Source organism: Ambystoma mexicanum, chromosome 14 (genome assembly GCF_040938575.1).
Source record: "Ambystoma mexicanum isolate Mex_15411 chromosome 14, UKY_AmexF1_1, whole genome shotgun sequence".
Taxonomy (NCBI): domain Eukaryota; kingdom Metazoa; phylum Chordata; class Amphibia; order Caudata; family Ambystomatidae; genus Ambystoma; species Ambystoma mexicanum.
Window position 1 is genome coordinate 532,682,997 of NC_090940.1, and position 72,089 is coordinate 532,755,085.

Below are 72,089 nucleotides of genomic sequence, written 5' to 3' on the forward strand. Positions count from 1 at the left end.
GATCGCTGTTTTGTTCTCCCCAGTTCCCCTCCCTTGCCTTGTCACGCTCTGAAACACTTGTGTACGAGCGCGATAGAAATAAAATATCAATATCAATATCAATGAAACAATAAAAGAATATGTGTGAGTTTACACTGGAAGAAACAGTTATCTGCGATTTTTTGAAGTGAGCAAACGGGAAAAGACTGATAAACACAGATCCTGAAACTTTTTTGAAAACACTGAAAAAACACGACCGGGAGTAAAAAATAATAAACCCCTAAAACAGGAAACCCTAATTATATGGTAGATGCTGTTTGTTTACGCTGTTGAGAAGGTGTTCTGAAATGTTCTGTTCGCCTTTGTCCCCGTTGTAATGTCAAGTAATATAAATAAAGTTTTATAAAAAAAATCAACAGGGAGAATGATCCAGGACTTTTGCCCCCTAAATGGCGTGGTGCAAAAAGAGTTTCCAGTCGTTCCTAATCCAGCGACAATCTTATGCAGTATCCCTAAATAAGATACATACTTCACTGTAGTAGACTTGAAAAATGCATTCTTCTCGATTGCACTCCATCCTGAATAAAGGTACCTCACAGCATTTACACAAGGCCAGATGTGGTTCCAACATACTAGGTTATCTCGGGGGTACTGTGAGGGCCCAAGCATCTTTAACAGGATATTGCACGCTGATTTAGATAATATTCAGGTGCCCAGTATGATTATCCAATTTGTGGACAAATTGCTGGCCTACAAGTGGCACAAGGTTGATAAGGCTAATTTGCAATACTGCCAACAGAAGGTGGTCCTCTATCTAGGGCAGTTCATATCAGTGAATGGTAAAAGATACTACCAGATAGGGTAGCGTCAGTATGCGCCACCCCCAGAATCGCCTTAATTAATGAAATGCAGATGTTTTTGGGGCTGTGCAATTACCGTAGGGCATGGATCTTAGATTACGCAGCATACACAACACCACTTTTGCAAGCCCTTAGGGAACAAAAAAAAACAAAGGATCATAAGTGTCATGAACTTCAGATCACGCCCCTTTTGGACCTCCTGGTCCTTGTCTCAACGGGGCTTGTATTCCGTAGTACTTCCAACATGGCCATCCAGAGCTGAAGCCCTTGCTCGCTCCATGCACTGAACGCGGCGTGGTCTATTTATAGACCACTCCTTCTGCGGCTCTGCGCGTCTCAATGCTATTGCAGAGTAGCCCAGACGTGTGTTCGTAGCTCACGGTATTATTTCCCATGTCCCAGTGCTATTACCCATTCCTTTTCCTTTCCCCTTTCCTGGTTCCGAGCCTTTCTAGCCTTTTCCAGTCTCCCGGATTCCTGGACTCCGTGATCCCGGAACTAAACGCAACCTGGAACCAGAACAATCTCGAGCAGCGCTGTTCAAGACCAGGAGCGTTCCCAAGAAGGCAGCGATCGAAGTCACCGGCAAACATCAGACCCAGGTGAGAAGGGGGGATCTCCTTGACAATAAGTTACAGTGGACTGTGGACATGATCAAACAGTTTGAAAATTTAAAAGAAGTAATTAGTTTGGCATCTGTACTGGCCACCTTAGAGTACACGCAGGAATTTTCCTTATTCTGATATTCAGATGGCCAGCTCATGACTTCGGTATTGACACAGAAGAACACTATAGGCCATAAGCCATTGGCCTATCACAGCAGCACTCTGAATTCAGTGATGCAAGGGCAATTTGCATGCGAACAAGCTTTAGCAGATGCTGCTTTTGCAATAGTGAAAGGTTCTCCAATTGTAATGGGGTGCTCAGGTACATTGTATGTGGAACACTCTTTGTTTGCCATTCTGGAGAGGTCAAAATCTGGTACAACTAGAAGTAGGGGAGTACGCAACGGTGGTCATGAAAATATTCCCTATGCATTATTCTGCACAGGCGGCCAACCTCATAGAGATCATAGAAGCTTTGAGGGCGTCCCAAGGATGTCATGTCCCAATATATTCAGATTTGGCGAAGGTACAACAATGGTACACACTGGTCTATCCTGCAGGAAGAGCAGGGGGTTTCGAAGGGTGGATGGATCCCCGATGCAGCACTGCTAGAAATACTGATAGAAGCCTTATCCCAGCCATCTGTTGTGGCGGTTGTCAAGTGGGCCGCCCATACTCATGGGACTGACAAAATATCAATGTCGGCGTATCTGCCAAATGAAAAGCCTGCTGAGTACATTGTGACCACCCCATTAGCAAGTGAACATCCAATACCTTTAACAGCATTGCTCATCTCCCAGATTATTGAGTTACCAGGACGGGCACCAGGCAGGGTGGAAGAATTTTGGCTATGAAGGGGTTGCAGGAAATCCCCAACAGATCTATTATGAAGGCAAGAGAGTTCTGGGAAGACAGTAATGCCCTAGGAGCTGCTAGCAGTAGCATTTGAACAGTTACACTAACCATCTCACAGTTCAAAGGAGCACATCACAGCAGATATACAGGAAGACTGGTTTATACCAAACATCCAGGAAAGCATTACAGAAATGGTGGTACATTGAGCCACATATCAAAGTTTCAGTACAGGGATGAAACTATGGACATTTCGGAGCCCATTGCCATGCCCTACTAGGCCGTTACACATAGACTATGCTAATATGGGTGAGCATTGCAATGGCTCCCGGTACCTCATAGTAGTGGTTTGTCCTTTCTGAAGGTGGGTGGAGGCGTGGCTGTGTGCACACCCAGATGCCAAATGGGCTGCTAGATTTTTGGTACGTGAGGTTTTCCCTCGATGGGGTCTGGGCAGGAATTTAAGGTCAGACAATGGCACACATGTTTTCAATTCACTGTTTCAGCACATCACAGCACTACTTGGCATTAAGCACCAGATGTTTTCAATTTACCACCCACAGGCCACCAGCATTATAGAGAGGATCAATGGGCTCCTCAAAATTATATTGTCCAAACTGTGTATCACGTTGAAGAAAAACTGGGTGCACTGTTTGCCCCTTGCCCTCTTCAGTCTACGTACACAGCCCAGCAAAGACCACCATTTTTCACCTCACAAAGTGCACACTCATTAGCGTATGCACATCCCCATATCCTCTGTAAAATGAGCTTCAGAGGCAAATAGGGCAGCAATGGAGCTAGGAGAGGAGTTCAAAGATTATTTGATCACACTAACTAGGGCAATTAAATTAAATGGGATTGCGCCTGCCAGAATTGAGACGACAGAGACACCGGTCGTAGCAACCATGACAGCGACAGATCCCGAGTGCCTCACCACAAAAAAACGCTGCTACCTTGGTGATTATGTGTATATTTGCAATTTTGTGTGCAGGTGGAACAACCTTCAGTTCCACGGGCCCTACAAGGTGGTGTTTTGCACTCCCCTCGCTGTAAAGGTTATTAGCTTGCGATATTGCGTCCACCTCTCAGACATCCACAGGGCACCTCCAGATAGCATGTTGGCACATCAGTTATCTTAAAAGGAGGGGGCAGCAATACCTGCACCTTATCTACCTCAGAGCCTGTCCAAGTGCGATACGTGTGCAGTGTCACACTCCATTGGTGGGCTGAAGCCCAACTGTTAGCTCCATATCCTTCTTTTTTCAGGAACTTTCTTTCTTTCTTTCTTTCTTTCTTTCTTTCTTTCTTTCTTTCTTTCTTTCTTTCTTTCTTTCTTTCTTTCTTTCTTTCTTTCTTTCTTTCTTTCTTTCTTTCTTTCTTTCTTTCTTTCTTTCTTCCTTTTCTCTTTATCTCTCTCTCTTTCTCCCTGTCTCTCCTTTTTGTTGTTTTGTGTGTCTGTGCTTTCATTTCAGGAGAGAAGAAGATAGAATGTGACTAATGTATATAATTGTTTACGTAGGGATCCAGGGTGTAAATACACAAATGAGAGAATATGTACTTATGCTTACTATTGTGGGTTGACCATTATTGTAGGTCTTTGTGTGATTTTGATGGTACTATTGGGACCTTATTCGGGGAGGTTATAGGGGGAGGTCCTATAAAGGGGAGGAATGGGCTTGTATATTATCCAAATGGAACAGTACATATGCATGTTACTAATATTAGCACTGTTACATATATTAGTAACAATGTGAATGCAAAGAATAATGGAAATGAATATAGGAGTAGCAATAGTGCTGATAGAAGTGTTGTGATGATTATAACAGGTACAACACGACAGCGAAAGTATGTGCACAATTGGCAATGGGGGAAACAGTGAAAATGTAGTTTTCAGCAAGTAGAAGATTGCCTAAAAATGTGAAACATTAAGATGTTATTTTCGATATCACTGTTAAAGCTGACACCCCTGAGAGCGTATATAGAATAATGAAAAGAGAAGTACAAAAAAAGTATGATATGTGTTAAGGGCTGTGTTTGGATGCAATTGAGGATATTCATCATCCCTACTTTACCAACTCATGGTATACTGACATGAGTGGTGTGGGAAGAAACGCTGTGAATGGAAGCTGTTATGTATGTACACTCATTCTACACATGTCAGGGGCTCCCAAGGTGTTAGTACTGCAGGCATTATAGAGGCACAATGCTTAGTTTATCTTGAGCTATGCAGAATAAAACGAAGGTTCAAGGCACACAGTGTGCAACTGCAAATAGTGGGCCCAGATCGTGTGAAGTGCAACGACAATCCAAGAAAAGTCAAGTGTGTGGAGTTACCCTATCTGATGGTGAAAGGGCTTAAATATGTCTATAACAACTGGCGGGAGACCACACTACCTTGCTTGGTAGAAGGACTGGTAACATATAGTAAGGAAAGGATAGCACGAGTGGACAATTTCTTTGCACAAATCTGGACAGAGCATATCACAAAGCTAAGGTGGATTGCAACAGTGGAAAAGCTAGTCAAGTTCACAAGGAAGAAGAATATAGACTGTTTCCGCAGCAAGGGTACAGTTTTTGTTTGTTCGAACAAACGTTGTAAGAAGACTCTCCTGATCGCAGACATGAAGAAGGGAACGGCAGCAGTTACTAGTGGGTCTGTGGCAATCAAGCTTACTTGCACCTCTCACCATCATGGAGGGGTTGTTGTCCGCTGGCAACATTGCACTCAGCGCTACTAGTAATCCCAGAAGAACACCTGAAGGGAAGGGGGGAGCACTGCCTGTCAAGGAGCCAACTGGTCTCCCCGCATTTGAAAATGAAAAAAAGGGCCCATTGCCCACACAAGAGCTCTGCATCCTGCTGTGAAAGGGACAGTTCCAACAACTAAAGAGGATGAGAAGATCGAATGACATATCCAAAGACGCCTCCAATTTGCTTGCTGAAATAGCAGAAGAATACAGGCTCTTCAGCTCAGCAGAATCCTTTTTCACATCTTTACTTTTGCTGGGAGTGCAGGCCGCAGAAAAAGCCAAATTGTTGCAGATCGTGAGATGGGAGCTGGTCCAGCTTGCAAACGATACAGAGAATGGGACCAATGTGATCAAGGTTGAATTGAGTGCATTAAGACTTATGATGATGAACCGATATGTCTTGGACATGTTAACAGCAGTGGAAGGAGGGGTTTGCAACATTTTTGGCATTTCTGCTGCGCATTCGTGCCTCCAGGGATCCAGAAAATGCATTGTTATCCTGCATCATTGCATCTGTCCATGGACTGGGTGTTTGCATGAAGAAGGAGGGAGCAGTACAGGAAAGTGATTGGTTTACCTTGGCATTCAATTGGACCCTGTCTTGGTTCAGAGCAATCTTGAAGATGTTGATGCCCATTATCGTGTTCGCTCTAGTAATTTTCTCCACCTGCCAACTAGGCCTTCGATGTTGTGCTGGTGCGGCACCCCATAGTGAAAGAATGATGTATCAATTCGGGTTCCAAAAAGATCCTTGCAAGACAAAAGATAACGAAGCACAGACTAATATCCCACAGAGTGGATCGAAGTATGAAATGTTCCCCCTCCCATATGGAGATGATGATGACCATCTATACCACCCTCTCATTATTCCATCCCTTGATCTAGATAATTACACAGAGGTTTTGGTGGACCTGGCGGGGGAGGGGGATGCAGCTATATGACTTGCTCACATGAAGAGTACCCGCATAGGGGGAAGAGTCTGCGGTCAGTATGTTGGACCTCAGTGCCAACAAAGGGAACGCAGCCATTTGTGGAAGCTGAGAGGAGGGAGAGGGAGCGCAGAGGTATTATGGGGTTAATTACTGTAGAAATAATGAAAGGGGGAATGTTGGGAAAGGGGCAGCCCTGTCCCACCCCCTAAGCGTTTTAAAGTGAGGCAAGATGCATTTGAAGCACTATGATGAGCCAGGGGGGAGCGGGATGGTGAAAGGACCACCCCCAAATATAAAAGACCCCACCTAAATATAATAAAATATAATCAACCCACATAGTGTAGCGCAGGGCGGGAGAAACATTGCTATTTTTGCATAGATGTTAGTAATCGTAGTTAAGAGACAAGGCCTGTGCGGCAAATGCGGCATTGCATGCATTAGGCCCAAATTGCGAGATGAGGGAAATCTCCAGCCATGCCCAAGCTCCCATGAGGACAGCCCAATCCCCCAACCACCACAGCACCTATTTATTGTTCTTACAGTGTTGCAAAGATGTGTTTTTACTCGAGAGGAAAGTGTCCTACTAGGTTGCGATCGGACACCGGCGCCTGGTGTGCATGTTTTCTCACACTGGCCAAAGCATGACCCCGGACCATCTTCAGGTGACCACGAGTTGTAGCCCATATAACTGACTGAGCCCTAAGCCCCATAAATTCCATGGCACCAGGAGCCCTCTGACCACCAACCCTAAAAGTAACAAGTCCTTTATGTTCAAAGAGTACGGACATTGCATGTCTTTGAAACACCATCATGTGATTTGTATTGCGGCGTGCTGGGAGGGATGAATTATAGTTCAAAATGAGGATGGAGACCTTGGAGCCGGATGGCACGTAAGGGAGTCAGTCAAATGTGTGTGTGGAGGTCAGAGTGCCCCAGAACCTCCTTTGAGCCAACCTAAAATGTGTCAGGTGCACAGTATGACAAAGTAGCATTGTGATAGGAGTTTAGTTAATTTGTTCTTTGACCGTCTATGTGAGAAGAAGATGATCACTGCAGCACCCACATGATGGAATACGGACGGACTGGGCTGGAACCAATGACATGGCATCTCTTATGGACCAGGCGGATCATGTATAGGCGCACACCAACCCACCGTGCAGGTTTCTACTGTATATATTGCGTTATCAGTGACAATGTTTTTCTTTATAGGTTTCTGCTTGTACTACTTTTCGGCAGAATGTTCTTGGCAGCAGAGTCCTTTGCTACTGAGCTCATCTGTGTATGAGATTCAAACTCGTTATCCTTACAAGATCAGCTTGGGCCTTTGTTCCCTAGTGGGTTTCATTCTCTCTGGTATGAGCGTTTAGGGACTTGCCTTCAGGGGTCAGAAAGGAGAGGCAGACACAAAAGTAGAGTTTTGTCAGAATTTGGCATTTATTAAACACTAAAGGGTAAGATAAACTTCTATCGTTCCTTATCCTAACGACAATGTGCCTACCTGGAAAACCAAGCTAACGAAGGATGGCCTGTGTCCAAAGGTCCCTGATGCTCACACTAATATAAACAACAAAATAATATATGGAATACTTGGAAATCTTCAATTCAACACCCCATTGCAAAAGTTCAAACAAATACATTTGAAAGAGTACTCTTTGTGACCAGGGTTGTGTTCCCTTCCCCTGGCTCAATGCAGAAAACTCGTAAGAACAGTTCTGATTCAACAAAGTTCTTTTCACTCCCAAGAAAACCTATTTTTCTCCCAATATGACTTTTTCTTGCGTAAAGTAAATCTTTCTTTATAAACACTTGTTCCCAAAAAAACAGAGCACTTGGCGTTTTTCACATAGTCGCCTTAGTAAGGAAAAATTTCTTTCTTACAAAATACTTGTTCCCCAAAAGCAAAGCATATGTTATTCTTCAGAATATTCTTCTTGGTAAGGCAAATGTCTTTCTTACAACAGACGTGCTCCACTTTAAAGCAATTGATACCTCCACGATATCCTTCTTGACAAGACCAATGCCTTTCTCACCCAACAACAGTTCATCAATCAAGGAAAGTGTTCTTTTCAAGATATAGAGCCATGATTAACATATTACACGTCTTTTTCCAACTGAATACTTTTGTCAGGATTTCAAACAATTTCTGCAACAGTTTGTAAAGTATTGCAAACAACCTCTTCTTGAAAAGCAACAGTTTGTAAAGAAATGATAATTGACGTAACACTTTCTTTCTGCCACACCTTTTGCCACAAACATGGTGTTTCAAAACAACTTCTTCTTTCCTGGTCTACTGGCCTGCCAGGATTAAAACTCCTACAGCTACAATTGTTCACAGTGGCAATATTTGTTCCAAGACTCTCCACACCTGCAACCGATGCAAGGAGAAAGGAACAGTGGCTGTCTCTTTTTATAGTCTCTTGACTCTTGGCAATATGGGTTACAAACAACCCAATTGATAACCCGCCAAAGAGTAATTGCACCCATGTTGCTTCTTTGCTGCTTTGGTGCAGCCTCCTGGCTATGTGGGTTATAAGTTTCCCCTAATTGTTAGCCCAAAAAAGAGGAATTATCGCCTGCTCGCAATTGTATTACTTTCTTTGTTCGGTATTCAAAATTATCTTTTGTTATTAAATAGTCTTTTCGGAGTGCCCCGGGGCCCTCTCTGAGTTTAAGCCATCTCACCAGTCTGAATTGGCGTCTCCCCTTCTTGGTTACTTCAGGTAGCGGACCACCCGTGGTCCACTCACCCTCCTGATAGTGTCCGCCAAACTCCAGTGGACTGCTCCTGTGGTCACTGAAGCCCGATAGCCCCAGTGCTTCTCTGCTTCACCTCGCACTTCGCAGCATTGCCCGCCTGAATGGGAGCACGTCTCCCCTTCAGCTGGCTTCCCTTTTCTGATGCTGCTTACTGCTGCGAACACTTAGCACGGTCCTCTGGCTGCACATTTCGCACAGGCCTCAGCTTCCTGCTGCTCTCACAGCGACCTCAGTACTCTGGTCTGCTTCAGCTGTGATATTGACACCTTCTCCCAGCTGCACTTCATTTCTTCATTTAAATGTCCCACCCATGTCAGAGTTAGGGAATGGAAAAAAAGTTTGTGTTCTATCATTGGATTAGGACCTCTATTTGACAATTAGAGGGTTTTGTAGTAAAGTCCTGAACTCCCAAGATTCACACATTATTCTGATTATATGATTTTTCACAACATCTTCTCTGGGTAGTTTTATGGGAGGGAATTGAACAATGACAACATGCCATTAGGTCTCTCATCGTCAGCAAAGGATGAATACTGTGTCTCTCCTAAAGGAGTCACCACTTCCCCCTGAAAGCAATCTCCTCCCATGAGATCCTCCGTCCTGCTAGCGCCCCCAGGGTTAGGATCAGGTAGCAGCGGCTTTCCCCTGGCCACATGGGATGAGGTCTTATGCAGGGGGCCAGTGATGACTCCAGAGGAGTCATCACATTAGCGACTTAACAAGTACGATGTATTAAACTGAAAAAGGTACTTTACACTAGCTCAAATTAATTTACACTGTAGGCACTTGCAATTTCAATAATTATTACATGATGACGAATGTCATTACTAACCATATTTAATTTGCATATTTACATCAGTTCTTTTTTGCCATGTGGCAATGAGAACTTTGCAACTTTGGACCTATTCCTGTTGCCTTCGCACTATGGGTTTTTATAACATGTCTGTTTCTTCTCCTGATTCTCTTTTACATGGCATTTCAAAATGATACCTCAACTTTACTTTATTCAAATTACAAATTTTGGATTTTTCTCACACAGTTGATATTCTACTTCTTCAATCTCAAGAATGATGGCATCCATTCAGCCCTACCTGTACGAGCCGAAGTATACTGAAGAGGAAATGATTGAGAAAGTAGCCAAAAAGATGGTGAATCTTTCCAAAGTCATGACAATCAATCACAGGATCCTGATCCTTGTTGTATCGAAGACGTTTTGCACTTGTTATACCTGTCATCTATGAGAGGTAATACCAACTTTGATAGAGAACTGTTGTTGCAGAGAAAGCTTTGGCTGATTGGCCTCCATAGACAAAGAAGAGCCTCCCCCACTATGCTTTAGCCGGCTGCATGACTTCAGGGCAGCCTGTCTTAAAAAAGATCTGTGTTGAGAATGAACATAGTGCTGATGCACGAATTTATGGCAACTGTTCACCGCGTTCTCCTAGTAATGAGTAAGTGTTGTGTTTATATGTTTTATTTGTGACAACCTTGAACTGTAGCCATTTCCGTGGTTCTCCTAGTACATTGTGATATCGTAGGTTGACTGATGACATAAATTTCGATATTTTTGAAAATGTATAGTTCTTTGTTCATGCCAAACTATTCCATCTTCTATTTTGTGACTCAACAATACAATTTAATTTACTTTCAAGCAACTAAAAATTAATCTTCCTGTGTTTTACTTTTCAAAACGGTGTATACATTTTCATATTCCCCTTACTTCAAAAGTATTGGAGTGTGACTACTATACTCACAAAGGATGTTTTTGAAATTCATACCAATGCCTTGTATTTTAGAAGATAGGACAAACAAGTTAAATTAAATTATTGCATTCATTCACCAAAAATATTTCTGTCTCTTACACAGATGGTACACGCTTGTGGACTATCAAGCTGTCATGATGCCCGCTCCCGGGGAGCCGGTTCAAGCCCTGCGTCCCCGAAAGCGGACATCCAGTCCCCAAGGAAGGACCCAGCAACCCCATATAGGGGCCCTTTGGACAGTGTCCTGGCGCCTATGGCGCCAGGCTCATAAAAGACATCAGTCCTGGCGCCATAGGCGCCAGGCTCATTATGGAAGTGCTTGGGTGCACTTACCTGATGCAGACCATGCTGCAGGATCCCGGCCTCCTTGAGGCCTGAAAGGAACTACTTTACCTGTGGGACTAATTTACCATCCGGGCGTGGTCGGGGAAGGATACATACCTGATTGGAGGAAGGATACATACCTGGAACTTCTTCCAAGGCTATTTAAACCCCACCCGAACAGCCACACGTGCTTCGCGTTGTTCTGCATCTAGCAGCTGGACGCTCACCGTGTCTGCTCCTGCATCCTGACTTCTGCCACGCCTGCCAGCATCCTGGATCACCTGCAAATGAAGAGAAGAAGAGAACAGAAGAAGGAAAAGTCCTTACCTGCTAAATCCGCATCCCGGAGACATCTCGCCGACAATCCTGAAAAGGAAGACTTTTATTTAAAAGCTCATCGCGTTGATCGCTGCAGCGCCGCATTCCACTCACCTTTACAGGGCGCCTCCATGTTCAGCAGCGATCATCCGGATTCGCAGTCACGCCCCAGCGCCTAGGGAGAAAAAGACCAGAACAAAAGGTGAGAGAGAGAAGGGAATAAGGAAAGCTAAATCTCCATGTTAAGACTTACCTGTTGATTCATTCCCTCTTCATTTCGGGTCCGCGCCGCATCCTGGCATTTCCTGACCCCAGCCCCTAAGGGGAAAAAAAGACATCAGCGTTAATGAGCGAATGAAAAGACATTATCAAAAAACGCTCATTAAAGACTTACCTGATTTCTACAAGGATTTCACCTCTCATCTCGGGTCGGTGCCTGTTCCCCGGCATTCCGTACCCCGGCCCATATGGGGAAAAAGATACTACCATTAGTACATTAATGCATGGACACAAGGGGAACCTCTTATCAAAAAACTTACCTGGAAGCCAAGCAAGTTTGGTTCTCACCAATCCGAAAATCCAGTGAAGTAACTGGATACCAACGCGCCCCTGCATCAGAAGCAGGATGGAGAGCTCGTCCTTCCAGACCCTAAGGTGAGACGCTACGAGGAATCACAGAAGGGTTTCGAGGAGGGTGAGAGGGGAAAGTGGGAGGCAGAGGAGGGTGAGAGGGGAAAGTGGGAGGCAGATTGCATTACCCCGCAGACAGTTAATCCCCTATTTTCGCCTACAGAAGGATACTTCTGCGAGCCAGACAAGCCAGATTTGGGGGCCCGGTCCAGTCCGTCTTCCGAACCCTGCGCATCACCTTAGAAGAGGTCACAGCAGCGCGAACCAGGCCAGCGCCTCCGTGGGAGTCAGGTGAGCGTTACACAAGCGTTTGCATGGTGGATTCATGGACGACTGGCATTCCGCATTCAACGTGTCATACTTGTCTGTGTGGTTCGAGCCATTTGTGATCAGTTCCCTAGTGCCTTCGGACAATACAAGGGATTTTTACAAACAATACCACTACAGATAATTATAATTTGTAGTTTGTATATTCTGTCAACCTTTACATAAAAAACAATCATTTTAGTCACACTTTTACAGTCGCAGTAAATAAAAGCAATGAGGTAATACGACAAGTAAATGAAAGTGATTGTCCAAGTCACCAACTCCTCGAATTATACTATTAAAAATGGTATTCTATACCATCAAAATCAACAAAGATTATTGTTACTGCCATCAATAATTTTTAAATATCATTCTCACTCTATCAACTTCTCCCTTATCAATGCACTCATTTCTTCAATGCCTTTTTGTTGTTTTAGTTTTTGGGCCAGCAGGTTCAACACAGTGTAAGTGAATGAACATACAACTCAACGGGTTCTAGCGTCTACCGACTATTGTCCACCTAGCTCTGGCATCTCCATACTCCCCTTTGAAGACCATGTTGCTTCCTTCAACATATCTCGCTGCCCTTTGACAAGGTGTCGGGCCAATTATGCTAACTTCATCCTATCCATTCCACTCCCTTTATCAATGGCAGTTCTCAAGTGGGCCATGCACTCACAATGGGACTGAGTGTACTGGAAGTCACAAGGTGCTGAATGCCATGAACAACTCAAGGTGGTCTTTCTCATAGGTACCATTGGTGACATGGCCACTCCAGACCTGGTGTCTCGATACTCCAGTTTGAAGACCCGGTACCTGCAATCAACATATGTATGTGATCATTCACGAGGCCCTGGGCTCTTCCACTCGTTTCGTCCTTATCGCCCTTATCAAAGGCAGTTGTCACATGAGAGCATACGCTTACAATTGCTGGTTGTATGTGGCCACATTCTTCTTTAAAATCTGATCCAATCAATCCTTCACCTCCATCAATCTTTACACATACCCAAATATGGCTATGTAATGATACTACAGGGTGTATGGTGGCTGAGAGGAAATGGAGGGTTTCTTGTTCATCTTCTGGCAAACTGGCCTGCCGCCTTCTCCACAGGCAATACCGAATCTCTCTCCATAGTGGAAGAGAGCTCATATCTAAGCCTGTGTCTCTGCGGCATCTAACAACTCGGCCGAATTCTTCAAAATCTGCGAGGAGCTGTCCAACCATTCTGCAGTCTCTACCTCTCCTGTTGCAAACTTAGGCCCCTTGCACGGCCCTTGCCTCTCACTTCATCTCAAAAACCCAGGACATCCTGTCCACCCTCTTGTCCCCTCCGCCTCTTTTCCCCTCTCCTACTGTGAACTCTGGCCCTCCTACAGCCGCCCCCCAACCTCTTTCTCGTCCTTTCCTCTTTTCCCCCCTCACGAGGTCTCTAGACAAGTCCAATCTATGAAAGTCTCGTCAAAACAGGTTCTTCCCTGTTCCTCTAAAACCATCAAGGACCACATTGACACCCTCACTCCTGCCCTGGCTGATTTCTGCAACCTCTCCTTTGCCTCAGGAGTCTTCCCCTCACCTCTGAAGCACTCTTGTGCACCCTCTTCTCGAGAAACCCACAGCTGACCCTTCTTGCTTGGTAAACTATTGCCCGATCTCCATCACACCTTTCCTGGGTAAACTCCTGGAAAAGCTGGCCATCTTGCAGCCTAACCTTCACTCTGATTCTGTTGGTTGTCTGCACGACCATCAGTCTGGCTTTAGATCTGCCAGAAGCACGGAAACTGCTCTCTTGAACATCCGTGAAGATCTGCTCTCCAACTTGGACTCAAACATCCCCTCTATCCTCATCCTACTCAATCTCTCCTCTGTCTTCGACACATTCAACCATACCATCCTGCTCAACTGTCTCCATGACAACCTGTGTATCAGGCTCTGGCATGGCTGACTTCTTTCCTCTCTGATCGACCCTCCCAGGTCCAACTTGCGTCCTTCCTTTCCTCTATCTCCCTTTCTACCTGCGGTGTTCCCTAGGTATCTAACCTCTCACCCTCGCTTTTCAACCAATACCTGGCAACGCTCACCCATCGCATTGCCATTTTCTGCTCCAATTTTCAGTGCTATGCTGATGACACTCAACTCATTTTCAGGCTTCCCTCTGCCACCTCTTCTCCTTCTCTCATCTCTAATTCCCTTTCTGCTATCCAGGATTGGTGTGCTGCCAACAATCTCTGCCTGAATGCCAGCAAGACGGAGATCCTCCTCATCGGCACACCTTCACCCTCCTTTCCTGACACTCTCTGGCCTGCCTCCCTTGGCCCTCCTCCTACCCCCACCTGCGAGGCTAGGAACCTCAGGGTCATCTTTGACTCCATGCTTTCCTTTTCTGCCCACATCTCGGTCTCTTACAAAATCAAACTTCCTACTGCACCTCCTCAGAGGTATTCTGCTTTTCCTTTCCTTCCCCGGAAGGTCACTGTCTCTCAAGCCCTGGTTCTCTCTAGGTTGAGTTATTGCAACAGCCTCTTTCTAAATCTACCTGCTTATACTCTCCGCACTTTGCAACTCATCCAGAACAGGAGTGCGAGACTTGTCCTTCGCCTCAAGCCCTGGGATCATATCTCTTCAGCCCTGAAATCTCTTCACTGGCTCCCAGTGGCTGCAAGGATTAAATTCAAGACCCTGTGCATTGTCTACAAGGCTTTCTGGGGCCTGTGTCCAAAATACCATCAGATGTCCCTCCCTAAATACCTTCCCTCCTGAGCTCTTTGCTCCTTCACATTCAACTCCCTCAAGTTCAGTCATTTCTCAAAGAAACGAGCTAGGGGTCTATCTCTGTCTTTGGCTGGGGACTCCCTCTGGAACAGCCTCCCTGCCACTCTGAAACTTGAGGAGAACCACCTCCGGTTCCGGAAGTACCTCAAGACCTTCCTCTTTGCTTCTGCCTCCGCTCCTCCTCTCCCCTGCTGATCTTTTCTGCTTCGGCATTGTGCACCTGATTAACATCCGATTTCCGGCCCAGGTACCTGCTCACCCTGCCATGCACCCGCACTACCTCCTCGGTCTGTATCTGTAACCCCTAGAGTACCCCCTTTTCTGCACTTATCAGACCCCCCTTGTCTGTTGCCTTAAACATATCTGTTGCCTTAAACCTATCACTTGCCACTTGTTGGCTGCACTATCACTGTTGTTGTTTTATTCCTTTGCTCAGCACTTTCCACTTCTTCCCCTCCCCCATGCACTTTCCCCCTTCCATCACCCCTGCACTTGCATGTTTCTCAATGTCACTGTGCCTAGTAAGATCGTTGCTTTGTTCTGCCTTGTTCCCCTCCCTTGCCTCGTCGCGCTCTGAAACGCTTGTGAACGAGCGCGATACAAATAAAATATCAATATCAATATCAATATTACAACACGCCCTTAAAAAAAATAGACCAAAACAATTTAGTGGCAGTCCCTCCACATGACCACTTTTCAAAGTGTTCATAAGGTCTTTGAAATCCTTTGCAGAACACATCTCTGCAGTCTACTGCGGATATCATCATTGCACCACTTGTTAACTTTGCTGCTGAATTGCCTCGTCGATTTTTCCTATTACAGGTAATTGAACTCTTGGTTATTACAGTGTCCTCGGTGTCAGCTTGGTACTTTTATAGTGCTCTTTACTCATTTTCCATACGATTTTTGTTTTCATGTCGCTCAATGACTTCACCATTATCAACCTTTCTATGTATTATTATATCTTGAATTCCTATATCACACGATAGTGTATTTTTAGAATATCGAATGTTTTGCCATCCCTCTTTTCTTTTGGTGGCATAAAGGATGATCAATATGCCAGTAATACGTTTCTTTGTGTGACAGCCCATTGACTTAAAAGTCATTTGTACGCCTGGGTGATCAGACTATCTTACAGGGCAGTTAGACAAACTTTAGACCACTTTGTCTTTGAAAGCTTTTTGTCGGTGAATTAATCGTGGTCATACGTTATTAATTCATATATTCTTTTTTTATTGTAGATCTTCAGGTGCATAAAACAATGCCTTCAGGTATTGTTTTGGGGTGCCCTAATATCAGCCATGTTAAAACTCCAGGTACAGTTATGCATATTTTCCCAAAAGATATGTCATTGATATAAACATGGTTGAATTTCCAATATCTGAGCTTGACAGCTGAGCCAAGGATTTCTCGGAGGCTGTGAGAGGCAATCGATTCCATATCTGCAGCATGCACTTCTCAAAAGATATGTACAAAACATCAAAGTTCACTAAAAAGCATCGCCCCAGACTCCTTTGCAAATTATTTTCCAGCGCTGTTCCAACTGTATTTCAACACACAATGAGTCAGGTGAGTAATGAACAATGAATGTATGTTTATATATACTCTTAGAAACAATGATCGCACATTTTATTGAATTTGTGTGCCAATAGGAAATGGGATCAAAATTATTGGGATTTTTGGTATATTATTAGTATACATATTTTATGTTCAAATGTTCTACTATTTTACAATGTACACTTGTATATACATTTTTGACTTTGTGCTTCAATAAAAACATACTTTTGTGATACACAGAAATGTCAGTATAATGAGAGCCTTTCTAACAAGCAGTATCTATAAATTGGTTATTTAAAATAAAAATGTATTACAATGTCTGTCATTAAATAGACCACACTGATGGAAGTCCAGACAGTTACCTCTGAGGAAACCACAGACACCTCAAATATCCAATGAGTGAGCCATACTGACATGCACATTTCCTATTTATTATGACTAATATATTATTTTATTGACCATTGCTTTGAATATATAGATTGAATAAAGGAACACGCTTCCTCATACGCAACTGTTCTGGAATCAACACTCAAGGTCACTTCCCTTTCAAGTAATATTTTTGTCAATTCTAAATTTCAACTTTCAAACAAAATGATAATTGTGATTGATTAAAATTCTTATTGAGAAATATTATATTGTTGAATCGTACCACAGTATCTATTCTCTTTTATATTTCATTTATATTGATTAACTTCTCTTCTAGCATTACAATTTATTTCTAAAAAATAGAGTATACACAGGAAGATGACGGTACTTCGACAATATACTATTCTATTGCAACTGATCACCAACTGGATTACTGTTTTCCATGAAGGCTGCAGACGGATGTTCCTATTCAGAAAGAGATGAGCAGCACATATCAACCTGGCAGCCGCTAAAAGGAACCTTGCTGTAGGATTAATTCCAAACTGAGAGGGTCCAGGCTGATTTCCAGAAATAAGAAGCCACATTTAAAGTGTAAGAACTGAGCACCATTTAAATACAAATTGCTCTTACAATGCTGTGCATGGTGAATACCAAGAATACGGTGGTCTGTGGGTAAAAGGGAATGCTAGTTTATCAGGGACATTGCAGCAGTGTAACATAAAAAGGCACTGTGTTTGATATTTGAAAGTTTAGTTGAGATTTCATTTTTGACAAAACCATGTGCATTTTGTAATGTGTCGGTGCAAAACTGACATCATTTAATGACATTTAAATGGCTTACACGTCTTTCCATCGAAAGATGTACGTCAAGGTGATGTTACACCAAATCTTTTCCACTGAAAGATGTTTCATCGAATTGCCATACATAAAGTGTAAACTGTTTATACATTGAAACCCTTTCATCTAATAGAGTTTTGTTATATAAACCCTTTATATTTTTTCGCATGGTAAGTCGCTGAAACACGCATAACGTTATAACGTTACAGGGAGCTGTCCAGTACTGAAGTCGAGTACAGCACTGGACAGCTCAATCTAACTTGTGTAGTGTCAGCAATTGCACTTGACACTTTTTATTATGGGGGTGCCACCCCAACCCCCCCAATAAAATAAAAGTCCTGAAATAGCTTACTAATACTACACAAGTCAGTGGGAGCTGTCCAGTGTTGAAATCGATCCAATACAGGTACAATTTATTTCAGCAATGGATAGCTCCCTCTAACCCCCCAAAACCCACGTTGCCAAAACTGTACCTTTTCCCCCACCCAAACAACAATACATCTATGTTTTGAATTATATTTAAAAATTAAACATTTTTAAATGTATTGATTGAAATGCTTTTGCATCGAAATTCAATGAAAAAAAATTCAACGAATATTCATTTCGATGGAAAGGTATTTTAATCAATACATTTCAATGGAAAAAGATTTAGGGATGTTTTTTCATGGAAAGACTATATAGCATTTAAATGCAGTTTTGTTCTACAAAATTAAGCACCATTTAAAATAGAATCCATGTGTTCCACATGCATATTCCTCCATTCAGGCAATAAAGCTGCCAGGAAACCTTATTGCTCGACAAAGTTCATTTATAATTGCCACTGATGCGAGCCTAGCCATTAAATAAATACGTACACAACAGAAAGTAGCTCAGAGAATTCATTTTATGCACAGAAAATCATGAAAAATGTCAAACCCGTACACTCGCCATTCCTGACATGCCCAGGTAGAACTACGTGTGATGTGAAAGTGTAAAGATGCTTTCCCCATTGTACCTTTTAATGGAGAATATTACATCTCCAGCCCGAAACCCATAGCTAGGAAGGCAAATGAATGTAAGTGGATTGAAAGTCTCACACACACACACACACACACAAACACACACACACACACACACACATGTTCAGAGAACATTCACACATATATAAATTGAAAGTTGCACACATTTGTTTAGAGAAAATTACATACATAGTCTCTGAAGGGCCTCTACAACATTTATGTTATTAGCAGTTATCTAACATTGTAAATGGTGAGTGTCAGAGGGGAAGGTAAAAACGTGTTTTGATGAATTTGCTAATGTTACCTTGCATATTCAGTGAAGTTGCTTTTGTGCAGTTGAACATTTTAAGAGACATTTAATGAGAAGCAATAGAAGTGTATTTAGAATGTCTGGCATTCTTTGGAGCTTAATATATACATGGTCATGGTTATGGAAATGAAAGTGTGTGTGTGAAACATAGTGAGTTTTGTGTAGGCAGGTACAATTTTGTTTTGCTGACCTATTATGTTGAGTATAAAACATTGTGGGAATTCCTTGGCATAAAGCTGGTGACCACCTTTCTTTGGATTTGACTTTCATAAACCTGCCTGTTCCTTGCCCAGAATAGTGGGGTGAGACTGCATAAGCAGGGAAGTGAGATTAGAAATAACATATTAGACCTGAGTCTGTGATTTAAAAGTAAGATATGTCTTGACAACCCGCACCCTCAACTCCCAGAGTTTGTTTTCTGTGTGAGGAGTTAAAAAATCAAAAGGGGTATCCGGCCTGCAAGGGGAAACCCAAACAGACCATTTTGACAGTTGGTCTCCTTCCTACAGGAGAAGGCCATAGTCATAAGGGGCATTTTAGCAGAAGGTCTCCCGCTAGGCCAGGGAGTAGCCAAAAATTCCCTAGCTCTGAGTGTCACGATTGTGCCACTGGCGCACCAATTGGCACCCATTGTGGACTATTTGGGACTCAATTGTTTCCGTAATACTCCCTGGACAACACCTATTCATATTATTGTCTTTACTTCCCGTTTACAAGGCTTTGGAACTTTCATATTTACTTTTACAAACTACATGTCCCATAATGCACCTTGTGGCAGTTCCCATTTCCTGGCTATTCCTATACAGCGGTTCTAGCACTACAATCCCCAGAAGCCTTAGAGAACAGTGCAGCTTTCGCTTTCCCAGGACTAGAGAGGGTGGAGGCCAATTATATTCAGATGTGCTGCTCCAGGTGCTGCTTATTAGCTTACTTCAGCACAGGACAGTTCAGTATTTAAGCAGCTGCCTGCAGGAGCACAGGCCTCTTGCATTGAGCTTTCTACCAGCCCTTTGTTGCCCTGTTTCTTGGATATTTGCTGTGTCCTGTGGCTTCCAGTTCCTGCTCTTGTTCCAGAGCCCTGTGCTTCCTGCCTTGCTGCCCTGCTTCTCAGCCCTCTCTCCCCCCTGCCTTTTGCCTGCACCTCTGTGCCTTCCATACTGAAGCCCTGCTTCCTTGTTTGCAGCCCTCTGTTCCCTGGCTACAGCCACCTTGCTCCATTTATTATATAAAGCCCTTTGTTTCCTGGCTACTGCTCCCTTGCTCTCTTCTGTACCTGCAGCCCTCTGTTCATGATCCCTATCCTTGTCTTCCTTGAGTCTTCAGTCCTCCCCTTCGGTTATGCACTTCAGTTATACCGTTTCCTTAATTTCCCTCTGCTAGCTTTCTCTTGTCTTTCCAGCCCTGAGTTAATGTTCTTGATTTCCGTGTACAGTTTCCACTCGCAATTCCCTGCATTTAGATACTAGGTTTCTGCCCTTGCTTTCTTCCGGTTTTCTGTTCTGAACCTTGCTCTCTTTGACTGCCTTTTCCCTGGATATTTCTTTTCTTGTCTTCACTTGTGTTTTATGTAAATCCTATGTACAGAGTTTGACTGTTGGATTCCAGCAGGCAATCTCTGCCCCTTCCCTTGTCGCGTTTCAGTGTTTTACTTCGTGCCATTGTTTACAGTGTACTGGTTCTTGTTTCAGGAAGCAGTCATTGTTCGGTTCCTGCTGGATCTGTATAGGCTTCAGTCTTGTGAGTACTATTACCTTGTTCATGCCTTAGGGTTCAGGTACAGACACCCACTTCTGTTGCTCCCAGCCATGAGCATTCAGAGTGGGCCCCTGTAATAGCAATCTGTGCAGAAGGCTGGAGTCTCCAAAGGTCTGTGGAACACACTTTCCCCATTCTTCGTACACCCCAAGAGGGAACCCAGCGTGTTTGTATCTTTGTATTCCCTGCCCCTTTTTCTTCACAGCCTCTGTTGCCTATCCTTTCTTGTCTAAAGGACTCCTTGTAGTCCAGCTTCTTGTGTGCCTTTCTCCCTTTAGCTTAGTGGGCACGCCTCTACCCTCAGGCCCCTCCTGACAGAATGCAAGAGCCACATTATTCTACTTTCCCAGTAAGGGTAGGCACATTTAAGTCTAAGGTATCTGAATCCCTGCAAAAGAAACCCATGCCTAAGACTGTAGGTTCATACACCTTTGCTAAGAGAACTGCTAATCTTAGGGAGACATATCTTCAAAAAAATTACTTTTTGTGTGATGCTTATTACACACACTGGCTCAGTGATCCAACAATGTTAGACTACAATGACATATGTGATTATGACCCTGAGCTACTATCTATAGAGGAATTGCAAGATGAAAACCACTTTTCGCAGACATTAATAGCACAGCCCATGAGAAATTCCCATAATAGCATTAGTGCTGCCAATGCACATGTCAAGTCAGAACCTTTTGCCAATTCTGTACTTAGTTCACAGAACCTGCGTTCCACTGAGCCTCTCCCAGAGCACACTACTTACTCCCCATTTGAATCTACTTGAATCTCCTTCTCCAGGCGCTTCTCTTACCTCAGAAAGCATACCACAGCAATACAATAATGGGACCCCGGTTGCCAACGTAATTTGCTCTAGATCAGCTTGGCTAGCTGCACAGTCACTCCAGGTTGCTAAAAACACTGATTCAATAGGACATGACACTCAGTGTTCTGAGATTAGTGCTGCTCGTCCTGTGTACAAAAGACCAATATAGGTCATAGGATTTCTTAATATCTCCCCGATAACTACTAACCACAGCAACACAAAGGTTAGTCTTCACATTTCAACACCTTGGTCTTCTGCTACACCAGAGTCTGACATTGTAGGTCTGGAAGATGTCACAGGGACATATCAGTTAGAGAAACAGCTTGTGTGCCTTAGACGACAAACTGAAGACCTCTATGATGAGCTTGTCTACTTGCTTAATAGGAATCTAGCAAGGGGCCACAATATACCAGACCATGAGGCACTATGTAAAACACCCGACATTCTGTCTTTGAATATCGACATGGTAAGGCCTGGAATGGTAACACAAACTGATACAGACCTACACAGAGCAGATGGAAGACCTGAAATTGGCATATGAACTATCAACTACAGCTTAACACAGCTCATACCCTTGCCAGCCAGAGTAACTCAGACTGTTGCAAAACAAGTAAAGAATTCACTCCTCCAGTTGGACAAACAGCGCAAGCTGCCATTTCACCACAAGCCAAGTGTAACCTTCTGAGTGACGTTTCTGCTGAGTTGAAGGACTTGCCAGTTCTTGCCCTTGATGTCAGTCCTTTACTCACACTTACAGCCTCTACTAAAGTGACCAAGTCAGATATATACTTTACTTCTATGGGCATTCCAGCACCAGACCATGAGTCAGATATTGAGAACCATCCTGAACTTAACCCAGCACCTGTATGGAGTCCAGTTCTGTCTTCAGTCAATACGCCAGATCCATCAGTCAACCAGAGCACACAAGACTTTGAAGGCCAGCCACCTGAAAGCCAGCCCTTGCCTGATACTACCCTAACCAACAGCGAAGACATGAACTTGAACAAAGTGGTCCAAGACATATTGATAAGCACAGTCATTGGTGTCATGCTTCTTGAAGCTTTTCCTTCCATTCACAAAGACTATATGAACCTCCAAGGGAATCCTTATCTACATCCCTCAAATTACCCTTTTGTTGAGACAGATGCTGTTCTAGAGGATACTGTTCCTTTCAAGAACCCTCCCAGGTACATGAATGCCAGTGAAGAATCATTTACGAACAAAGATGCACCCTTGTTTGTACATTGCAATGAGTTTCCTGTCTTGCCTGATGTGCCTTCCAATAAGAAAATCACAATGACTATCAATACACTGGAAGATTTGGAAGAACCCCCTAAGGCAACCAATCCAGCCATAGACCTGGTTCCACCTATCAATGTTGCACAATTGCCAGCTCTACTGAAAATGTCTTCCTTCAAGAGAGAAGAAGCAATGGAGCATGCAGCAGAGCTTCACAGATCCTCAGTCCATGGACACATTGCAGTGTTTTGTACCTCTGAAAACTTGTCTTTCCTGGATTTAAACACCAAGGTTCTACTGGATGTAAAAGCGTCCTCCTTTGAAGACGCTCACCTTGAAGCCTTAAACAGGGTTTGGTTCATCATGATGTGCTATCACAGTATAAGACCCTTCTACAGTGAGACAGGCCTTGAACTCCATCTTCTTTTTGGTCTAGCTACATGGGGCCTTGAGAGGGGTATACTGTCACGATTGTGCCACTGGCGCACCAATTGGCACCCATCGCGGACTATTTTGGACTCAATTGTTTCCGTAATACTCCCTGGACAACACCTATTCATATTATTGTCTTTACTTTCCGTTTACAAGGCTTTGGAACTTTCATATTTACTTTGACAAACTACATGTCCCATAATGCACCTTGTGGCGGTTCCCATTTCCTGGATATTCCTATACAGCAGTTCTAGCACTACAATTCCCAGAAGCCTTAGAGAACAGTGCAGCTTTCGCTTTCCCAGGACTTGAGAGGGCGGAGGCCAATTATATTCAGGTGTGCTGCTCCAGGTGCTGCTAATTAGCCTACTTCAGCACAGGACAGCTCAGTATTTAAGCAACTGCCTGCAAGAGCACAGGCCTCTTGAATTGAGTTTTCTACCAGCCCTTTGTTGCCCTGTTCCTTGGATATTTGGTGTGTCCTGTGGCTTCCAGGTCCTGCTCTTGTTCCAGAGCCCTGTGCTTCCTGCCTTGCTGCCCTACTTCTCATCCCTCTCTCCCCTGCCTTTTGCCTGCACCTCTGTGCCTTCCATACTGCAGCCCTGCTTCCTTGTTTGCAGCCCTCTGTTCCCTGGCTACAGCCCCCTTGCGTTCTTCCTTGTTTGCAGCCCTCTGTTCCGTGGCTACAGCCCCCTTGCTCCCTTTCTTATTTAAAGCCCTCTGTTTCCTGGCTACTGCTCCCTTGCTCTCTTCCTTACCTGCAGCCCTCTGTTCACAATTCTTGTCCTTGTCTTCCTTGAGTCTTCAGTCCTCCCCTTTGGTTATGCACTTCAGTTATACTGTTTCCTTAATTTCCCCTCAGCTTTTTCTTGTCTTTCCAGCCCTGAGTTACTGTTCTTGATTCCCGTGTACAGTTTCCGCTCGCCATTCCCTGCATTTAGATACTAGGTTTCTGCCCTTCCTTTCTTCCGGTTTTCTGTTCTGAACCTTGCTCTCTTTGACTTCCTTTTCCCTGGATATTTCTGTTCTTGTCTTCACTTGTGTTTTATGTAAATCCTATGTACAGAGTTTGACTGTTGGATTCCAGCAGGCAATCTCTGCCCCTTCCCTTGTCGCATTTCAGTGTTGTACTTCGTCCAATTGTTTACAGTGTACTGGTTCCTGTTTCAGGAAGCAGTCATTGTTCGGTTCCTGCTGGACCTGTACAGGCTTCAGTCTTGTGAGTACTGTTACCTTGTTCGTGCCTTAGGGTTCAGGTACAGACACCCACTGCTGTTGCTCCCAGCCATGAGCATTCAGAGTGGACCCCTGTAATAGTAATATGTGCAGAAGGCTGGAGTTTCCAAAGGTCCGTGGAACACAGTTTCCCCATTCTGCGTACACCCCAAGAGGGAGCCCAGCGTGTTTGTATCTTTGTATTCCCTGCCCCTTTTTGTTCACAGCCTCGGTTTCCTATCCTTTCTTGTCTACAGGACTCCTTGTAGTCCAGCTTCTTGTGTGCCTTTGTCCCTTTAGCTTAGTGGGCACGCCCCTACCCTCAAGCCCCTCCTGACACTGAGTGGGAATGGTGCCAGGTCCTTAGGAAGATCCCTCATTCCCGCCAATACACACAGGGCTCAAGTCGAGGGTACACGCGGGGGGTCGGAGTCCCCCAAATTTATTCAGGGGTCGACTCAGTCCCCCAGCTAAAAGATAAACATTCCATGTCCTCTTTGAATTTATGAATTGAAGCAGACCTCGGGGATCAAACCACAGTTGTCCGGTTTGCAGGCCGGACACTTCACCACTGCAGTATACAACCTCATTGAAAAAAACAAACAACTAAAGGTGAAATATCGCATTTCGGTACGGCAAGTTCCAGGGAAAACATTTGTATTGGTTCTTGGAGTTTAAAACATGCACAAATGTCAACGTTTTCAAAAACACTGTTAAAAGAAAATATCCTGTCTTGGTTTTGTGTGCGTGTTGATTTTATGAAAGCCAAATGCCATTCTTTCTGTTCAATTTGGGTGGTTATGCAAAGCCAATTTAATGGAATGCGCATATTTCACTTTGATATGCTAATTCATGGCAACGTCACATCCCATTGTATTTGTTGATGAGTCCCCCCACTTTAATTTTTAGGACTTGACCCCTGAAGGCACACCTATTTTTGGAACTTGTTTCCATAAATGGGGAAAAGTCTCCTGCTTTGCCTGATTCAGCTGTGAGTATCACAGCTGTCAGGTGACAATGAGTGAAGGCAGGACAGTGCATACAAGGACCAAAACAGCCGGTAAAGTGGTTTGATCATTTTACATGATGTACCTTGGCAATAGTAGAGCTTAGTTGGAAGGGTAACACCTCACTGCACTGTGTTGGAGTCAAAGACTCTATTCCAGTAGAGTGTATGTTGGGTAATGGCCCCTCAGACATAGTTGAAGCAGTTACTAGGGTGTGAGCTCTGCAAGCGGCAAAGACATGAGCACTTGAATCCAGGCCCTGAAGCTATTTCCGCTAGCGAGTGTGAGAGACTGGTATCATGGTAACTCAAAGTCCAGGCCTGAAGTTACCTGAGGCACCTAGTGTTGCAAGTTAGGGATCAGTGGCCACTGAGATGACTATGTAGTTAGCATCAGATTCAATGATCTTATGGCTGTCCAGTGAAAGGGTAGACAGGTCAGTTTCAGACCTGAAAGGTCTGACGGAACTGAATGAGTTGTCTTCAGCTGGAGTTCCAGGTCAGGTTGCCTTTAGCAAAATCCAGAGGGACTGCCCCACTCTGGTAGGTCTGTGGAAGCAGACAGTGGAGCAGGAACAAGGCCAAGGCCTTAAGTCACTCCAAAACGGGGAACAGGTGCAGGGGGAAAACCCTTGCCTAGTCCAAAACAGAGAATAGCTGTAATGCAAAAGCCCTGACCAGTTGACAAATAAGGAGTCCAACAATTTTGAGGCAGGGTACAGGCAGATGTTGGTTGTGCACCCAGGTCCCAGGAGTTTCCAACAGGACCAGGCCCCTAGCACACTTACTTGTCAATTGACTTGGAACATCTGATAGCTAGTTAGATCATTTGTACAAGCCTGTGGGTGATGTATAAATGGGAGACACAGTGCACTGTGTCCAATCTGGCCACAGTACTGGTAAGACAGTGGAGGCACTTCAGACCCCCTTAAATCTACATGTGGCTGGGTGTGAGAGGAAACGTAACCTCTTTAAGGTGGGATCCCCCCAGAAGGTCATAGCTGGCAGGAGGCCCTATTTCATGTCTGGGGCTATGAAGATAGCACAGAGAGATAAGCAGGTCTCACCCTGCAAAACAGATTTTCAGCTGGTTCTCGTAGTGATTCAGTTCTAGAATTCCCAAACTATGGGCAGGGAAATAAACACCAGACAGGTACCTGCACATGGGGAATTAGAGTAGACACACTGCAGCTGAGCTCAAGAGTTTTTGATCAGCCCATGCCCTACCATGATTAAATTGGCCACAGTTCAGAAGGCTACAGAACTTGGTCATTGGGCCACATTGCTAAAGAGATTGCAACATTCTAGTGCAGATAACATCAATATATTTTCTTTCTTGCACTGAGGATGAGTCTTAAGGGTGGTTCTCAACCTTTCTGGCTGGGTGGCATGGGAGGAACAGCCATCTAGCCGGGTATAAAGGCCCTGTTTTTTATTTTTATTAAATAATAAAATGGTGCAGATAATTCCATATCAGAAAGGCTGTTCTACTAACCAGACCCCCGTTTCGTTACACTCGATATCAGAAGCATAGGATAAACCTGTTCCTTGCTGCAAGAGTATCCTGATCGGCTGCACGCGCTCTCCAACAGCATACAGCAGGTCGGAGGTCATAGGTGCCCTGTTTGACAGCTGCTGTGACAGCAAAGTCACTGCAATGCAGAGGCTGAATTTAAATCTGTACCTCAGTTCCAAAACTGCTTACTTATGATCAAATGTCAACCTGGTGGCAGGATAATATGGAAATAAAAGCAATACATAGGTTTTGGTGTGGTGGCTGGTTGTTGTTACGATTCGCGGGTTATCGTCATAGGGGAGTTCTTCCCTGTGAGGCTAGGGAGGTGAGGCTGCTACCCAAAAGTCCCCTTAGGGGTGGTAACATGTGGGAGGACTATTATATATGCAAAGGTACACTGTTTAATGTAACTGTTTTATGTACATAGTTTCTAATGCTTCCACCATGTACATACTTTATTTTCCATGCAATGGAACTAGTTCACTTAGATTCTGAATTGTTGATCATGGTTCCAGGAGCAACCTGGAACCACTGTTGTTAAAGAATGTTGTGTTTTGAAATGGGAGCCGGTGGAATAAGCAAGAGGCTGGGGCTGCTAACTGAGATACTTGAAGTCCTGCTGGCAATAGTAATAAAGATAGAGCTGGCACTTACAGAGGCTCCTGCTTCATTTACAATACTGGCGTTGAATGTGCTGGCAGCGACCCGGCAGCAGCCCCAGCCACGTACGCAGCAGTGGGCAGGCTGCTTCCAGGCTGAGAAAGCATGTGATGGTCCGGATCGGCCTCACTGCTTCCCGCTTGCATGTTGGTTCTTCTGGTGAGGGGATGCCGCTGTCATGTTGCTGCTATCTCCTGGGACCATTCGCACTCTCTTGAAGAAGTGTGGCTGACAGGTTTTGCAATGGATTTGTACTGCTTTCCTAGCTGGCGGTGCCGGAGTGACTTTGTGACAGTGTGTTAAAGTACCGGGCGTGAGGGGCTGGAGGGCACCCCTTCATAATTTCCAGCTTGGCGCACGAGGAGCTATGAGTAAAGGACCTGGTAGCGCATTGTTGCCTGTGGACCTTTTTGGTTGCTGTGGCAACGTGCGCATTCTGAGATACCCATTAGTTGCGGACGCCATCTTGGAATTAGGTGTCCATGAGGCATTGTGCCTCTTGCCCGGCCAGCAGCCATCTTAAGGGCAGGCACCTGCTTGTGCTCCGTGTGAAGCATAAAGGGACAGGTTCTACTGAGATTTTGTTCCTGTGTTGGAGTGAACACACAGCGAGATGGCAGATACAAGAATGAATATTCCAGGACCGGCGTTTTTCTTGCCGACTCCAGGTGAGCCACAAATTAGGTGGTCTGACTGGAAAGAAGGGTTTTTAAAGCATCTCTATGGAGTGTATTGGTGGAGTCTATGGGGATGCATTTGCTTGGGTCAAGAAGGACAGGCTGTCTTCAGAAAGATGCCAGACTTAACTGATATTTAGGCTGAGGGCCAAAATAGTTTTGAAAATTATTTTAAAAAACTAGACAGGGATTTTACTAAAAGAGAAAATAAGTTTCTCGCCAGGTATCACTTTGCAGTGTGAGATCAGGGTGAATCTATTGAGGAGTTGATGACTGTTTTGTGTGGCTCGGCAATGAAGTGGGACTTTGGCCACTGTAGAGATGAGCACTTATGGGATCAATTGATGATTAAATATTGCGACCACAATGTGCAAGAGGCGCTATGGTAAGAAGGTGGCACTGGAGTCGATGTGGCTTTGGAGAGAGCCATAGAGAACACTAAAATATTGGAGCATACAGAATGGTGTATTAAGGAGCTTGATGCGGAAGCTGGGAAATCCCAGAAGTCTAATGCCAACGTGGTCCAAAAATAAAAGGTTTGCAAGGACCCAGGACAAAGGGAGGATTGGAGGACCTCTAAAAAGAGGCCAGAAACGAAGAGAATTGAGGGAAAGTTGAATGAAAAAAGTGGTTATCGCTGGGGGAACGGGGATCAACTGGCAAATGACAAACATTTTTTCACTCTACATGTTTTGTGTAGAGAATGTGGAAAAAAGGGGCACTGGCAGGATATTGATGAGGAGGATTTGATTTGAAAGGCATTTGTAAAACGCGGGGTTCACCCAAAGGCGATTTGGCGCTACCTAGCAAGATGATATAGAGAAACCACTAGAAAGCTTTATGGAAAACAAGATGATTAACTATAGATCTAAGAGGATGTGGTAGGGCATTCCCAAGGCCTGCTGCTACCATGGAAAAAGTTTGACCCCCAATGCAGCTGTATTTCACCACGGAAATGGGCAACAGACAAGCCTCGGCAGAGCACAGAGCCCGTCTGGTGACATAGGACAGAAAATTTGCCTGTAAATATTCAGCAGCAAATCTGTAAAAAGCACAGTGAACCAAGCACAAGCATTTGAAATGAATGTGCTTGATCAATGGGAGCCAATGAAGATGTAACAAAATCGGGGAGATGTGAGAGCAACGAGGAGTGGAAGTGGCCAGCCGGAAGCAGAATTTTGGAGAAACTGAAGACACTTCAGGTTGGGATAGAAAAAGGAAATTACAGTAATCAATAGAAGAAGAAACAATTGCAGAAACCACCGGTGAGTGAAAATGAAAGTGGACAGGAATATAGGGAAGGACCAAAGAAAGAAGTTTAAGCTGGAAATGGCCCTGCTGGCAAACCGTACTGACCTGGGATTCCATCAAGAGGGAACAGGAAAGCTTCACTCCAAGATCTTTAACAATGTTAAAAGGTATTGGGAAAAGGTCAAAGGGAAGGAGGCCAAAAATCAGTAGTCCAGAAGGATGAATATGTAGGGGGGCTACTATCAACAACTTGGTCTTGACCCCGTTCAACTTGAGCCAGTTGTTCTGCATCCATTCTGAGAATTGTGTGATGAATGCAGTGGATGCCAAGCCCAGGAGGGTGAAGCTGCATGCAGAGATAGAAGTGAACAAGTTGAGCATGAGCCTATTGATTGATATCTGATTATAACTTGGTCAATATGGATACTTGGAGGCAGAAACTTCGCTGCTGTGAATTTCAGGAAACCACAGTAGCTGCTCATGATTATGGGAAGGTGCCAATTGATATTCTGGGAGTGTGTTGGGTGTAGTTTGGCTTTAAAGGACGTTGGACCACTGCCATTGTGAGGGTAACTCGCAAAGGGGGAAATCTGCTATCATGGGACATGCAGGTGAATCTTGGGATAAGGTTAGATCCCAATCACCCATCCCAGGTGGTGGTAGCACACAAAAACAAAGTAATGAGCAAAGTGAGTGTGAAGAATTGGTTCCCGAGTTTATTTGAGGAAGTGACAGGATGTTTGACGGGTTTTGTACCCCTCATAAAGTTGAAAACGGGTGCAATGCCTGCAGAGCAAAACTCATAACAATACCATTGGCTTTGAGGTCCGATATTGAGAAGGAGCTTAATCGAATGCTTGTTGAAGGCATCATAGAAGAGGCAAAGGCCGCTGAATGGTTTAGGCCAATAGTGGCTGTATGGAAAACCAATGCGAGTGTAAGATTGTGCATAGACCTTCGGGCTTTGAACAAGTGTGCAGTGACAGATAGATTCCCTTTGCCAAAGATAGGGGATCTGTTGGCTGAAATCATGGGTGCGGAAGTGTTTTACACAATAGTTTAGAATGCAGCATATAACCAGGTTCGATTGCATCATGAGTCAATAGAGTTAACATATTTTATTATGCAATGTGGGCTTTTTCGTTGTAAATGAACGCCCTTTGGATTGATATTTGACATTACTTGGGGGTGGACCCCGCTGTATAAAGCAGAGATTGAAGAAGGACTCAGGAAGCAGGCCAGCAGCCACAATGATAGAAGGCTGGCATTCTGAGATACAGACCCGGGAGATTCGAACTTGGAGAAGAGGACTTCCCTCGAGCAGCGGGCGTAGAGGCTCTCTGTGAGTCGGCAACAGGAGAAAAAAGGCAAGAGACTCAGAGCGACAGTCTCTCTAAATACCAAGCCTACATTCAAAGTAAAGAGTACATCAATAGTGCCTCTGGAGTGAACTCCCTCATCAAAGTAGGAAATCCAACTTGCAGTAAAGAGATCAAAAGGAGCAAGAACTATTCAGGAGCAGTCTGCCCTGTGGTCAAGATACAAGTAAATTTAAGAGGATATCAACAGTAAGAATTGAAAAACGATTAACTCAGTTATTAATTAATCCTTGGGAGGAAGTGAAAGGAACAGTCTTGAAAACTTCCCCAAGTAGACCAGGCAAAGGGAGTCATTCTCCTGGTCCTGGTGCTTTTGGTAAAACAGACCCTTTTACAAGAGACTGCTATTGAGTCAACCAAGATTGGATGATTTCACCAGAAGAAGGGAGTCATTCCCCTGGTGCTTTTGTTAAGAGGAACCTGGAACATTGGGTGGTTTAGTTCTTAGTGGTAGGGATAGAGTAGTTGGCTTGGATCGAGGACAGAACTATTTGGTTTTGACAGACATTCTGACCAGCACCCAAATATTATCTGTTGAGGCAGGGAACTGCTAGATATAGGGAACGACAGGTTTACTTTCTTTGAGTTATTTATAAAAGTGCAGGAATCATCCAAAATGACTGATAATAAAAGCCTGAATGCGTGATTTGCCCGAATTTCGGCTGTTCGGAAAAAATTCCGAATGGCCGGAAAGTTTGACCAAATCACACATTCACTGCTTGGGGCCGCGGGGGTGTTCCCCGCACCCTTGCTCACCATATTGTGAGCGGCGGTTGCAGGGGTGTTCCATGCAGCAGATCCCAAAAAGCCACAAAAAAGCAACAAAAAAAGGGAAATGACCCTGCAGTGCCTGATCCCGATCACAGAAGTGAAAGTGAACAGGTGTCGCAGAGACACAGCGAGTCGCTGGTGGCCGCAAGGTAAGTAGGAGGAGTGGGTGGGGGAGGTCAAATCAGAAATGTTCTGGGAAGAAAAGACCAAAGATTATTTCAGAAAAATTATCTTTCGTCTTTTCTTGCTCAAACATTTCCGTCACAGTCTTTCAACGCCGATCCAAAGTGAATAGCCATATTGAGAACACCTTGTCAGCCACAAAGTTCATATAATTAGTAAAGCCACATCCGATTTGCAGCATGCCAGTGTCATCCCTGTGAGCATAGCTCTGGGAGTCTATGTGGATTTCATGCACTTGCCTGTCTGCATTTCAGTGAACGGGCCAAAAGGTAGGATGCATGCCTCTGTTGACTCTTTGTGAGGGATGGTAACTCATACCTTGCCAGGCCTGCAACTTCCCAGCTGGTATCACCAACAGGCCTTACTTGTTGTTTCTTTGTCCAGGAGGCGTGATGGAGATAGAGCCTATCCATCCCAGAAGCCATCCCGACAGGAGGAGAGGGAAGCACACACTCATTTCTAGGGTATTTAAAAAAGGTAGCAGGCGCTCCTCTCCAGAAAGAACATGGCATGATAACCTGTTCTGAGATGAGAGTTTGCAGCACACGCTTTTTGCTCACTGTACCTTTCACAGATGGGAAATATCTATTTGCATATGAGTCTTTGTCCCGCCCACATGGGCAGTCCAGCACCGAAATGCTATGGCAATTCCTCTCTGCACAAGAGTACCACCAGCAACCCCATACACGTGTTTCAGCCTTGTTGGGCCTCATCAGTGAGGTGAAGCTGCGCCTCTCTGAGCACAGTGAGCAGGGAGTCCACGTCTGGTTGCCCCCAGGTAACTTAGGGTGACCAACCCCAAGTTCCTTGCAAATATTTCAAAAAAGGTAGCAGGCGCTCCTCTCCAGAAAGAACATGGCATGATAACCTGTTCTGAGATGAGAGTTTGCAGCACACGCTTTTTGCTCACTGTACCTTTCACAGATGGGAAATATCTATTTGCATATCAGTCTTTGTCCCGCCCACATGGGCAGTCAAGCACCGAAATGCTATGGCAATTCCTCTCTGAACAGGAGTACCACCAGCAACCCCGTACACGTGTCTCAGCCTTGTTGGGCCTCATCAGTGCAGTGATGCTGTGCCTCTCTGAGCACAGTGAGCAGGGAGTCCACCTCTGGTTGCCCCCAGGTAACTTAGGGTGACCAACCCCAAGTTCCTTGGAAATATTTCAAAAAAGGTAGCAGGCGCTCCTCTCCAGAAAGAACATGGCATGATAACCTGTTCTGAGATGAGAGTTTGCAGTACACGCTTTTTGCTCACTGTACCTTTCACAGATGGGAAATACCCATTTGCATATCAGTCTTTGTCCCCGCCCACATGGGCAGTCCAGCACCGAAATGCTATGGCAATTCCTCTCTGAACAAGAGTACCACCAGCAACCCCGTACACGTGTCTCAGCCTTGTTGGGCCTCATCAGTGAGGTGAAGCTGTGCCTCTCTGAGCACAGTGAGCTTTCTAGGGTAGCCCGCTGGATGGTAAGAAGGAAATGGAGGAAAACAAGTTCCAGAAGAAACCTCCACTAGAAGTCTTCAGTAACAGCAACAACAATGAATAAGGACAAGGGCAGCTGGTAGCATGAAGAGGCAGGAAAGGATGACATACAGTGATATCCCAAGGAGCAGTGGGCAGGAAAAGGCACCAGGGAGTCTCAAGGAAGTCAGAAGAAAGGGGTCAAAGAAAACACAGGAGGCAAGCCGAGGAGGAGCCCAGTTTAGGACAGGATAAGCATCAAGAGAAAGAGAAGAAGGATGAAAGCTTACAGGGGAGCATCCGCTTGGAGCAGTAGAGAGTTGTTACATGAAGATTGCAAGATCCAACAGTGTTTTAACTACCTGGTTGACGGAAAAAACATAGACATAATGACACCTCCAGCGGGAGTTCTGGCGAATGGAGTAAATGCTGCGGCCATGATGGGGGCTGAAACGATTCCAGCAAGCATACTGCATCCAGTGCAGGGGTGACAGACTCCTGACAGTAAACCCCCCTTCCGAAGGCAAGGGCCCGGATATCCATGGGTAACGAAGGTGGAATCTCCATAAGAGGACAGAGCCTTGAAGTGCAAGACAGGTCCCACAACCTATCGGAGGGTCCATAGCCATGCCATTTAATATGATATTGCAGATTTCCTCGATGGGTCCTGGAATCACGAATTGCCTGTACTTCATCTTCAGGTTGCTCACCAGACTTAATAGGTGGCAGTGCATGACGCTGTTGAACAGGAAAGACACTTGGATTTAAAGTGTTCAATAATGAAACGTGGAAAACCAGATGGATTCTATCCCAGGTAGAAGATAATTTAACACGAAAGCCACAGGATTAAGATTCTTACTAATGGTAAATGGGCCAAAGTATTTAGGAGCCAGTCTGGTGGGTGTAAAAGTTTTGGGTGGATATCTGGCCGACAACCAAACCTGATCACCAGCCTGATATCAAGGTGCTTGTTGTCTCCGAGAATCAGCAGCAGTCTTAGTGTCTATGTTGGCATGTTCAAGACAAGAGCAACCTGATGACCTTCTTGTATGCTCAGAATATGGTCATTTGATGGAGGAGTAGCCATTGGGAAAACCAAAGGGTGATACTCGTAAGGGCAGTAAAGGGCTGGTCCTGATAGTCGAATGGTAAACTGTAAGGAACTCATGGCAACAACAGTAAAGACAGACACAAGTGATCACAGTTCGAGGGTGTTTATTGAACAATGAATGCAGGTTGGAAAAACACCTAATCTTAACCTAAATCTAACATGGGAGCAAGCATCGACCATCAAATGAAAAATAAGGCAGTTATAGTGCCGTTGTATCAAATAAAAAGGGCCTATACTAAGAAACCTATTGCCAAACCTTACAACTAATACAAAAAGGGTGTGGGATAGTTTTCAGAAAAAAGAAAGAAGTGTTCTCAAATAATAGATCAGGATGCGGTAGCCTGGGTCTCCCTTCCCCAAGCTTTAAGCACAGGGTAAGGTGGGATCTTGGAGCACAGCACACACTCGAGCTTTCCCAGCACGATTCCACAGTTCTGTTTCAGTTTCAAGAGCCTCGATGTCTAAGTCTCATTTCTCTTAAAAGTCTCTTGCCTTTGAGGGCCTGACGTATTCAAATAACAAAACAAAAGTTCCTTCAACAAAATGAAAGTTTTTTTCCTGGCTTCACTTTGGGTGAGGTTTCCTCACCTCTGGGTCCCCCTCCCCTCTTCTGGGCACAGACCCCTCTCAAGCTTCAGCCTCCCTCCACCGGGTTCACTATGGCTTTCTTTTAGTTTGTGGGATTCACTTCCCTTTGCTTTTCAATGTCTTTTCAAATTGGACATCCCTCGGTCGGGTTCACTCTTGTCAACACACTGTTTCTCAGGGATTTTGCTTGACCTCCTGTATGACCACTTTGACCTAACTTGGAGGCTCTCCTACGGCCTCCTGGTAGCTGTAGTTTCACTCAGACAGGGATCGACCAGAGTCTCTGGAGTTAGCACCCATGTGATGCTGGTTCCCTCTGCAGCTGGTCTCCCCTTTACACTTTTACAGTTCATTGAACTTGGTTCAAGTTGCCACTTTGCGACTTTCATACATCACAGTCCAGCTCAAATTGGCTCTCCCCTCGACTCACCAGCTGTGATGAACCGCTTTGCTTTCTTCGTAGCTGGAGTCAAGGTCGGTACCATGGTCGCAGGAGCTTCCCTTGCTCCTGCCTGACTTTGCCTGACCCTTTTATTGGGACATATCAGGTAAACAGCTCTGGTGTTAGTCCATTCTCTTGTGTGTCATGTGAAAGTGTTTGTGTCGGAAAAGGGGCTGGGGGCAATGGTTTTGAATGTCCTATGTGGTAGGATGGGGAAAAGGTGTTGAAGGAAGGGGGATACTGCATCTCACCTGTGGGTGTCCCATTCTCACTCCCCAAGGACCCTCATCCAGGTGATCCTCCCTCACTGGTACACCCGCAGGAACTGGATCCAATAACGATGGCCGTGTCCTGGCCACCTGGAGGACAGATCCCCGGGGACTAGCTAGGGAGACACCTTCAGGTTCTCACAAAACCATTATTATAGGTAAATTCAGCGAGACAAAGAAGATGATTCAAATTATCCTGGTAGCTGAAGCAAAGCAGCATAGGTACTGTTTGATGTTTTGATTGAAGTGTTCTGTCGAACCATTGGTCTGCGGGTGATAAGCAGAAGATAGAAGTCGCCCCCTAAGAGTATACAAAGAGCAGACCAAAAATGTGACATATATTGGGATCCATGATCAGAGATGATTCTGTCTGGCAGACCATGTAAATGGTAGATATGCCTAAGAAAAGCTAGAGCCATGGCTTTCACAGAGGGTATCTCAGGGAAAGGGAAAAAATAGGCCAGTTTGGTATTTTGATCCAAAGTAACCATAATGGCAGTATGCCCACCTGAAGGTGGCAAGTCAACTATGAAAGCGGTCGACAACTGAAGTGGAGGAAGCACAATGTGCGTGCTGGAAGACAAAGAGGAACGTTATGCTGAGGACACACATGAAAGGCCGAAACATAATGATGAACGTCCTTGCACCAAGAGGGCAACCAAAGGTATTGATGAAGAAGGTGGCAGGTATCGTGAATGTCCTTATGAACTGCGACCGGAGCGTCATGTACAAGTTGCATGGCCATTTGTCGGAAGCAAAATTTGGTAGGTAAAGGCACTGATGATGAAACTAAAGTCCCCTAGATAAGCGCAGCATATTGTGGCTTCCTGCAGCAGCGATGCAGACTGGTCTGTCTTTACTTTATCAAAGAATCTAGGGACTTGCAAACAAATCTCTTACCTTCAAGAATCCTATCATGATATGGCACCAAGGAAGAAGGCAATCACGCCTGTACAGAGCATCAACAATGATGTTAGCAGTTTCAGGAAGGTACAAGATAAAGAAGTCCTACGGGGCAAATAAATAGGCCAATCTGGCCTGCCTACTGTTTTGACATTTGGCTTGTTGGAAAACCTGGAGATTTCTGCGATCAGAACGAATTTCAACTAGATGTATTGCTCCCAAAAAGAAATGACGCCATTCCTTACAAGCACATTTAATGGCCAAAATTAATTTTTCAATAACGGAATAGTGCTGTTCCAATTCTGTCCATTTTCTGACGTAATATGCAAGGGGATGTTCTAACCCATCTTTGTGTACCTGTTTCATCACTGCTCCAATGGAAGATTCAGAAGTATCAGCCTCCACAAGGAATGGAGAAGCAGGCTCTGGTTGACAAAGATAAGGGGCTATCATAAAGGCCTTCTTAAGATCCAAAAAGGCCTATTCAGCCTTCAAATTTCAAGGAAACCCTTTAGCAGGTTTTAGTAAATCTGCTAAAGGCAAAAGAAGCAGAGAAAGGTTGGCGATTAGCGTTCAATAAAGATTGGCCAAACCAATGAATCGCTGAAGATCTTTCAAACAGTTTGGTGTAGGCAAACAGAGAACAGCCATTAACTTCCATATATCCATGGACATGTCATCTTGGGATAACCAATATCCTAGGTAGAATACTGAAGGAACATCTAATTCATATTTTTCCCATTTCACAAGAAGGTGGTTATCTTGAAGACATTGCAGAACCCCAATAATATGGCTCGTATATTGATAGGAATCCTTTGAAATAGACAGAATGTCATCCAGGTACACTATAGTGGTATGACCCAACAGGTCAGAGAAAAGATGGTCCATAAAACACTGAAAACACAAAATGTTGCAACATCGGAGGTGCATTGGCCAGGCCAAAGCACATGACCCAATATTCATAATGGCCATATGGTGTCCGAAACACAGTCTTCCACTCATCGCCCTTGCAGATCCTTATAAGACGGTACGCACCTCTAAGATCCAATTTAATGAATACCAGAGCTCCTTTTACTGCAGTTTGAATGTCCCGAATGAGGGGATTCAGATGCTTGTCCTTGATGGTAATTTTATTCAAGCCCCTATAATCCAGGCAAGGGTGCAGTTCATTGGTGCCATTCTTCAGCACAAACAACAAAGAGGCACCACCCAGGGATTTAGACTCTGTAATAAGTCCTTCCTCATGAGTTTTAGCCAAATAAGCCTTAAGTGCACGTTCTTTGTGTTCAGCCAATGCATAAGTATGCCCAAAGGGCACTGAAGAACCTGTAACCAAGTCAATGGTACAATCCTTGGCCTGATGGGGCGGAAGCACTGAAACAGAAACGTCTTCAAATAACTTGGCAAAGTAAGTAAACTTGGCTGGTACGGTCGAGACAGAACAAACAGGTGAAGAGAAAACAACTGTTGTTCGGTCGCAAGGCATGGATGTCGACAAGAGAGAAAGAGTAAAGTTGCATATACATCTTTCTGAACCCAGGAAAAGGGTCTCAGCAGTCCAATTAATGTAGGGCCACGGTAATGAGCCATGGTAGGCCCAATATCACAGCACAGTGAACAGTGGTAATCCGGTAAAAAAGAGTCTCTCTGTGAGCCGCAACTTTCATAAGCAAAGGTTCAGTGTGATGGGTCCTGATAGTAAGAGATGTCCCTCAACCCCGTCTAGGGATGTAGTAGACTCTTTTTGCACAATTCTAAGTTGGTGATTATGTGCCCAGTCAATGTACTGAAATATGCCTGCTGCACCAGAATCAATTAGGGCTATTACATTCAATCGTGTGGATCCTGATAATAGAGAAAGTTCCACTGCGAGAACTAAAAGACGATTGTCCTCTGAATTTGTTTGAGCCAAAGTAGGATAGACAGGAACTGACACAGAAATCCACTCCTTGGTTCCTTCTAGGAGCGAGTACTGGCGTTTCCCGATCTTCGTGGTGGTGCTATAGGACAATTGCACACTAAATGTTCAGAGGAGGCGCAATACATACAAAGGCCATTTTCTCATTGTCATTGGCATTCAACGTCAGACAGAGGACCTTGAGCTGTGCCAACCTACATAGGTTTGGGTTCAGGAGGAGCCTGCATAGTATTGGGTTATGGTGTCAAAAAAGCCGGTCTAGGTCGACTGTTTTTCCTCTCAAGTCATTGTTCGTTTAGTCTGTACTCCAATTGCAAAACCAATGTGAGTAGGTCCTGTAATGAGGATGGACTGGAGACTCTGGCCAGTTCATCCTTGAGTTCTTCTGACAGGCCTCTATGAAACAGTGAGTATGTGCGTTTGAGGAGTTGTTGCTAAGTTGTGCTGTCTCGCTGGCGGTACTCTGTATCCTGCGCTTGTAGCACTTCGTGAGCCTCATCTGGACAGCTGATTGGCTACTCTATTTCTAAGCCCGCCTCCCCTCTCAGCAGTTTCAACAAAACCACGCCGCGTGCACGTTTAGCACGTGCATTTCAGGAGTGGTTGCTGAGTGGTGCTGTCTCGCTGGCAGTACTCTGTATCCTGCGCTCGTAGAACTTTGTGATCCTGATGTGGACAGCTGATTGGGTACGTGCAGCGAACTACACTAACAGGCCAAGCTTGTGACTTGGAATCAACGCCAGCTAACGCTACCTAACGGATTAAGGTGATTAACGGTTTCCTTGTTTTTTTTCGTGACAGCTACTCTATTGCTAAGCCCGCCTCCCCTCTCAGCAGTTTCAACAAAATCACGGCGTGTGCGCGTTTAGCACATGCGTTTGAGGAGTGGTTGCTGAGTGGTGTTGTCTCGCTGACTAGCGTTCTAGCAAGCAGCGAGGTGAGCCCTGTTCCCGTTCCTTTTTCATTTCCAACGCCCGTTTTTCTTTTATTTATTTTATTTTATTTTAATATCATTTTGTTCTTTTCTTTGAATACTATGCTTATGTATACCCTGAAATCCATGCCGGCTACAGAGCTAATAGAGAGGAATCTAGTAACATCAAGCTCGCTGGCAAACTCTACGGCTTTGTTGAAAGTCAACAAACCGCGTGGTGCCAAAAAAATGAATTTGATCTACCTAACTCTCGCTAGACATTAGATCTTTCTTCTTGAGGGACAAAACACACCGGGAACAACAAGGAACTGTAAGTAATCTTGAATCAATTCCTCCACCTTCACCTTATATTCTTAATACAAGTGTGAATGCCCAACGTATTACTATTGTCCCTACGATAGAAATGACAGGTGAGGTGTCTGACAGTACCAACGAAATCACTGATTCAGCTCTGAATTCTGCTTGTAAATTAGGGGAGCTCCACCTTATGACAAATTTACCGAAAGAGACTCTAGAGGCGGTTATAATACTGCCCCCGCCTCAAGGCAAAATAAATAATTCTAAGGGTCTTACAGTGGTAGGTGAAGTAAATCAAGAAGCGCTAGACTTTATGAATACATTGTCCAACATCTCATACATCTCTCCAGATATTATGTTTATCTGCTCTAACACGGGCAACCTAATCCAGCTAGAAGAAAGCACTGATGACTATAAAACCAATGTCGTCTCCTGCTCGGGGAATTACCCCATTAATGGGTGATATTGATGCCAACAACCATGAGTTATCAAAATCACCTGTTATGTTTAACAAATCGTCTATTCCATTCAAATCCGAGTCCCCATCTTTTATAGTCCCGACTCCCCGGCGTAGTCAGTTTAATGAACCTATGGGGAACCGTCAATTCTTCATTCAGGACCAGCCGCATCAACGTTTCTCCTTTCCCGAAGCTCCAGCACTTAACAATACACTAAGCGCCATGAACACCGCATTACTAGCTCTTGCTAAACTCTATGAAACACTAGATCAGAAAGCAAACTCACGCACTGAATTACTTAATAGCCTGGTAATAGAAAATGCATATGCAAAAGAAAGATGTGATTGTCTAATCGGAAAATTTATCAACTTTTGATTCACTCAGAGCAAGTCAAAAACACCTTGGCATTAAATGTCCTGGCCAATGAGCAGCATAATCCAGGAACCTTACAGCCAATCCTATTAATGACAAGTCTAGCATTCTTGATTTACCAGTGATGTTGACTTTGGCTGCTAAACCAATTATTCAAGAACTTCAGCCTCTCGATGAGGTAACTCCTGTTATGCCGCACTTGTTGACATCTTTACCCACTTCTAGCAATACGGAAACTCCGGCAATACATATAAAGGCTGTCCAGATCTCTCAGCCAGGGTTTAAAACTGTGTACCCAGGTAACTCATTTGCTATGTTTTACAGTACTAAGACTAAGATAATGCAGACCAAGAAGAACAAGTTTATCCAGGCCAAAAGACATAATTTAAATTTTAAATTGCCCATTGCTAAGAATCAGAAATCAAAGTCAAGGCGTTTCATTAAAATATTGACCACATCTAGACAAGCCAAACAGAGGGAACAAAGAAAACAGTGCCTGGAAAATAATATAGAGAGCATGAAAGCATGTGACAACAATGTGATTGTGCCAGTGATAAGCAAGCAATTGAGTTACCAACCTCTTGATGATCTAGTAGCTATACCCAATCTACACGAACAGCAGATAACAGAATTGAGTATTCCCAAAATACCATTGTCACCTAGTACATCTCCTCCCCAACCAATTACCAACATATTCCCGACATTTGATCAAATGCGAGTTGAAGTGAAAGAAACAATTGCGTGTTACATTCAAACAATTACAGACAATGCAGTAGTAACCCAAATGTCGAACCTGCCCATGTTGCCTGTGCCTACATATAATCCAATGCTAAGGGGACCACGTATAATAAGTGGTTCACAGAATCTTCCCCATATAGTGGCCAGTGGCAGAAAACACCAGTCATCAGTACCACACTGAAAGCAAAGGCACATGCCTGATAACTTTGATCATCTAGCGCAGGGACATAATAAGCCCAAAATGTCTTCAACTATTAATCCATAGTTTGCAAATTGTCATCGTATGATTTTGAAATGTCGAGGCCTTCCATACCAAACATATGATCTAAACAGGGCAAGTATTTTGAACATATGCTCAGAGATTTCAAGCCTAAAAGATTTAACAACATCTGACATTGACCTAATTGAGTTTCCCAACGATGAATTGCTCTCTGAGGTACAACTCTATATACGTTGGGGTATTATTCTAAATGCATTGTGGCTAGTAAAAGACACTCTTTATAATATGGGATTCCTACTTCATCAAGACATAGATTCTACTATTAAAAATACTTCAATCACCAAGGCAAAAATATATGGCGCACCCCGAAGAGCCCAACAAGATTTACATGATGAACGATGCACCTCTTATTCCAGTTTAGAGCAAAATGTCTTGAGAAAACAATGACAATCCGTAGATGATCAGTCATTAAACCTACTATCCTGGAATACAAGAGGGCATCGTCATTTCATAAATTTAAGAACTGAAGATTTAAGTCTTCACAATATTATAGTATTACAGGAAACCTGGCTCACTACTGAGCCTGTGTGGGATGCTTTTAATATCAATGTATTACCAGCAATTGCAAATCAGAAAGGTCAACCCATGGCAGGTTTCCTCATTGCAAAAAAAAAAAAAAAAACTGTGCACATCATCGCCATGAATTCACATTCTGAATATATACAAGTAGTGAAGATCAAGCACCATCAATATACATTTGCGATTATAAATATATATTGGGGTCGAGCTCGACTGTCAATGTCAACAGAGACATTCTTCACTCTGATCCAGAATGTGATGGACGAACTAGTTGTTGATAAACTTATTGATTATACACTTATAATGGGGGACCTGAATTTGCATACGTTTTCAGAAGACATTTCTGTCGATCATCTGCAGGAAATAAGATGGGCTAATCTCATGACCACCAAAAATGTTGTCATTCTCAATGGCTCAGTTATGGGAGACAGTCCGGCTCAATCTACCTGGTCTCGTGACTTGAGTGAGGCTATTCTAGATTATATCTATGTAGATTCTAACTTATTTGGATGTATAGAATCATTACTTTTGAAAGCTAATGACAATAGTGATCATAAGCAATTGCATCTGACATGGTCATAGCCTTCGATTGTTATGCCTCACTTTCAAGACCACTTTTTGTTACCAGTGCATGAGAACAACTCAGGTAATCGTCTCTCATGGAATAAAAGTAACTTAATGTGCTATTACATGATTCTTTCTGACATGCAACCTACTGCAGAGGTTAATGGAGGTGGTTGCTATGTGACCGCAATGCAAGTTTTTTAGCAGCATAAAAATATAGACAAGCATACATATAGCAAACCCATTCATGCCTTTGATACACTAGTAAGACTTAAAAAAAATTCAATTACGGCTGGCCATCCGAAGCTTACGACATGATTCTCCTTCTAGGCAATGTATCAAAGCAAAACAGCTTAAGCTGACCTATAAAAACTAGACAAGGAGCAGGCGAGCTTTGCAATATCAATTAGACGTCCAAGCAATGCTTACTCAGATACTAGCCAAGTCTACTGGGGGGATCTGGGCTTTGCTGAATACAGCTTTGCACAAGACACAAATATCAGCACAGTTAAATCCGATATCAGAAAACGCTTGGAGGAGCTATTATGATAATGTATATCGATCCGTCCTCCCACAAGTAATTTACAATGTGGATTTTACAAACTTGAATCACATATTTTCGTTTGATAGAGAGGACATACTTCATTGTATTACTAAACTTAGCCTATCCAGAGCCTGTGGTCCGGATGATCTACTCAATTACATGATGAAGGCGAATCCCGATCTGCAGGCAGATATATGATATAACATCTTTATGCGCATTATGCAACTAGGAAAATTGCGAGATTCATGGAAAAAGTCTATTGTCCTGCCAATTTATAATAAAGGCTTAAGAACTGAGCCCACCTCTTATCGACCAATAGCCTTATTAGACTGTCCAGGCAAAATATTTGCTTGGCTTGTTTTAGAGGAATTTAATAAGTGTCTGACTAATAATTATTTAAGAGATCCATTTCAAACAGGGTTCATCCCGGTTCTAGGGACCACAATAAACTTACTGACCCTAACAGCCATTCTAACAAACGCAATGCAAAGGAAACAACCGAGTTATGCAGCTTTTATTGACTTTCGCACAGCATTTGACTCTGTGCCTAGGGAGATGCTGTTCGATAAACTTATGAAGGCCAATTCCCCTTGGCATATTTTGAAATGGATCATTGAATTTCATAAAACTACAAGCATTCAAATACGGTTGAATCGAGCAGGCCTATTGTCTAGAAATATAAATACTGCTTGAGGTCTAAAGCAAGGCTGTCTGTTGGCATCTGCTCTTTTTAATTTCTTTATTGCAGACATATGCACCCACTTTAAAAATCTTATATCCGACTCCCCTATATTAAAGGGTTTTGTGATTAAGTTGTTGCTTTATGCTGACGATATGATCCTCTTATCAAAAACACCAAAGGGACTGAGAGTTATGTTAAGGACTTTAGAACAATACTCAAAAGTCAATTGTATCACAATAAATAATACTAAAACCCAGGTAATCCAAATTGGACCAATAAAAAAGCAGCGACTTAAAAACAATTGCAGGCCGATTCATGGAATTAATGTGCGCTGAAAATTTCGGCGCAAGCTTGTGAAAACGTGCGATTCGCAGTGAAAGAGTGAAAATCGCAGGGAAACCAGCGCACATCTATTCATGGAAGTCCGTGCGCGAGTAAAATCAGGGATGTGCACTGAAAAAGTGTGTGGCGCACGCCGGCACACAGGTCATCTAACGGCGTGCGCTAAGGCCACAGCGAAAGCGCATATAGCGCGGCACACATAACAAAAGTAGGCGGAACACGGGGCGTAACACTCGGAATGGGGAACAACTCGTGAAAATGTGGGCGTCATGGGGGAAGTACAGGAGGCAAGTGCGCAGAACGCCCACACGCTCGCCTACAACACGTATTCATGGAATCGAATAGGGCAATCCAGCGCACGGGCAAAGACGCGCACAGACCCAAACCTGTCCGCCACACGAAGGCAGGCGGTAGCGTCCCTGCGCTGGAAAAAAATGTGCGCCAAAGTGTGCGCTAACAAAAAGCATGAATATACAGCTCTGATGAATGTCCCATGCTGTGGCGCCCTAGGACAAATGATGTGCAAAGGGGTACGCGACAAACAGCGACACCCGATGTGTGAAAAATAGCGTGTGCGTGTATTCCAGGGGTGCGCAGGAAGTTTCACACGCGATCGGGCCTGGGTGAGTGGGGTACGTGTATTCCAGGGATGCGCGGGAAGTTTCACACGCGATCGGGCCTGGGTGAGCGGGGTACGTGTATTACTGCTGTGCGCGGGAAGTGTCACACTCAATTGGCCTGGGTACGTGTATTTCAGGGGTTCGCGTGAAGTGTCACACGCGATCGGGCGTGGGTGAGCGGGGTACGTGTATTCCAGGGGTGCACGGGAAGTTTCAAATGCGATCGGGCCTGGGTGAGCGGGGTACGTGTATTACTGGGGTGCGCGGGAAGTGTCACACGCGATTGGCCTGGGTATGTGTATTTCAGGGGTTCGCGTGAAATTTCACACACGATCGGGCCTTGGCGAGCGGGGTACGTGTATTCCAGGGGTGCGTGGGAAGTTTCACACGCGATCAGGCCTGGGTGAGTGGGGTACGTGTATTACTGGGATGCGCGGGAAGTGTCACACGCAATTGGCCTGGGTATGTGTATTTCAGGGGTTCGCGTGAAGTTTCACACGCCATCGGGCCTGGGTAAGCGGGGTACGTGTATTCCAGGGGTGCTTGACCTGGTCAGTGAGTGGGAGGATGACCTCACATTACCCACCCTGTGCTCCCAAGCACTCAGCCCCCTGGAGAAGGTCCTTAATGTACTGCACTTCTTGGCCACTGGATCATTTCAGCGGACAAGTGCCATAGTGGGGTCGGGGGTGTCACAGGCCACGCAGTCACGCTGCCTACACCAGGTCTTGGCCATCATCACTACACGCCCATCAGTCCGCAGGCACATATACATGCCCAGAACACCTGCAGAAAGGCAGGCTGCCGCCCAGGATTTCTACGGGGTGGCACAATTCCCCAAAGTGCTAGGTGCCATTGATTGCACCCATGTGGCTCTACGTCCCCCCAGAGCATCTGAGCACATCTATAGAAACCGCAAGCACTGGCATTCCATCAACGTCCAGGTAGTATGTGATGCCAAAGGGAATCATCACCTCAGTATATGCCAACTATCCAGGGTCCACCCACGACAGTTTCATTTACAGAATTTCAACCCTAAACTGAGACCTAGAAGCTGGGCGGCATGGCGATACATGGCTGCTTGGTGAGTATAAATGCCACTGCACATGCATGCATGTCAGATACTGAGTAATGTCGCAACCCCACTAAGGATTCCCATCACCACCTCCCCAGGGGACAGTGCCTACCCTCTGAGCACCCACATGATGACGCCAATTCGGAACCCCACCACGCCACCCCAGGTTAGATACAACACAGCCCACATTGCAACCCGGGGAATAGTGGAGCGCACATTCGGAGTGCTCAAGTCACGCTTTCGCTCCCTTGATCGTTCTGGCGGGCAGCTGTTATACGCTCCCCCAGTAGTGTGCAGGATCATAGTGGCAGCATGTGTCCTGCACAATGTTGCAACACGCCGGGGCCTGGCTGTGGACATGGTGGTGCCCCCACATCCCCAACCACATGCACGCCCGCTGCGCATGGGAGGGGAAAGGGCACAGGGTGAGGCAGCCCGTACGCAGCTGGTGAATAATTACTTCACCTAAAATCACACCCCTGTGGAGTGCACACATCCCTGGCACATACCAGCTGACTATCAATGATGATGAGTCAAGTGACAGTCAACTGTCAAAACCATACCAGCCTGAGATTGTTCACCTGAGAGTGTTCCATTGTGTGCATCCCTACCTACACAAACACCACTGCTCCCAGTAATGTAGAACTGACAACACACATGACCAAATACTTACCGCACTACAATGCAGCTATCCAAACCCCAAACATAGCATTCACATGACAGTACTAAGTTAAAGGATCCGTAGTCTTACAACCTGGTGATGCTAGCACATTGACCACTTCCAACTGTGCAGTGTTGGTGCCACGCAAATCTGGAAGTGCGCTGCTTACAACATGAACTCCATCTCCAAAGTAGACGGCCTTGTGAAGACATGAGGAATGACCTGCAAATTAGGAGGGAGACGTGGATGCACAAGCACACATCAATACACCATGCAGTGTACAATACAACAACAATATGCACTAGGAATGTATACACAGTATTGACTACAGACTGCCCACACATGTCATGGGAGTCCAACGTCACTGTGTAAGTCACTGTCACTTGGGCACACCCTTTGCAAGCTCATGGAAACGGGAAGCAGGAGGGGTGTGTGTCTCACAAACCCAAGCATCTAACCCAAACTCAGGACAAGCTTGCATGTGCCCAGCCGGAATACAGTGGATGCCCACGGGAGCCACACAAGGCAAACACACTGTAACAAAAAATCAAAAATCAAAAATGGCCATGTGGGGGTGAGGGGGAGGCCACCCAGGAGGTCCGAGGACAGGGTGCACACCAACAGCCACCTGTGTGGATGTTGCGAAAAAAAAACACCTCCATGGGCTCATGGCCTGCACGGCTACGCTATCGTGAGGGATTCTGAATCGCTGTGGTCGCCCTCATCACTCTGTGCTGCTGCCACCACAGGAGGTGGTGGTGCTATGGGAGGCAGCCCACGCAAAGCCCTAGTCTGGTCCTCCATGGCAGCAAGCATGCTGGTGTGGAAGGTCTCGTTCTGGAGGAATATGGTGCGGAGATCCCCATGCACCACCTGACGTGATGCCCGGACCTCCTCCCGAGTTGCCTGCATCTCTGCTGAGAGCATACGTGTGACGCGCTGTAGCAGCTGTTCTGTCCTCGTGACAGTGGAAGCCTCAAGGTCCACAAGAGTCTGCCTGAGGTGATGGACTTATACCCTCAGGGCTTCCCTCTGGCCCTGGGACTCTAAAGAAATGGCTTCCCGCAAAGTGTCCACGGCCACCCGTCTGTCCCTGTTGGACGCCAACATGTCCTCCCTGAGTGATTGGCAAATGGAGTCTGTTGCCTGCTGTAGTTGCTCCATCTGCCTTTCTGGGGGGACAATGGAAGTGGCCACCCTCTCCATTGCTTGAGCCATCATCTCAGATGATGCTGCCTGTTGGTTTGCCATACCGTATATGGATTGCTCCCATGCGGTATTGCCTGGTGGCGTACGGCCACCACGTTGGCGGGCACCACACCTGTCTGGGGGAAGGCAAACTGTGCCTTGCTGTGTCGGCACTGCCTGAGGCTGCAGAACTGCATCCCCCCTCTGATCTGCTGGCCCAGGAACAGGATCAGATGTTGTGAAGTGTGGCCCTGCATCCGTAACCACCAAAGGCGGACCTACCAACACTGACATCCCCATAGTGGGCTGTACCCCTGGTGCAGGTGGGTCGTACAGAACAGAATCCCTTCCAGAAACACCTACCTACGAAGCCACATAGGTCTCATCATATGAATCAACACCTGAGTAGAGGTCTGGGGAGGTGCACCCAGAGACACCCCTAGAGAGAACGGCCTGCAGCAAGAGTGGGTTCTCACCCACCACCACACCCCGTCCCCCACTGGTGCCCGGTCGTGCCTGAGATCCCTCTTGGGTCTGCACCATCTCCTCACCCTTAACAGCATCAAGTGCGTCATCCCCTGCAAAAACATGAAAGACAAAAATGGAAACAGGCATTAGCACCATGGCACACAATTAGGCCTGACAAGCTACAGAACCAGTACTTGATTGACACATGTCCCACATGACTATAACCCTCCCATGCATGCACTGTCACTGAGCTTGAAGGGGAGGAAAATGTCAGACTGATGACACCAGGATGGAAGAGCAACACATTAGCTGCATGCTGGCTAGCAGTGCCATCACACATTGGCCTGTGAGTGGCATGTCCAATTCACATACATGACACATGCCATCACACAGATGGCATGTACCATAGGCATGTCACATATTGTTTGACAATAGGGCTGAGAAATGCGTAGTGAAAGTATGGGAATTGAAATAATCAGTCTGAATGAACACTGAAAAATACGGAACAATGTTGTTGCAAGATGCCACTTCAAGGGCAACTGGCGTGATGTTGCACAAAATGTCTACTGTGGGCAGAAGGGATACTGTAATACCCTAATCCAGGGGCGCAGAATGTTTTGGATGAAGTACATGGGTGACCCAAACCACTCAGGCACACACCTCCTCACCTGGCACTAAATAAGAACCCCTCACACACACAACATACACATGGATCACACACACATGCATGTGCACTCACTGGACAATGCCTCGTAATCTGGCAGTTCTCCCACACCTTGGATCTGTTCCTCTGTGACGTAGGTCCCAGCAACAGACTCATGTACAGTGAGTTCAATGTCCTCTTGTGGAGACCCACCTCCAGTCACCAGAGTAGCGGCATGACTTGAGGCCAGCTTTTTCTTTGCCCTGCGCTTAAGGTCATTCCAGCGCTTGTAGCACTCACCAGCTGTGCGCCTCACAAATCCAAGGGCACTTATGATGTCCGCGACGGTCTGCCAGTGTGCCTGACGTCGAGCCGGTGTGGTCTTGCACCCTGAAGTGATCAACATTTCGCTGTCATGTGCGGACACATAGTGCACAAGTGCATCACGTTCGGCATCATTGAAGCTAGTCTTTCTTGGCGTGCCGGACTGCGTAGCTGTGTCTGGGTTATCAGCCTGTACTGGACGAGCACTCTTCCTCTTTCTTTTGGTAGGTGGTGGGGATCCTGAGTGGCCTACGCCGCTCTGACCACTAGGGGCAGGAGCACCGGTGGACTGGGTAGTTGGAGTGTGGGAATGCAAACTGAGCATGGGACTTGGTGCAGGCATTGGCTGAAGTGTGACGTAGTCAGGGGGAACGTTAGCAAGATGGACTGGGACCAACACTGCCCTGGCTGGGAGAGTCAGAGCTGGAGTGGATGGAGCTGCAGCTGCCCCTGCAGCCTCCCCACCCTGCCTTCTCGGGGCAGCAGATGACATAGCTGCCCCTGATCCACGTGGCCTGGTGACACCAACTTGCAACGCCACACGTGGTCTAGACGTGGCGACCTGGAAGTCAGCCTGGGAGTCACCCTGTGCCAGGTCAGGTGCCACAATTGGCCGGTCCAACAAGGGCTGAGCAGAGACGGTATCAGCCACGTTTCCCTCAACCATGGGGGGCATGGGTGTCCCTGACAGGTCCTCCACACATGGGGGGCTAGGGGTACCCTGCAAATCCCAGCCACGTCCCCTACCGCGCCCACCACGCCTACCTCTTGAGGCTCAGCCACCTTTGCCACCCTTACCGCTTGGTCGCCTCCCAACCATGGCACTGATGTTGTTGTGCGTATGGGAGTTGCAGTAAACTATTGTCCTGGGCAATTGGGGGTTAAAGGGGTAGGGTACTAGATGGAATTCGTACCCTAGTGCTCTAGCAAGGCTGTATGTGACCCCTGGGGAAAGATGACGGGTCACGCAACGCACAGGCACCCCAAAAACAGAAAATAACATGCATGCAACCCCTCGTACACCACGTGCGTGGAAAAATGAACCCGCACTACGCTGTGGCACCCAGAAACACAAAAATGAACGTATGCGTGTTACACGCAGCCTACAATGACTTCTGAAGGGGTACGCGACACACGGGGCAAGCACAGTTGGTAAATACGTGCGCGACTCACCATCTGCCTGTAAAAAGAGCGTGAAAAATACACGCGTGTGCGCATTGGCAACACCCCCGCCAAAAGAAGAATTGTATGCTGTCTGAGAAAATCAGAAAAAAGCTGTCAGAGGTAACAGGGAGTACGAACTAGAAACGCTGTGAAGTAAATCGCATGTGAACCGACAAGAAGTACAGAATTCACCCACTCGCTCTCCATGAAAAGCACGTACAAGGAAATGATGTCCTACATGTACCTTTTGAACCGGCCCACATGTCCAATGACACTTCCGCGTATACGCGCTAAGGCCCTATCCTCCAATTACACGAGCTGACACTCGGACGTGCAGTTCTTGGACGTGTAACATGCACCCGGGTTCAGGGAAACGCCCGCACATGCACGTCACAGATGCACTTACGCGCTAAGGGCCTTTGGTCCAATGAAATCACGTACGCGTGCTGACGCGCTTACGCACGAAGGGCCTTTCCTCGAATTACACGCTGACGTGCAAGATTTTCATGTGCCAAATCACTCCGTATCAAGTAGGCCACGCGTTCGCACACGGAAGACCACGCTCCTGCCCAGAAGGCCGAATTACTGCCCCCCAGATCCCCGAGCATGCTCCCACCTGCCATCTGCTGCTGCCTGATTGCTTGCTGCCCACGTGCCCTGCCATTTGCTGCCTGTACGTCAGCCCGGGGTGCTGTGACCACCCCTGCTGGAACAGAAGACTCCCGACTGCTATTCCATCGCTCCACAGCCCAGCCCCAGGACCCAGTTGCCCACCCACACCTGCCTTTGGGGTTGCCATGTCGGGCACTACACCATCTGGCACCACTGGCAACCCCCAGCCAGAGAGGCAGAGGGCCACCAGCTTCACTGCCACCGAAGTTGGTGTCCTGGTGGAGCGAGTCCTGGGGCAGTATGATGCCCTCTTCGGAAGGTCGGCCGCTGACAAGGAAGGACGGACTCAGATCTGGACGGACATCGTGACTGCCATCAACGCGGAGGGGGTAGCAGTCCACGACTTCCAACATGTCAAGAAGCGCTGGGAGGACTTCAGGTCCAGGACCACCTGTTGGAACATCAGATGAGGGTCCTGGAACGCATTTGCCCAGCGCTCCACATCCAGGTCCTTGAGAGGCAGACCCGTCTGGAGTCGAGCGGTAAGTGTACATGCATACTGATTGAAAGCTGTGCGTGTGGTGGTGTGCCAGTAGTGTGCAGGTTGTACATGTGGTTTTGTAGGGCCATGTATGGATGTGTATGTACAGGGCTGTGAGGCTGACACATGCAAGTCCTTTCATGTGTGAGACACATGGATGGTGTATCTGTGGGTAAGCATGCAGGCCAAATGCAGATGTGTGAGCACACATGTTTGGATTACTGTGTATGTAAGTTGGCATGGTTGTGGTGTCACACATGGATGTTGGTTCCAGCTGCATGTATCTGCACCGTGTACATGTGCATGTGTGTGTATTTGACATGGGTGCAACAGTGATGCAACATGGATGCATGTGAGACTGATATGTAGAAGACTGATTGCCAGATGTGACATGGATGCTAATCTCATCACTGCGACAGTTGGCGGAGGTGTACACATGCATGTAAATGTGGTGGCGTGTGTGCATGTCTAGTGGACTCCATGTGTTTCATGTGATGTCTGGCTCACCTTTGGCTGCTCAAGCTGTTGTATGTGTATGGATGGTGCTGGCTGTTGCAATATGGCTGTGGAATAGCTCATGTGTGTGAGTTGCAATGACATGTGTGTTGGGGATTGTGATGCCATGTCTGAAGTTTGACAATGCCACTCATGTTCAACTGTCATGTGTGTATGAGTCCATTGTACAGTGCCCTGATGCTTGTCTCCTAAATCTCCCTGTCTGCAGCGTCAACTGATGAAGAGGGTGGAGAAGGTGCTGTGGAGCACAGCGGCAGGGATCGCACCGCCAGCCGGAGACGCAAGGCCCGGCTCCCCTCCCAGGTTGTCATCTCGTCAGGGAGTGAGGAGTCTGGTGCCGCGTCCCAGGTCGCAGCTGCCGAAGGGAGGTCCAAGAGGCGGAGGTTGGAGTTGGACTCCTCGACAGCCGAAGGGGGGGCTGAGACCCCACAGGGCCCGACAGAGGAAGATGGCACGGAACCATCCAGGTTGGTGGGGGGTTTGGTGGAGGAGGAGGCTGTGCAAGGGACAGAGACAGGGTCTGGAGTTGGGGATTCCACTGGTGCTAGTGGTGCAGTGCAGGACCAGGGACAGGAGGCAGCACAGGCCGCCACGGAGGTGCCTGTGTGTAATCCTGTCCCCGATCCTGTGACTGCATCATCTTGCACCAGCAGGGATACCTACGTCCAGACCCGCTCTCAGGGAGGGGATTGGCTTACACCAACTGGCCTTCCTCTCCCTGTGGATGTGGCTATCCGGCACCGGGTTGAGCCTGTCCTTGGTGGGGTGGCGTTGCGTCAACGTGCCATGCGAGCTGACCTGCAGTCTTTTCATGAGGAGAGTGCACGACTTCTCGCATGGCTCGTTGACCGCATTGACCCACTGGGACAGCTCACCAGGGCCAGATTCCTCCGTTTTCTGGACCTTGTTCCGACCCCCTCCTCGACTGAACCCCCTATGCGCCAGTTGTCCTCCGTGCCATCTTCCCACCCATGTGTCGCCTTGGTGCCCTGTGGAGCTGCCTCTGACCCTGCGGCCAGGCTGGTGGAGGACACATCCCTGCCACAGTCGGGAGTCGGACGTCCAGCAGGGGTGGCCATCTCAACAACTGCACCCCAGCTGGAGGAGGATGTGCAGGCAGCAGGAGCCAGGGCACAGGCAGCGGCACAGCAGAAGCAGCAACAAGGTGGGAGCCATGATGGCTCAGGGCCTTCATCATCGGAGGGGCAGGCATCGGGCTGAGGGCAGGAGGACCCTGGACGGGAAGTGTCTTCCGTGTGGCAGCGGTTGGGCCATGCGATAGATGCGGAGCGGCAGCGGGCGGAAGAGGCATGGCTCACGATGGCCAGGGCGGAGAACTCCATGCATAGGGCCCTGAGGCGGGCCGAGTGCCTCGAGACCATTCGCAGGGACCTGGAGTTCCAGATGTCATCGTCCCTGCGAACCCTCGGGGCCATGGAAGAGGACCGCCTCCGGGAGACCGAGCAGGAGTTCAATGATGCCCTGGCCCGGGACATCAACATGTGAGCCGTTGGACTTGCCCGCTGCTCTTGTAAATAGTTAGTGTTAGGTTTCCTGTGGTTTTTTCTTTTTTTTGGTTGCGCTTGGACAATACACCACGTTTCTGTATATAGTTGTTAATTAGGTAGTATTTTTTATAGGTTTCATTTCTTCAGTTGGGATCATGGACCCTGGATTGTTCATCTGTATATAGTTCACTATTGGATTCATCTTTTTTTGGGGGTTTTCCCCATGGAGCAACGGTTTTCACTTTTGTTTTTCCCTTGGATCTGATTTGTTGGACTGTGACTTTGGACACCTTTCCTTTGGATTATGATTTCTTGTTTTTCATTATTTTACGGACATGCAGCTTTTCTTTTTTTTATCCCCATTATTGTTTGTTTGATTTTAATTCCATTCATGTTGCTTTTAATACATTTTTTTCTTCATACTTCCATGTGTGGTATTATCTCATTGGTTTCATGCATGTCATGATATGGGTTTTGACATTCACTTGCACCCATTGTGTGTGTGTGAGACGGACATGTGTTCATTTACATACTTGCCATTGGGGTTGTATCATGTAATTTGCATTTCTATGTGGGTGGATGCAATACTTGGGTGGGTCTTTGGCATGTGGAGGCTGGCCATAAGGGCCATGGATCTAGATTGTGATGACGTGTTGGCTGGGGGACATGTGTCGGGGCCTGCTGGCAGGTGCCCTGCACTGCTCGGGGGTGGGGGTGCAGGGGACATGTGTGGGGGCCTGTTGGCAGATGCCCCTCAGTGCTGGGGGTGGGGGTGCAAGGGGACATGAGTGGGGGCCTGCTGGCAGGTGCCCCGCACTGCTGGGTGGTGGGTGTGCAAGGGGACAGGAGTGCGGGCCTGCTGGCAGGTGCCCCTCAGTGCTGGGGGGTCGGGGTGCAATGGGACATGAGTGGGGGCCTGCTGGCAGGTCCCCCGCACTGCTGGGGGGTGGGTGTGCAAGGGGACATGAGTGGGGGCCGGCTGGCAGGTGCCCCGCACTGCTGGGGGGTGGGTGTGCAAGGGGACATGAGTGGGGGCCTGCCTAAGGTGCCCCACACTGCTGGGGGGTGGGTGTGCAAGGGGACATGAATGGGGGCCTGCTGGCAGGTGCCCCGCACTGCTGGGGGTGGGGGTGCAGGGGACATGTGTGGGGGGCTGCTGGCAGGTGCCCCGCACTGCTGGGGGGTGGGGTGCAGGGGACATGAGTGGGGGCCTGCTGGCAGGTGCCCCTCAGTGCTGGGGGTGGGGATGCAAGGGGACATGAGTGGGACATGAGTGGGGGCCTGCTGGCAGGTGCCCTGCACTGCTTGGGGGGTGGGGGTGCAAGGGGACATGAGTGGGGGCCTGCTGCCAGGTGCCCTGCACTGTTTGGGGGGTGGGGGTGCTGGGGGACATGAGTGGGGGCCTGCTGGCAGGTGCCCTGCACTGCTGTGGGGTGGGGGTGCAAGGGGGTAATACGTTGGTGATCACTAGTGCAAGGTGACATGTGGCTTGGCTGGGGGGCATGCCCATGGTGGATGGGCTGCCTGCGGGACATGACCAGGGGTGCAGGGTAGTCCCCTGTGGTGTGGTCTGCCTGCAGGGGCCGTGGAGGGTGTAGAGGAACACCTGGGAGGACCCACACTGCCAATTCACGTGTAGGAATCCCCTGCACCTCCGAAATACACGTACCCCACTCCCACAGGGCCTATTTCGTGTGAAACTTCCCCGCACCCCAGTAATACACGTAGCCTGCTGAAATCGCGTGTGGAACTTCCTGCGCACCCCTCTAATACACGTACCCTGCTGAAATCGCGTGTTAAACTTCCCCGCACCCCAGAAATACACGTATCCTGCTGAAATTGCGTGTGGAACTTCCCGCGCACCCCTGTAATACACGTACCCTGCTGAAATTGCGTGTTAAACTTCCCTGCACCCCAGAAATACACGTACCCTGCTGAAATTGCGTGTGGAACTTCCCGCGCACCCCTGGAATACACGTACCCTGCTGAAATCGCATGTAAAACTTTCCCGCTCCACAGAAATACACGTACCCTGCTGAAATCGCGTGTGGAACTTCCCGCGCACCCCTGTAATACACGTACCCTGCTGAAATTGCGTGTTAAACTTCCCCGCACCCCAGAAATACACGTACCCTGCTGAAATTGCGTGTGGAACTTCCCGCGCACCCCTGTAATACACGTACCCTGCTGGAATCGTGTGTTTAACTTCCCCTCACTCCAGAAATACACGTACCCTGCTGAAATTGTGTGTGGAACTTCCTGCGCACCCGTGTAATACACGTACCCTGCTGGAATCGTGTGTAAAACTTCCCCGCACCCCAGAAATACACGTACCCTGCTGAAATTGCGTGTGGAACTTCCCGTGCACCCCTGTAATACATGTACCCTGCTGAAATCGCGTGTAAAACTTCCCCGCACCCCTGTAATACACGTACCCTGCTGAAATTGCGTGTTAAACTTCCCCGCAACCCAGAAATACACGTACCCTGTGTTAGGAGGAAACCTGTGCAGTTCCCTCTGGGACCACTGCAAAAGATTTAGGAATACAGGTGTTTGGCAGTAAACCCACTTGGTAGCAGTCTGTACCACACAGATTCACTGTTGGTAGCTGTGGCTGAGCAGTCAGACTTCCCTCAAGAAGAGTTAAGCAGTATGTGGAGTAAACAAGATAGGGCAATTCTTCACAGTAAGACAAGCAAACACGCAACGAGGCTTCAGTGTAAAGATATTAAGGTATTTATTTATAACGAAACATCTATCAAAAACACTATGGCACTATCACGGCAAACAAATCAATCACAATTACTCTATGAAGAAGAAATGATCAATCCCCCTAACAATATTTCGACAAGTCTAGGTTATACCGGCACCACTTATTTGCAGATAGAGGTGTATGCCTCAACCTAGATGGCACTCTAATATTAGTTAGGATGGGGGAGAAAAATAGGCAGGTTACGAAATCAACACAGTTCAATACTTCACGGGAAAAATGCAAGGCAAGAAGGCAAGAACCACAATAGATCATAAAGTTCAGAGGCCAGGCCCACTCGGAGAGAGGCAAGGCGATATGTCCCAAAAGTCTCTAGTGGAAATGCGTTCGAGTCTTTGTAGCAAATTGTTATCGGCAGATTGAACCAGTTCAGAACAATACGGGAGAAAGCTTGGAGGCGACCCAACGGAAAGGAGAGGATTAAGACACCTCACTCGAACCGATCGAAAGGGAAGCCAGGCGGACACGGTACCTTGTTGTGGAGGGCAGCTCCGGTGGGGGCAGTTGTTCCTGGTGGTGGATGCACGTCGGGTCTTTGCCAAGAGTAGAGATGTTCTCGTCGTCGAAGAAAAGTGAAGTCCGGTGCACCACCAGGGAAGAGACCAGCCGCGGAGTGCTCCGTCACAAGGCACCACCTTTTGGTCGCGGTACAGGGGTAGCGGCTATCCGGTTGCCGAAGTGCTCTGCACGGGCAATTCGACCACTGCGTCCTGAGGCGAATAAAAAGCAAAGGGGACTGGTTGTTCCCACCAGTCAGGGGAAGAGACTCTCCGGCAGGGAGATCTCCTCTGTCGTCGGGAAGTGGTGAGTTGGTTCCGCAGGGCTCCACCGGAGGTGTCGTCGTGCAGGTCGGCTCAGCGTTACCCTCGTCGGATTCTTAGGTCCTGTGGCGACTTCTGAAGATCCAGTCCCAAAAGCCCTGCTTTTATGCAGAAAACCCCCATTCATTCAGCCTAGCTGTCAATCAACACATGCTAAGTGGTGAGCGGGGAGGCTCACCACTTGGGCCAATCACTCCAGAGTGCGACCGGGGTTGGCAAGGCAACTCGGTCCAGGGTGCCTAAACCCCCCTGCTACACCCCTGTGGTAACCCAGACAGAATGGCACGACTTTGGAGGGTCTCTGTACAGAGCCTGCCAAAAGTGGAACAAAGGGCTCAACCTTTGGTTTAGGAGTCACTGAGACGAACACAGACGCCATTTTACAAACCGAGTTCTGGCAGAAAATATCATCCGATAAACTTATTTAAGATAAGTAGATCGGTAGTACTTTAGAGATTAACGAGAAAAAGTATCAATCTCCAACAATGGGACGAATCCCATAGGGTTATGTTCGGGGTCGAACATAACAAGTAGTTTCCACTGCCACCAGCCAAAACTCGACGAGGGGGTACGGGACAGTGCCCCCTCGAATAACAGACCCAGGAGTAATCGAATTACCCCTACTAGTACGTCCACAATAGGATGGTTTGTACTAGTTCTGTGAGTAAATTTAGGTCTAGTAAAGCTAATGGTGACTTTACATGCCCGGGGAGACAGTAGTCAGTCCCCGGGTATGGAGTCTATGGTGGAGGTCCGCTAGGACGCCCCAGTGTTACGGCACGTAGGGTGCGGTGTAACACACATAGCAAAACATATGAGACCCTATGGAGTAAAAGACCCCATATCCCATAGAACACATTGACATTCAAAGGAATTCCACACATACATGTCCAAGAGTGGGAGAAAAAGAGTCTCACTCTTGGCAGGATGGAAAAAAACAAACTCCCGAAATCCAGCAAAGCTGCTGGGGGACTCACTAGGTTAGGAAATTCAGCCTAAACAGAGAATTCTCCCTAACACTCGCCCCCCCCCCCCAGACTAAGGGACAGGAGGATTTAATCCCCTCCTGGATGAATCTCATACCTCTAGTCGATGACATACATCCTAGAGAGACCATCAGCATTTTGGTGGTGACACTGTGACCTGTGCTCAATGGTGCAATCAAACCCTTGCAGGCAGATCGACCATCTCAATAGTTTTGGGTTTTCCCCTTTCATTTGCATTAACCATCTCAAGGGTTGGTGGTCAGTCTGAATGACAAAAGTAGAAACATACAAGTACGGCGTAAACTTCTTCAGAGCCCACACGATAGCAAAGCACTCTCTTTCGATTGTTGCCCACCTTGTTTCAGGATCCTTCAGCTTATGGCTGATGAAGCAAACAGGGTACTCCCTACCTTTCCCATCCAGTTGACTGAGTACGGCACCTATTCCTACATTTGAAGCATCTGTCTGCACAATGAAGTGTTGGCGGTAATCAGGAGCTCTGAGTACTGGGGCTTGGCAAAGAGCCTTTTTCAGGTTTTCAAAAGCCTGATTACACTCCTCGTTCCATTTAACCTTTTTAGGAAATGTGGGCGAGGAGATGACATTCAGTGGAGAAGCTATGGTCCCATAGTTCTCTATGAAATTCCTGTAATACCCAGTGAGGCCTAGGAAGGCTCTCACTTGGGTTTGAGTAGTCGGTGTTGTCCAATTTTGCACAGCTTCAATCTTACTGAGCAAAGGCCTTATTTCTCCACCTCCTACCTCATGCCCAAGATAGACTACCTTACTCTGTCCAATTTGGCATTTACTCGCCTTTATGGTCAGATTGGCTCGTCCAAGAGCCTGCAAAATATCTCTCAGGTGGGTTACATGTTCTTCCCAGGAATTACTGAACACTGCGATGTCATCCAAGTATGCCATGCAGAAGTCCTCATCCCATTCAGAACCTGGTTTACCATCCGTTGAAACGTAGCAGGTGCATTCTTCAATCCGAAAGGCATTACCTTAAACTGGTATAAGCCAACAGGGGGTAGAAAATGCAGTTTTCTCCTTGGCATGGTCCGTCAGGGCTATTTGCCAATAGCCTGACATCAAGTCAAATGTGCTGAGGAACTTGGCGGCGCCAAGTTTATCCACCAACTCATCTGTTCTTGGCAAAGGGTGGGCATCAATCTTGGTGACTGCATTAAGAGCTCTATAATCCATGCAGAATCTAAGTTCTTTAGATCCGGCCTTTGGTACTAACACAACTGGGCTAGACCATGGACTAGTAGAGGGCTCTATTACCCCGAGATCAAGCATCTTGCTGACCTCACCTTTGATGTGGGTTCGTACGTTTTCTGACATGCGGTATCCTCTGCTTTTGACTGGCAGAAAGTCACCAGTGAGTATGTCGTGCTGGCCCCAAGGGGTCAAGCCTGGTGAAAGCGAGAACAGAGAGGCAAACTGATTCAACATAGATTTGCACTCTTCTTGTTGCTCGGGTGTCAGATTGGAGGAGAGATTTACTCTTTCAATTTTTTCATCTAAAGGTAAGCCTCTGAGGAGATCCGGAAGAGCTTCACTCTCTTCTTCTTCCTCGGATGATGCTAGAAGCAACGCTCCTACATAGGGTCTTGAGACATACGCTTTGAGTCGGTTGGTGTGAAAGACTGTCGGAGCCTCCTTGGGATTGCCCAAGTCCACCAGATAGTTGACCTCTCCGAGTTTATCCACAACTCTGAAGGGTCCCATCCATTTATCTTGCAAGGCCCTCTGCCTTGTTGGGATCATAACGAGAACGAGCTGGTCTTGAGCGAACTCAACCATGTTAGCCTTTTGATCGTGCCAGTGCTTGACCAATGCTTGTCCAGATTTCAAGTTATCGCTTGCTTCCGTCATCATGTGCGACATTCTCCTCCGGAGACCTATCACGTAGTCAGTCACTCTGACTGGCTTGGGGGAAGGAGCACTCTCCAACCCCTCCTTAATCAGGGCCAATGGACCTCTGATGGGATGACCATAGAGGAGTTCGAAGGGAGAGTAACCTACTCCCTCCTGAGGGACTTCTCTATAAGCAAAGAGAAGGCATGGCAGTAGAAGGTCCCACTTATGCTTAAGGGGTTCTTCTAAAGCACCTATCACGCTCTTCATGGTTCGGTTGAACCGTTCTACTAACCCATTGGTTTGTGGGTGGTACGCTGTTGAGAACTTGTAAGTAACTCCACAGGTTTTCCACATGGCTTTCATGTAGTGGGACATAAAGTTTGACCCCCTTTCAGAGATTACTTCCTTAGGAAACCCGACCCTAGTAAAAATACCAAGGAGGGCCTTAACCACAACCGGAGCTGTAACAGTCCTCATAGGAATTGCCTCAGGATACCTAGTAGCATGGTCTACTACAACAAGTATAAACCTGTTGCCTGAGGAGGTTGGAGGATCAAGGAGACCAACAATGTCAATCCCTACTCTCTCAAACGGGACTCCCACAACTGGGAGAGGCACTAAAGGTGCCACATTCTTGGAGCCAACCTTACCAGAGGTCTGGCAGGTGTGGCAGCTCCTGCAGTGTTTTTCTACTTCGGCCCCCATCTTCGGCCAATAGAAGTAGAGAGAGAGCCTTTCCTTGGTCCTCTTGAAACTCAAGTGACCAGCCAAAGGAATCTCGTGGGCTAACTGCAAGAACTGTGGTCTGTTCTCTCGGGGTACTACAAGTCGTTTGTAGTCTCCAGGTGCAGACTCGGTCGGTTCACTGTAGAAGAGGCCATCTTCCCAGTGCAACCTGTATTTCCCAGGCTCTTGCCCTTCAGCCTGAGCTTCTGCCTGGTGGCGGAGACCTTCCAGAGTTGGACATTCCCTCTGTCCCTTACTGAAGTCTGCCCTGCTGGGTCCACCTTCTGCCAGTAAAGACTGCAGCTCAGGATGGTCAACAGGATCCAGATCTCCAATGAGTTCCTGGCCTTCCATTAGCTCTTCCTCAGAGTCTAATTCTACCACACAGGGTTGTACCTCCCTCTCAGCCTCGGCTGGAGGTGGAGTTACGGGTGTAACTTTGGACAACCGCAGGGACGTCCGTGTTGGCTGCACTGGAATGCTGGCTGCTGGTTTCGGGATAGAAGTCTTAGGTTTCCCTTTCGCTTCTGATTTCTTGGAGACAGCGGCCGACAATTCCAGTGGAGCAGGAGTGATTTCTTTCTTCATCATCTCCTGGAGAGTACCGTGCATGGTCCTCTCTCTTGCGGGTCTGGTTAGCTCCTGTAACCATTTACTAGGAGGTCTGGGAGTATGCCATACAACTCCGAGAGTTTTCAAATCGTTACCCAACAGTACGCGTCCTGGTACCTCACTCTGTATGCTGACAGGTATCTTCACAGTCATGTCGTTACACTGGATGAGAACTGGTAATTGGGGAAGCATCTGCACATGCCCTCCAGCTAACTTGGTGAGGCGTTTGGGTGCCTTAGCAACATACTCAGCCTGAAAAAACGATTTATCCACCACAGTTATGCTGGCGCCAGTATCCCTAATGGCAGGAGTCTCCTGACCATTCACCTGGACACTGTCCTTATAATACTCTTTAGTATTATCGGGGATAGAATTATAGACATCTAAATTCTGTTGTTCCCACAACCCCAGAGATACTAAAGAAACGCTGTCTGAGACTCCAATGGGTTCGTCAGCTAGCAGTCTAAAGTTTCCACTTGCCATTTGGACTTCCTCCTCTGGAGCGAAGGCTAAGGAGACAAGCTGGACCCCTGAAGGTTTACCCTTACATCTGGGATCTCCTTTCACGTGGTCAGTCGAGCCACAAACAAAGCATTTACCAAATGCTTTCTGGAATGTTGGCTTGTTCTGACCTCCTTCCGGTTTGGCACCAGAAGACACACTATTCTGCTGTGGTTTTCCCGGTGGCTTACCCTTCTGGTTTTGTTTGGGGCCCTCTTTGGAATTTGAGTTATTTGAATTCTCTTTTGAGTCTTCTTTAGGCTGTTTTCCCTCATCCTTTTTCTGAGTTGCCCCAGAAACCTTATGAGTAGCCTGGTTGGCAACCCATAAGTCAGCAGCCTTAGCCAGCTTCCGGCAATCCAATTCCTTCGAATCAGCCAAGTGCTGTCTGAGCTCAGGAGAACAGGCATCATAAATAGACTCCAACATAAAAAGATTCCTCATACCCTCATAAGTGTTCACTTTGTAACCCTTAATCCATCCCTCTAAGTTTTTCAACCCTTCACTCACCCAGGTAGCCCAAGGGGTACCATCATGCTTTTTGAGGGTTCTAAACCTCTTAAGATACTGGGAAGGGGTCTTCCCGAATCTAGCTATCAAAGATAGTTTCACACTTTCGTAATCCGTCTTATCCGTCTTATCCGCCTCCCCCCAACTCCATTACCTCATCAGTCGCAACAGGAGGGAGCCTAGAGAACAACCAGGGAAGTAAATCATTCCCGGTGCTGTCCTGGAGCCCATGATTGTACTCAAACAGTTTCAACCAATCCAACACATCCAATCTCGGTTCATACATACCCTCTAATTGCTTCGGCATCCGGGGTCTTTTGGGACTGGAGCTCCTAGAGGAACCAGAGGAGAGAGAAGCATTTTCCATAGACAACTTTTTCATCTCTAACTCGTGATTAAGTTCTATTTCCCTGAGTCTTATCTCAGCTTGCTTCTGCTCAGCCTGGGCATTCATCCGTCTGAACTCGAGCTCTTGGTTTCGTTCAGATTGAGCCAAGAACAGTTTGTATTCTAATTCGAGCTTCATTTTTTCAAGTTCAAAATAAGCAGGGTTACTTTGGGACCTGGTATGGGCCCCATAGGCACAGCTGGCAAGGCAGGTAGAGGAGCAGGGGAGACAGTTTTGTTAGCCTCTCCGTCCTCGTCAGCCTCTTCATCGCTATCATCAGAATTACGATTTAGATCAACACCATCACTGTTATCTACATTTGCTGGAGAGATTGGTTCCTCTGAACCAGTACCCAGACTTTGGTTCGCCAGCAATCTCTCTATTAGTTCTAACTTCTTGCCTCTTACAGGAAGATTCTCTTGTCTACAGAGAGCTCGCAAACTCTCAGTATTTTCACCTAACAAGGACACTTGACTGTAAGTTTCCATCGTAGACATGTTTTTTTTAAAGTTGCTTTTTAGTGCTAAGTTTTGTGGTTAGTTATCCTAAAGTGTTGAAAAGCACTCTAAACGGTATACTCAATACAAATCCCACCGCTGTACACCAGTGTTAGGCGGAAACCTGTGCAGTTCCCTCTGGGACCACTGCAAAAGATTTAGGACTACAGGTGTTTGGCAGTAAACACACTTGGTAGCAGTCTGTACCACACAGATTCACTGTTGGTAGCTGTGGCTGAGCAGTCAGACTTCCCTCAAGAAGAGTTAAGCACTATGTGGAGTATACAAGATAGGGCAATTCTTCACAGTAAGACAAGCAAACACGCAACAAGGCTTCAGTGTAAAGATATTAAGGTATTTATTTATAACGAAACATCTATCAAAAACACTATGGCCCTATCACGGCAAACAAATCAATCACAATTACTCTACGAAGAAGAAACGATCAATCCCCCTAACAATATTTCGACAAGTCTAGGTTATACCAGCACCACTTATTTGCAGATAGAGGTGTATGCCTTAACCTAGATGGCACTCTAATATTAGTTAGGATGGGGGAGAAAAATAGGCAGGTTACGAAATCAACACAGTTCAATACTTCACGGGAAAAATGCAAGGCAAGAAGGCAAGAACCACAATAGATCATAAAGTTCAGAGGCCAGGCCCACTCGGAGAGAGGCAAGGCGATATGTCCCAAAAGTCTCTAGTGGAAATGCGTTCGAGTCTTTGTAGCAAATTGTTATCGGCAGATTGAACCAGTTCAGAACAATACGGGAGAAAGCTTGGAGGCGACCCAACGGAAAGGAGAGGATTAAGACACCTCACTCGAACCGATCGAAAGGGAAGCCAGGCAGACACTGTACCTTGTTGTGGAGGGCAGCTCCGGCGGGAGCAGTTGTTCCTGGTGGTGGATGCACGTCGGGTCTTTGCCAAGAGTAGAGATGTTCTCGTCGTCGAAGAAAAGTGAAGTCCGGTGCACCACCATGGAAGAGACCAGCCGCGGAGTGCTCCGTCACAAGGCACCACCTTTTGGGCGCGGTACAGGGGTAGTGGCTATCCGGTTGCCGAGGTGCTCTGCACGGGCAATTCGACCACTGCGTCCTGAGGCGAATAAAAAGCAAAGGGGACTGGTTGTTCCCACCAGTCAGGGGAAGAGACTCTCTGGCAGGGAGATCTCCTCTAGGTCCTGTGGCGACTTCTGAAGATCCAGTCCCAAAAGCCCTGCTTTTATGCAGAAAACCCCCATTCATTCAGCCTAGCTGTCAATCAACACATGCTAAGTGGTCAGCGGGGAGGCTCACCACTTGGGCCAATCACTCCAGAGTGCGACCGGGGCTGGCAAGGCAACTCAGTCCAGGGTGCCTAAACCCCCCTCCCACACCCCTGTGGTAACCCAGACAGAATGGCACCACTTTGGAGGGTCTCTGTACAGAGCCCGCCAAAAGTGGAACAAAGGGCTCAACCTTTGGTTTAGGAGTTAAAGAGACGAACACAGACGCCATTTTACAAACCGAGTTCTGGCAGAAAATACCATCCGATAAACTTATTTAAGATAAGTAGATCGGTGGTACGTTAGAGATTAACGAGAAAAAGTATCAATCTCCAACAATGGGACGAATCCCATAGGGTTATGTTCGGGGTCGTACATAACAAGTAGTTTCCACTGCCACCAGCCAAAACTCGACGAGGGGGGACGGGACAGTGCCCCCTCGAATAACAGACCCAGGAGTAATTGAATTACCCCTACTAGTACCTCCACAATAGGATGGTTTGTACTAGTTCTGTTAGTAAATTTAGGTCTAGTAAAGCCAATGGTGACTTTACATGCCCGGGGAGACAGTAGTCAGTCCCCGGGTATGGAGTCTATGGTGGAGGTCCGCTAGGACGCCCCAGTGTTACGGCACATAGGGTGCGGTGTAACACACATAGCAAAACATATGAGACCCTATGGAGTAAAAGACTCCATAGCCCATAGAACACATTGACATTCAAAGGAATTACACACATATATGTCCAAGAGTCGGAGAAAAAGAGTCTCACTCTTGGCAGGATGGAAAAAAACAAACTCCCGAAATCCAGCAAAGCTGCTGGGGGACTCACTAGGTTAGGAAACTCAGCCTAAACAGAGGATTCTCCCTAACACCCTGCTGAAATCGCGTGTGGAATTTCCCGGGCACCCCTGTAATACACGTACCCTGCTGTAATCGCGTGTTAAACTTCCCCGCACCCCAGAAATACACGTACCCTGCTGAAATCGCGTGTGGAACTTCCCGCGCACCCCAGTAATACACGTTCCCCGCTTGACGTTTGCTGTTTGCCAGCCCTGTATACTGGTCCAGGGTTAGCGCAGCCCTTTGCGCTGAATTGGGAATTTTGATGGCTTTTCCTTGCGCGAGGGCGTTCTTGGGGGCGTAACTGGCGCTGTTGCAGGGTCACTGCGCCACTCTGCGCCACGGCTGGTTTTGGAGGACAAAATCCATGAATACGCTGTGCGCGGATATCGATTTTAGCGCACGCGGCTGGCGCAAACATTCGCACGCGCACACTGTGCGCCAGCCGCGTGCGCCACTTTTGTGCGAAATTCTATGAATTACCCTGTTGGTCTTTACAAAATACTACAATACAAACAGTGATGCAATATATGTATTTAGGGGTGATGATAAACAATCATCCCAATGATAAGTTATATGACGAACATATAAAAAAAAACAAGCTAACTCTAGCCATTTCTCAGACTAAATTAATAGAGCACATGTACTGTAAATTTTCGATCATGCCACTTATAACTTACTACAAGATGAAAGTCATACCAGTACTCCTCTATGGGGCTGAAACTAAAATGGGGAAATCTCCAGACTACTGGACCAGATTAGAAAGTCTATATTGGAAATAAACCTTGCATCTTCCCATGTCTGAGCCTATTGCAATAATTCGATATGAATTGGGGCTGATATCACTCCAAGCCATGTATAACTGGAAATTGTGTGCATTATACAGGAACATCATCATAAATGAGAGTGACAATGGATTATTTCACATATTGTCTGCATATATGGTAACATCTAATGACAAATTTCCCAAAGCATGGCAACCGAAGCGCAAACAATTATGAGCAATGCTGACATATCTATTACCCTTTTGATAATAAACCCCGATAAGGCCAAATCAAAATTGTGGGACTATGATTGGATATGTACAAGGGAATGCTGTTTGTTGTAAAAACAAAATTACACAGCACCCACTAATGTTTACAAACGTGAGGAAATAGCGTCATACCTATTAAAGTCCCCCAATCATCGGTAGCGTGCCAACCTTTTGCACTTTAGGCTCAACTTATGGCCCACGAAAGAAGTATTATTGAGACGGAAAATAATCCTGTTAAGTGAATTGATGCGGAGATACTGCAAAATTGAAAAAGAAACTTTATATCATCTGATAAACACTTGTGAAACTTTGAGCTCCAAAAGAATCAGGTCTTTCAAACACCTTTTTGTTGATTGTAGAGATATGTCTGCACAGGACCTCTGGAACCATCTATTTCATGCCACTAAGAAAACATGCAGTTGTAATGTATTTAACAAACTTAGATTTACAAAACGAGCCAGAAAAGGAAACCAACTAAGACAGAATGATATATAAAACAACCTAAAGAAAAAAGAAAATTTTAAAAAACAGTGAGTACTGCACTTCTTCTGGCCATGCGGCCTCAGTTGCAAGAAGTTTAAAATGGGTAACATAGGCTAAGATGTCTTGAGACCCTTGAGAGCACTCTGGGATGGCTTCTTGAGCTGTGCATGTGAGATCCGGATGACCAAACATTCCTTACAAGGCAGTAACAAAGTCACCCAAATTATCCAGCAAAGGGCTTCTAATTGTGATGAATCTGATGGAGTCATCACTGATTTCCCAGCGGTGACCTCCTCCCATGTGGCCAGGGAACAGCAGCCGCTACCTGAACCTGACCTTAAGGGCAGCTATATGACTAAGGGTCACATGGTGGAGAAAACCTCAGGGGAGATGTCACAGCTTCATCAGGTGAGACATAGTATCCCCCATATTGCCTTGAAGATAACCCTCCCATATCTAATACTGTCATGGCCTATTGTCATACCTCTACTCCTCCTCCTTTGAAGAATAAGGAAAACCTTTACCCCCAGATCAGTAGGCCAACCTTCCAACTTTGATCTGCCTTGTGAAACATTTGAAACTGCCTTCTCCAGGTCCACCCATCAATCATCCAGGACTAATCTGCCATTTAAAACCATTGAAAATGCTTATCCAGGTTTTTCGAACCAATCATCAAAAATGTACTTCTTTCCCCAGAATTACGAAAATACTGGGACAAGGAAGAAGGATCTAGCAATACAGAATGAAGGAGGCAACAAGCCCAGCAAGAGCTCTAGTTGTTGCTCGCATACACCTGTGCCCGGGCAATTTAAAGAGCAGAAGCAGAGAGTCAAGTTCTGCTGTTGGCAGGAGAGAGCTGCACTTCTCTGCAAGGATTGAGAAACTGAAAGGCTAAGACTGGTGTGGTGGAGCCAGGCGGCTCACCGACCAAGAAGAAAGAAGCTGCTGCATGAGGAGGACACACTGTGGGAATGCCAGCAGCCGGCGAGAGACTCCTGGTTATTTGCAGGTGACAGAAAGTAGCGATTCACTTACTGGAGCCTGGAATGAAGCAGACGTGCCAAGTGGAAGTTACGAGCGATGGATAAATGAAGAGAAAACAGTCGCGAGAAAGAAGCAGCACTTTCACAACTGACTCGAAGAGAATACAGCAATGCCAAGAAGAGACAGTGAGTCCACCCAGAGACAGTGGGAACACTGGGTCGTATCAGCGACTGCTCCAAATGCAAATTATTATAAACAAAGCAACAGAGAAAATGCAAAAGGACTTCTTGAAAAAAGGGTGAATTGAATTACGAACAGAACCCTTGCAAATATGTGAATGTAGGCAGTACTAGTACATGGGAAACACAAACAGCATAATATATCAAGAAGATACATTATCCAACAAAGCAAATATGCAACTCTGGGAGAGGGCAGAGACCCCGTATGAACAGAAGCCCTGACAGTAGAGTACACCAGGCATTTACAAGTGTGTGAATACTAGGAGCCCTGGCAGAAGAATACAGCAGGCAATTATAAGTGTGTGAACACATGAAGCCCTAGAAGGAGAGTATACCAGGCAATTGCAAGTGTGTGGATAGAAGAAGCACTAGCAGGAAAGTATACCATGCAATCACAAGAAATGTACAAGAAATAAAAAATAGTCCTGAGAAGAAATATCAGGACTAATAAAAGGAGTGTGTGGAACAAAACCCTGGCAGGAAAGTATAACAGGAATCCTGAAAGAGAGAACATTACAAGGCCATACAGTTTTGTGTGTCAGTGCTGTTGTGGGCCAGGAAAGCCACAAGGAACTGTTGTTGGTGAAACACCAGAATGTAAACAGGAATAAAGGGTAAGCGAACCAACATCCGGAGCAAGAACCTGTATCCTTGAAGAACGTTTTATTGGAGCCATTTATTCTTCCTTAAGGAACACTTTTCTAAACCACCTAAGGTTAAAGGCATTTCCATTTTACCTTAGAATGTAGTTCATAGTGTCAGAGTCAGAATAGAACTTTGGACAGGGGACAGATTTTGTTTTGGACATTCTGACGCAGTGACGCAGCACATAATTTGGGGGCCCCCTGTGAGCCATGCTGAGGACCCCCCCAGCTTGGCAACAAATCACGGGTCACTCCACACTCTGGGCCAGCCGAGATTACCATGCGTGCGCAATACACACAAACACGCTGCTGCAGGTGTACGCCGCACTTGGAGAAAGATATAAATATGTGTTTTAATGCCTGATACAGCACACTTTCTGATAAAAATTGGGTAAAAAGCCAGAGAGTTTTCAATTGTTTGGTAGGGTAACACCAATCCAAACATCCAATACATGCAAGTCACCAACAGTGCACAGGAACATTAATGCTTTCATTAATTCAATGTTTTAATATTAAAAATGCCATGCCACAATGAAAACTTGTCCAACTAGCTGCACAATGTAGACCAGTCGAGACATGTCATACCATATTACAGTAATGCATGCCAGGCCACATTTAGACATACCTAGACTGGTTGCACCAAAATGGCAGTTGAAGCAGTAACGCTTATCATGGTTATTTTAACACAGATGCCCAGAAAAATATACAATGCCACAGTAAGAAATGACTGGACTGGTAGCACCCAAATACCAGTCTAGCCAGGTAATTACACTTAGCAGGATTGCTTTATCAGAGATGCCCAGTTAAAAAAAAGACCAGTCAAACTAAGAAATGACTAGACTGGCTGCACCAAAATTCCTCTCTAGCCACCAATACCACATATCATGCCTGTTTAGCTGGGACATGGATGACCATTACGATTTATTGCACAATCCCTGCCTCCCCGACTCACCCACACATCCCCTCTCCAATCCCCGAAATCAGTGCCTTGGCCCAGAATGACCTCCAAACCCTTCTTTATTGTCCCAGTGCTTACGTATGAGGCACCTTGCCTCATAGGTAAGAACTGGGACAAGGCAGAGTGGGACTCGGAGTAATTAAGATTACAGATAATATGCCAGGCATTAACTCCATGTCTCTACATCATTCCAGTACTTGTGTATGAGGCAAGGTGCCTGGTACACAAGAACTGGTAAGGGGAAACATGGGTCTAGGAGTAAAGAAGCTTACCAATAAGTAATCAAGGCATTAAACACAAGCAGTGGTACAACACCATTGAGCTGACTGAGCTTCAGCCCTACCCAACCGATGCCCCAAAATGTTGGGCTATGTTGACTCGACCTGGCTGACATACAGAGCCATTGCAAGACAGAACAGGACACAGATGTTAAACGGCACCTGGGTTTCACTGTTAACAAAGGCCACGCAATTACTTATGTGAAGCATTTCATTGTTAGTACCTGCATTCAAATGCGTAATCTTTAGGAAGTGGAAATTGTGATGTGGGTTAAGTACTTGCATGCCAGGGGAGAGATGTGAAGAGTAGAGAGGGGACAGGAAACCGCTCATTCTCAGTGCAGCCCATTAGTGGGTGCTTTCAGACTTAAAGGAGAGAGTTAACTGCTTGTAACCTTGAAACTGCTCTAGAATAGTCTCATTAGAATGCTTAAAGAAGTTAGATGCCCTACACAAATAAGTTTGCCCCTCCCCCACTGCCTGTGTAGTTAGCACCTCTCCCAGGATTTGAAGGGTTGGCCCTGCCCCCCAAAATATAGGTTTTGCGTCCCGGAACACAAGCACACACACCTTTCACCATACACAAAGGGACACCCAGCCACCCATACATTTAAATGTGTACCCTTTCATCATACAGGCACACCCAGGCAGCCACCCATACATTTAAGTGTGTATCCTTTCACATACACTCTCACACACACACACCCAGCCACCCATAAATGTATGTGTGCACCCTTTCACCAAACACTCACACAGGCACACCCAGGCAGCCACTCATACATAACACACACACACACACACACACACATTTAAAGACAATACATTTTCTTACCTTTAATCCGTTAGTCCAGAGAACGAGGCCTTTAGCTCCCTGCAGCTCCCAGGAACGCTTGTTCTCATCGTCTGCAGAGGACCTGAAGGACTGCGTGTCATGGGGTGGAGTGGAAACATGTCACTTCAAAAAGAAATTATTATTTTTGAAGTCACTCTGACTTCATGAAGAAATTATTTTCGTTAAAGGAACAAACTGTGAAGGAAATCATGACTTTATGAAGGCAAAGTGACTTCAAAAAGAAATAATTTCTTTTTGACGTCATAGGGCTCACCCTCGGACTTAAAAAAGTAAATAGTTTATTTTTGTAGTCACTCTGCCTTCATAAAGACATTATTTCTGTTATGCTGTAACAGAAATAATGGGCCTCATTACAAATCGCCCGGTATGGAAACAACGGTGGCGGTAAACCCGCCGCTACCGTTGTTTCCAATGCTGGGGCGATCACAACTCCTGCAGGCGGGAGGTGATGTTCCCACCAGGTCTGACCTGGCGGGTTTAACACCGCCCGCCTGCAGGCGGACGAGGAAACACCAGCTGCATTACCAGATGCTGCCGGTGTTTCCATGATCCCCATTCCCATTGAATCACATAGGACTCAATGGGAATGGGGATTAACACCATTCCACCTCCGTGATTCCCGGGAAACCGGGGTTGTAATGCCCCGGTAATTCCGGGAATCATGGAGGCGGAATGGTAATACGAGTCAGGCGGTAACCAGGTGGTTTTACCGCTGCGGTTACCGCCGGACTCGTAATGAGGCCCAATGTCTTGATGAAGGCAGAGTGAATTCAAAAAGAAACAATTCTCTTTAAAAAAAAAAATGTTTACATTTATTTTTTAAGTCCGAGGGGGCTCCGACCTAGGACATGTGGTTGTGGGGCCCCCTGCACCATGAGGCCTGCGGAGCGCCCTGCTACGCCAGTGGACACAGACAGAGCCTTAGTTTTTGGTTTAGTTAGGAAAATTCCTCTTGGGAGCAGGGTCAGAGAGGCGTTTTCCCAACCCATTTATTTTAAATAAATGTCTTTAACCACAATCATGGCTAACTTGTGTCTGAGTTTCATTTCTGACTCGTCACATATGGTGTCAGCGTGGGATTCTGATCCCGCTGACAAATACTGCGGAACCCAATTTCATGTTAATTATGCCACTGATATCTTAAATGATACTCTCATTTAACAGCTAGAAGAAGAAAATTTCACAACCACGGATGAGACAATCCTTAATATTAAACACAGAATATTGAATAAATGTCCATTCCCCATTAGATACCAATGGCTCCTT